The following is a 72089-nucleotide window of genomic DNA, read 5'->3' as shown; positions in this document are numbered from 1 at the left end:
CATAGCTTTCCTCCCAAGGAGCAGGTGTTTTAATTTCATGCTTTCAGTCACCGTCCACAGTGATTTGGGAGCCCAAGAAAATAAGATCTCTCACTACTTCCACTTTTCCCTGTTCTGTTTGCTTTGAAGTGATGGGACTGGGTGCTGTGATCTTCATGTTTTCAATGTTGAGTTTTAAGCCAGCTTTTTCACTCTCCTCTTATACCTTCATCAAGAGTCTCTTTAGTTCCTCTTCACTTTCTGCCATTACAGTGGTATCATCTGCTTATATCTCAGATATAACCTGTATATCTGAGGTTGTTGATACTCCTCCCAGCAAGCTTGATTCTACCTTGTGATTCATCCAGCCTGGCATTTTGCATGATATACTCTGTATATACGTTAAACAAGCAGGGTGAAAATATACAGCCTTGATGGACTCCTTTCCCAATTTGGAACCAGTCTGTTCCGTGTCTGGTTCTAACTGTTGCTTCCTGACCTGCATACAGGTTTCTCAGAAGATGGGTAAGGTGGTCTGGCATTCCCATCTCTTTAAGAATTTCCAAAGTTTGTTGTGATCCACACAGTCAAAAGCTTTAATGTAGTCAGTGAAGCAGAAATAGGCTTTTTTTTTTTTTTTAATTCCCTTGCTTTCTCTATGATCCAACTAATGTTGACAATTTGATCCCTGGTTCCTCTGCCATTTCTAAACCCACCTTGTACATTTGAAAGGTCTCGGTTCACGTATTGCTGAAGCCTACCTTGAAGGGTTTTAAGCATAACCTTACTAGCATGTGAAATGAGTGTAATTGTAAGGTAGGTTGAACATTCTTTGGCATTGCCCTTCTTTGGGATGGAATGAAAACTGACCTTTTCCAATCCTGTGGCCACTGCTGAGTTTTCAAATTTGCTGGCATATTGAGTGCAACACTTTGACAACGTCATCTTTTCAGATTTTAAATAAATGAGATTGTTAGTATAAATAATAATGTTGGATTATTATTGGAAGCTGATCTGAACTTCACTTGCCATTGATAGTGAACTGTTCTTAACCACTGGGTATGTTTTGAAGAGGCCTCACACTAAATGATGAAATTACCTCGAGCACTGTGTACATGGTAAGATTCTTTCTGGAGTGTACCAGCCAGGAAAATGGCAGATCATATTTCCATACTTGTATTAGTTTGGTCTTGCTTCATGACAAATTACTGAAGATTTAATAATTTAAAATAACACAAACTTATTATCTCATAGTTTTCATGGATCAGAGTCAGGCCTCACATGACTGGGGTCTCTCGGTCTCATAGGCCAAAATCAAGGGATTGCCAGATTGAGGTCTTGTCTAGAGACATTGAGGAAGAATCCACTTTCAAGTTCTTTCAGGTTGTTTGTTTAATTCAATTCCTTGTACTTGTAGATCTGAGGTCTTTTTTTCTTCACAGTGTCAGCTGGGGGCCACTTTCAGCTCTTAAAGTCTGTCTGCATTCTTAATATGTGTATTCATCCAGAAATGGAGAATCTCTTTCACATCAAATGCTTCTCATAGTTTGAAACTCAAAATCATCTGATTAACCATAATTACATCTGCAAAACCTCTTTTATTATATAATGTACCCTAATCATGGACACTACACTAGGAGGCAGAAGTCATGAGGGCAATCTTAGAATTCTATGACACTCCTCCAGAAGAGATTAGAATATAAGACCTTTTCCTGGCTTGTTGGTATTCCCATTAGAAACCATAATTATCCTTAGGCAGATCTTTCAATTTCTGTGAAGAACATCCAGGCTTTATCCCTGCCATTAAGGCTAACTTCAAGACTGGCATTGACCTGCATGCCTGAGGATAAGTCAGGACACTTCAGAAGATAAATGCCTGTCTGTGCACTTCCAAATGCTATGTTTCCTACTTGAGTTTGGAGTCCCTCCAGGGCTCTCCCAGAAACATTGGCCCCTACTTCCACTGAAGGCTTTTTCAGGTCTCCTTTATTTAAAAAAAATAATTTTCTCTTTTCTATAAATGTGTTAGTAACCAAATTTTATCCAAACTGAAACAAGAAGTTATGCACATTTTCCTTAAGGATAGATTGCTATATGTATAAATGCTTAAACTAAGAATAGGAGTTTCTAAGGGTGAAACCCTGCAATAACTTGTCCTTTTGTAAACTGAAGAAAAACAACCATTTCTGTTCCCCTGTATTGAACTGTTACAGTGAGATGTGGCAAAGTTGCAGCCTTAGTGTTCAGAAAAATAAGAGGACTAAGAGCAGGCTAGGAAGGTGGTCTTTCTAGTCAAACTCTGTGGTTTACATTCCTTTAAGTAGCCGTCAGTGACCTAAGTTTAGAGAACAGCCAGAGCACAGGGACCAGAAAGTAAATGATGAGAATCTGCCGGCGAGGACTAGATGAGATCTTTGACTCTTTTACTCAAGGAATGAGTAAATAGGAAGTAAATTTACTGGAAGTAAATAGGTGGATGCCAGCCTGGTTTTTGAGGAATCTCTCTATATCCAAAGAAACAGACCTGACATAAAGATAGCTTTTGTTTAAAACTAATATTATCTCCCCCTGCCTCACATACTTCTCATCCTGCACCTTGGGACTCACAGTGAAATACAGTAGGCTGTAAAAGTCATGCATCCTCTAGGAAGGACATCAACCTGAATTTAAACTTTAGAGACGATCCCCTCAGAAGGCAAATTTGTAAGCATGGAGTGTGATGGGCAAGGAGATTTTCCAAGAGAGCTACCATATTGAATAACCAAACCATTGGCCCTGCAGGCAGAGTGGGGCATCTTTGCTGCTCCCATCCAGCAAGAGTTAATGTTTGTTACTGGTTAGTGGCTATGGGGTCATTCCCACTCTCTTTTGCCCTAAGGAACAGGTTTTACTACAGTTATTCTATTCCTTGTCCTCATTGTGTAGAAGATGTGTTATGGGAAGATAACTTTAAAAAAATGCAGAAATCCCTGAGACCATGAGAAGCCACATTTGGTTGTAATACCAGAGAAGTGCACATCACCCACCACAGAAATGGGAAAGTCTAGTCTGTCATTCTATCATATGTTTCAGAGTTCCTGAGGAAACTCTTAAGATAGAATTTGAGCATCCTGTAGCTTCCCTCTAGCAATGTGTTCTTCTTTCTTAGGAAAGTAAAAAAAAAAAAAAAAAGTAATATATTTTGTGACATTTTGTTTTGGTAACCCAAGTATGACCATCAAAATCACTGTGACTTTTCCTTTAAGATATATTCACAGTAGTTCCAAGAAGAGTGAATTATACTTGCACAGCTGTGTGTGCCCTTTCATTTCCAAATAACGTCAAGGAAAATCATAGTACTTCTTAATACGGGCAAAAGTCTTACAGGGGTTTTACTAGCAGTTACATCTAGTCTACAATCTTGCCAGAGGGTTGGAATAAAATGGTCTATAACATCAGCAATCTGGGGGAACCTGGAGAAACTTGGAGCAGGAACAACCAATGTGTCATCATCAGGGTCCAAGTGCAAAAGACTCCTGTTGTTTCTGGAGCCCAGTATCCTTCTGGTAAAGTTGACCACAGCCAGGCAGATAAATGACCACAGTGTTGATAGCATATGAGTATTTCAGACATCACATAGTGAACAAAAAGCCTGTGAAGTCCCATGGCCAATCTCTGGTGTCCTTTGCCATTTGGTGTCCTAAAATTCACACATATTTGATTAAAATAATTAAAATGCAACCTAATCCAAGGAAAGGCTGCCCTGTAACTTCAAATATCCTACTACATCATTGTAATACAGTATGAAAGAGACTTAAGAATATAAATCTCTTTACTTATTTTGTGTATATAGTCTAGAACCAGCAACCCTTTGAAAGATGTAATCCTTCATTGCATCATTCATACATTTCACAAGTATTTATATAAATATTTATTGTATTTATATAAATATATATATTTATATTTATATAAATATATATATTTATATAATTAAATAAATATATATATTTATTTAATTATATAAATTATATATATATTTTATATATATAAAAATATATAATTAAATAAATATAAATAAATAAATATATAAATATTATTGTATTTATATAAATATAAATACTTGTGAAATGTATGAATGATGCAATGAAGGATTACATCTTTCAAAGGGTTGCTGGTTCTAGACTATATACACAAAATAACTATATATTCGGAGAAGGCATTGGCAACCCACTCCAGTACTCTTGCCTGGAAAATCCCATGGATGGAGGAGCCTGGTAGGCTGCAGTCCATTGGGTCACGAAGAGCGGACATGACTGAGCGACTTCACTTTCACTTTCCACTTTCATGCATTGGAGAAGGAAATGGCAACCCACTCCAGTGTTCTTGCCTGGAGAATCCCAGGGACAGGGGGGCCTGGTGGGCTTCCGTCTATGGGGTCGCACAGAGTCGGACACGACTGAAACGACTTAGCAGCAGCAGCAGCAACTATATATTATCAAGTCATCTTTGGATAACTGGGCTTCCCTGGTGGCTCGGATAGTAAAGAATCTGCCTGCAGTGCAGGAGACCCACGTTCCACCCCTAGGTTGGGAAGATCCCCTGGAGAAGGAAATGGTTACCCACTCCAGTATTCTTGCTTGGAGAATTCCATAGACAAAGGAGCCTGACAGGCTAGGAACTATGTGTTCAGCAATATGCTAGATGCTCTGAAGGGAGTACAAGTGAATTAAGCCCCCTTCACTGGGTGTCATCAAGGAATACAATATGCAGGGTAAAAATATTAGAATTTCATTTCTATTTTTTAATTTTATACATTTTAAACTTTAATATACTTTAGTGTACATTTTAAATTTAAAATATATCAATATAAAGATAGATGTGATATGTATATAAATTTCATGTGTGTGTTAAAGTTTACTTTTCTTAACTGCTGGTGGTATTATCAAAGAATTTTGGAAAGCACTTGTTTATAGATTGCTGAAGTGTGAGTTGAGATTGCTTTCTATATAATACTACTAATTATGATAATAAATGCATAAATTGTAATTATGTTAAAATAATTACATAAATGAGCACTTACTATATGCATTACTCTGTTCTTTAGAATTAGTATAATTACAGATGTTTCTTAAAACAACCCAATAAGTAGGTGTACATGTTGGCATGTTATGAATAGAGGAAAGGATGCCTATGGAGTTTAAATACTTTGCCCAAGGATGATTGTCTGAGTCAAATATATTGCTCCCAGTTGAAGGAATCTAGGCTCTTTTAGTCCTGTCTTCAGGGAGCAGAATTAAAGGGACCAGTATAAATAACCACAAGTGATGCTTTATGCTGATGAATCCCCTTGAGTGTCTCCTCTAAGCCAGTTTGATCGTTTCAGGCCACCCTGAACTCTTTCAGCTGTAAGAAATGGAACCTAAAAATAACAGACCTGAAGCTAATGGCCTGCTGCTGCTGCTAAGTCACTTCAGTCGTGACCACATAGATGGCAGCCCACCATGCTCCGCCGTCCCTGGGATTCTCCAGGCAAGAGCACTGGAGTGAGTTGCCATTTCCTTCTCCACTGTATGAAAGTGAAAAGTGAAAGTGAAGTCGCTCAGTCGTGTCCAACTCTTTGCGACCCCATGGACTGCAGCCCACCAGGCTCCTCCGTCCATGAGATTTTCCAGGCAAGAGTACTGGAGTGGGGTGCCATTGCCTTCTCCAACTAATGGCCTAGTAGCAAGCTTTAAATTTCTGGCATCTAAGCTGGCACTTGTTTTTCTTCTCTGACCCACTCTTCAATTTCAGAAATCCCTTGATATATGCTAAGCAGATCAGCTCTGCTTACCCATCTTCCAATATAAGTGAATGAATATGGTAATTAAATAAACATGAATAAGAGAGAGAGAAGCGAATATGAAATAATCACAAAGATTCTGGAGAGACGCTATGCTGTTTCCTCAATTCTCCTTAAAACATCCACTAAGCTTTTAGATCTTGGTTTAGAGAACCACCTCCTCTGGGGAGCCTTCAGACCTCCCAAGTTAAATTCCTTTATCTTCTTTAGTATTGCCATGCCTCCCAACACTATTGGCTCAATAAATACTGAGTTATAACAATTATTTGTTATAATAAAACAATTATATTACTTTGTCATCATTACTAAATTGTTAGTTTGCTGAATGTAGAGACAGGCTATCGTTCACAGCTATATCTTCGTGTTTCCATAGCTTCTAACATATATATGCAATAAATTCATATAATGTGATAAATAAATACATACAGATGAATGAAGAAGTAGTAAGTTGTTAAATTAACCAAAAGGTTACAAGAAGGGAGGTTAAGCATGGTACAAGGAATCAGCAAAGTAGGGCCATCACAACTGTGAGAGATGTTGTGCTTCAGCCAAGCCTTCCAGACTTTTACAAAAGCAGGAAAATCTAAAAAGAAACTACTCAGTTTCAGCAAACATGTAAGTTGTAGATTCGTTTGGCCTTAGTGATTCCTGGGTCACTTACAGAAAGTCCAAACAAAAAGCTTTACTAGTGAAAGGAAACAGAATACACCTCTTCAAAATATGCCACTTTGGTATAATGATTACTTGGAATTAAAGATACTTGAGAAACATGCAGTGCAAGAAGCATACTTTGACCCTGCTTTGCCCCCTGAAAACAGGAGATAAGTCTCCCATGTGAAAGTTTCCCTCCCTGTACCAGGAGGGTCGAAGGCATCCTTATCTTTCCAAAAACAGGAAACTTAGGGCCAAGAAGGCTCTATAAACCATGTTATTTCACCAGTTTACTACCCCATGAGTAGACCCTTTTGTCTTGTCAGTTCTTCACAAATTTAGCTGCCTTGTTTGGTCACTTTGTTGAGTCTCATATTTTTATGGGGCTCTCATACATAGGGCATTAAATTTTTTTTGTCCTCTTAATTTGTTTTATGTCAATTTATTAGACCAAAGAACCTAGAAGGGATGAAGGGAATTTTTTTTTTTTTTTTCTGTTCAACTCTAGTGACCTGAAAAGAGCTGAACACAGGACTGAGGTCTTTTGGCTTCAAATAAACCACCCTGTAACTTTGGTTTACATCATTTCCCATCTCTTGTGTGTGTTTAATTCAAACATGAAGACCCAAAGACAGGCTAAAGAAGGCCGATCAGTGCTTGACACCTTTCTCCTAGAAATCATAAATCATCCATGGTTCAGTGGTCACTCTAGACAGAAGACGTACCTTGTTTCTCCTTCTCTCAATCTCCAAAGGTTAAAGGCATGGCATTATTCCCAGTCAGAAAACTTTTCAAATCTCAGCCAACTTCTAATGACCGAATGAAGCTCAGGTCCTTGAGGAGAAGCTAGAGAGGCGGTATCTTTAGCTTTGGTCTGGCGTGGCAAGAGTTGACACAGCAGCAGAAGTAGACTAGTGGTGAGTGGATGATGAAATATTTTTGTTAAATCTAATCATTTAACACTGAGAGAGAATAACATCAAGAATGATTTTTACAAACCTACTTTCTATTTGTTTGTCTTAGAATTCTGTACCTCCCAGGTCATTTAAGTTGTTTTTGCTTTTTATTTTATTTTTTTAAGATTTAAGAAGCTGGGCAAATGGTTTTCAATAAAGAAGAATGTCAGGTCTCATTGTGCTTAAATTGCCCATTATTAGCATAACTCCTAATAGGGTTTAAACAGCTAGCTATTGACAATTATTTGTGTTTAGACTGCTTTTCTAAGGAGGGAGTCATTTGTGTGTAGCTAAAAGCCTGGATATCCTCTAGTGACTAAGACAGAAGTCATAATAGCATAAATCTACATGGTGATCTCTAATATAGAAAAATACTTTGTCCATACTGGATACAATGATGCGATTTCTTTAACTCTGGATGAAAACATAGTCTTTCACAAAATACCAAGTTCCTGGGGCCTCTTTAGAAATGCACAGAAGAGCTAATTAAATCAGTGGGTTAAAAGCAAAAGTTCTTAACCATTAAATTGGAAAAACTTAGCAAAGCAAAAATAAATCCATGTTTAAGACTGGATAGAAACAACAGAAATAAGGATTTCTTACCTCTTCAGAGAAAGAAATGGTAAGGACAGGAAAGGTACATGCATCTCTGTTCATGAGAGGATGGAATGGAGTGGAAGAGGTGAGAAACAAATGAATCCTCAGTTGGGTGATATTTTGTGCAGTAATCTAAGTCTTGTGGTGGGCTTATTACCCACTGGGCTAAGGTAAGAAGAGGCAGTCTATAAGGACTAGACTGGAAGCAGTGTGCAAACAGAGCAAAGTATTTCTCAAAAAAAGTACCAGGGAGAACAAGGAAGGACATTGGGTCTTAATGTTGCCGGCGACATTTCCTTGTTTGGGGTTCTTGTGTTTGTCCTCGTGAAGGTTATTCAAGGAATGGTATTTTACGCCTTTCTCACTCTCCAGACTCAATTGTCCAAGTGAAGTGTATTACTTGCCTCTGTTCTTAAGAGCAGCATGGCTTTTAGTAAAAGGGAAGATCAGGAATAACTACCACCAATAATAATGATAACCATAACATCTACTGAAGACAGTCTATGTGGCAGATACTGCATTCGGTGCACACGTGCACTCTCTCATACAATCACAGCATCCCAAGGATGTAGGTTCCACAGGGAAGGACCACCTTATACAGAACTAGGTCCTAAAATTAGCTCTTAACTATTCAGTAAATATCATTAATGTAACTAGAAAAGCCCTAGAGATAAATGTGGGGTGGATGGATAATTCCTAAGTCCCTGCTTTCCTAAAGAGTTTACATCTTTCTGTCTTAGTGTTCAGTTTCAATGACCTTAATATATGTGATTTAAACTAATTACATAGTGAAATCCCAAGAGAAGAATTAAAATATTTAGTGTAACCCCAGGGGAAGGATGAATTATAGAAGTAGCTCACTGAAATGAATCACAATTCTTTCCTGTATTTAATATTTGAGGGAATTAAAGCTAGCGAAGATAAGTCCATTTCTCAAGGTCAAGAAGGTAGTTAGTGAAGGAGTTGGGAATTTAAACCAGAGCCCTCTTGTATGACCAGTGTGCAACTTGCAAGGCCAGTGGGGGCAGCATTGCCTATGCATTTCCAAAAGATACAATGTCCTTTATTGGTAAAGAGTCTAGAAACAGAATATTTATAAAATAGATAATAGTTACATATGCTTAAACTAAAACAGAAACAGAAAATATATGCAGCAGGGAAGGATCACTGGCAAATTCATCAATACTCTAGAAAGATAATTCTGTGGAGTTATATATTAAAAAAATGCTTTGATGTGTAAGTGAAAATAGCAGCTAATTCCAATGTACCAGAGTTTTAAAATGCTAACATTTTAAGGTATTTGTGAAAAAGATCATGATTTAATGACAAATCTCAATAAAGCCTGAAGAATTTGGTACAAAAGACACTAAAGTGTAACTCCTCAATTATCTTTTCTACTCGACAGTCACACATTCCCTGCCTAACCAAAGCATTTGTCTGCTTCAAATGAAAATTGTTTTTCACTTTTACTGAAAAATCCAGCAGCCTCAGTCAGCCTCCATCAGCAAATCTTTGAGTATTTGACCGCATAGGATCACACACATTTAAAAAAATTATGTAATGCATTTTTGCTTTTCCTTTTCATTCCCCATTAATTACTAATCATTACGGCCAGGGACAGTTCTACTTTTAAGGGTTTGATATTTAGTAAATCCTACTGGAATCTGAATCTAAATTAATTGCTTTCTCTGTTTTGAAGAGCAAAAGTCTTTGCATCTTGGAAACACCACCCAATCTTGTCACATGGATGTCATCCCTTTGGTGCTGCTCAAGGATTTTGTTCCTTACTCTCTCTTTGTCCTTCTCAGTCACTTGTACTGTTCTCATCAAAATACAAATTCTATCAACCAACTTTTGAGAAATCCTTCCTTGAGGTCAAATACCTCAAATGGTTCAGCTCCATTTCTCAGCCCCTAGTTTGTAGCAAAATTTGGAAATGTCATGGTCAATATTTATTGTCTTCACCTTTTTTCCTATTCATTCTTTTTTAATAATTAAGTTTCAAACAACTTTAAACTAATACAAAATTTGCAAAAACAGACCAACTAACTCTGAAATCTCCTTCACCTCACTTTCCCAGTTGTCTACATTTTACTACATCTGTTCCATCTCCCTGTAGATATAAAGCTCAACATTCAGAAAGCTAAGATCATGGCATCTAGTCCCATCATTTCATGGCAAATAGATGGGGAAACAGTGCCTGACTTTATTTTTGGGGGCTGCAAAATCACTACAGATGGTGACTGCAGCCATGAAATAAAAAGACACTCCTTGGAAGGAAAGTTATGTCTAGTTACCCTAGACAGCATATTAAAAAGCAGAGACATTACTTTGTCAACAAAGGTCCGTCTAGTCAAGGCTATGGTTTTTCCAGTGGTCATGTATGGATGTGAGAGTTGGACTATGAAGAAAGCTGAGCACCAAAGAATTGATGCTTTTGAACTGTGCTGTTGGAGAAGGTTCTTGAGAGTCCCTTGGACTGCAAGGAGATCCAACCAGTCCATTTTGAAGGAGATCAGCCCTGGGATTTCTTTGAAAGGAATGATGCTAAAGCTGAAACTCCAGTACTTTGGCCACCTGATGCAAAGAACTGACTCATTTGAAAAGACCCTGATGCTGGGAAAGATTGAGGGCAAGAGGAGAAGGGGATGACAGAGGATGAGATGTTTGGATGGCATCACCGACTCAATGGACATGGGTTTGTTAGACTCCAGGAGTTGGTGATGGATAGGGAGGCCTAGTGTGCTGCAGCTCATGGGGTCACAAAGAGTCGGACATGACTGAGTGACTGAACTGCTCTGAACCCATTATCATTATTATTTTTATGGATGGTTATGGGCAACTTGCAGATATGATGTCCTTCCCTCTTCAAATCCTCTGGTGTGTTGTTTCTAAAACCAGGACACTCTCCAGCATAACTGCAGTGTAATAATCCCAAATAGGAGATCTACGTTTATCAGTTACTACAACCACACCTGAAGTCTGTTCACATTCTCCAACCACCTCAGTTAGATCTCCTTCCCCTTCTGATTCAAGATGCCATCAGGATTATGCTTTATGTTTGGCTCTGATGTCTCTTTAAATTTGGAACAGTTCTTCAGCTTTTGCCTTTCCCTGCCTCCTGTGTCTTCAGTGTCTTTTAAAGAGTACAAATCTTTCGTTCAGCAGGATGTTGCTCAGCCAGATTTCCTAAGGTCTGGACAGCACTCATGCATTCTTGGTGGGAATACCAGAGCAATGCTGCTGGATCCTTCCCAGGCTCATGGGGATCATCCTTCCCTCAAGAGGTCACGCCAACCTTTTTCAAGGTGGTGTCTGCCAGACTTTTCATCTTCTCCTTTGTAAATGATGTCTTTTGTGGGGTAATACACCAAGTCTAAGCCTATATCCCACTGGCTTTGGAGTGTGCCAACCTGGCTGGGCTGAACTGCTCTTCCCAGAATGTTTCTGCTTAGGTTGGCCACACAAGATGACTGTGGGCCATTTAGGTGTGGAAGTGAACCAGTTGCCATCGTGTACTCTCATGCCTGGCTGCTTACCTAATGGCTTACCTCACTGCTACGTGGGGCCAGGTCTGTAACTGCTCCCCTCTCCCTGATTTTCTTTTCATGTTCTCTGACTCCTGGGCCAGGTCAAAGGGCCGTGACTTCTACAGGACACATATCATCAACAACAGAAGCAATAGGAATAGGCCCAGGTTTCAGTCCCTCTTCGTGTCTGCAGCTTGCACTTGTGTTCAGCTTATTCTTTTTTTTTTTTAATACTATTTTTAAAAATATTGTTTGTTTATTTTTTGGTCGCACCATGTGGCATGTGGGATCTTAGTTCCCCAATCAGGGATCTAGCCTGCACCCCCTGTATTGGAAGCAGGAAGTCGTAACCACTGGACCACCAGGGAAGTCCTGTAGCTCATTTTTGCTCCCCTCAGCACTTGCCTACTTTACGTCTATTTTTCCCCTGCTTACTGCCTTTTTTTGGACTTAAGGCTTCAGCATCACCCACAGACAGCAGCCTGCTTAACCAGCTTAGCTGACTTCCACAACTGAAGAAGGCCAAATTCTTCTGCAAGGGCATGGTTTATATATAGTATATATCAGCATTGTTCATTATAATTGTACTCATTCTATGTTATGATATACAATAAAATATAAAATGTAAATTATGTAATATATGACATAATAATCACAAGCTATTATTTATGAAATAATATATAAATATAACTCATATCTATAAATCATGTATATATGTATATAATCTTTCCATGGTTGTTTCTGCTTCTCTGCCTGGACCCTGACTGAGCTACTTACTGTCCTCCAGCCAGTAGTCTTATCATCCTTTCATATCTTCCAATTGAATTGATCATGACTGTGATGTTTATCAAATGCTGAATTTTCCATGTCCATAATTCCTTCTAGATTTATTAGTTAGCATTCTGCTCTAAGGAAGAACATTTCCTTCTCCCTGATTTCTTTATTGCTTATTTATATACTATGGGCCTATGGATTGCGGTTTCTTTTAATGGGTTGTAAACCATTACTCTGTCATTAATTTTGATGCCCAAGGTGTCTTAGAGTTGGCCACTGGAAATCCCCTTTAATCTGGTCTCATGTCCCTTTTGACATATCCCTTTCATTGTTTGAGTACTTCCTTTCTGGCACAAAAAGATACTCATGGCTCCTTTTGTCTGCTCATTGACTGAGCCCCAGAATCAGGTATTTTTCTAAGGGAATCTGTATTTTTTTTAGAGGGGATGGTATTTAGACAACAAGCCAAAAATATTGAACTTCTCATTTTATATGTTTCTTTTGTCCTCTACACTATATTTGTTTTGCATGGCTGCATAACAAATTACTATTAACTTAGTAGTTTAAAACAACACAACATAATTTTCTATTTCCATGAATCAGGAGTCCAGGAGGCTATAATCAGAGTGTCACCTGGGTTGTAATATCATCCAAAGCTTGGGGTCCTCTTCTAAGCTCATCAGGCTGTTTTTTATTTTTTAAAGATTTTATTGGAGTATATTTGATTTACTGTGTTGTGTTAGTTTCTGGTATACAGCAAACTGATTGTTAAACATATATTCATTCTTTTTTAGATTCTTTTCTTGTATATGTTATCACAGAATATTGAGTTGAGTTCCCTGTATTATACAGTATGTCCTTGTTGGTTATCTATTTCATGTATAGTAGTGTGTGTATGTTTCATCCCAACTGCCTGATATATAACCCCTACCACATTTCCCCTTTGGTAACCATAAGTTTATTTTCAATATCTGTAAGTCTGTTTCTGCTTTGTAAATAAGTTCATTTGTATCATTCAGAATAGTTAGATTCCGCATATAAGTGATACCATATGAAATCGTCTTTCTCTGGCTTGCTTCACTTAGGATGATCATCTCTAGGTCCATCCATGTTGCTGTGAATGGCTTTATTTCATTCTTTTTATGGCTGAATAGTATTCCATCATATATATGTACCACATCTTTACCCATTCCTCTGACAATGGACATTTAGGTTGTTTCCATGCGTTGGGTATCGTAAATAGTGTTGTAATGGACATTGGAGTGTATGTATCATCAGGTTGTTGATAGATTTCATATTCTTGTGATTGTGAGGCTAAGGTCCACTGTTGGTTGGGGGGTGTCCCCCTCAGTACCCAGAGGCTGCTCTTAGATACTAGCCACATGACCTTCTTATACCATGGCAGCTTACTCCTTCAAAGCCAGCAGAAAAATTCCACTTCTTTTTTGTTTGTTTGTTTCTTTAATTTTATTTTTAAAATTTTACAATATTGTATTGGTTTTGCCATATATCAACATGAATCTGCCACAGGTATACACGTGTTCCCCATCCTGAACCCTCCTCCCTCTTCCCTCCCCCTTCCCCATACCATCCCTCTGGGTCTTAATCAACATAATGTAATCATGGGAGTGACTATCCCATTATAGTCACAGGTCCTATTTACACTGAAGGAAAGAGAATTATACAGAGCGTATATACCAGGGGGCAGGGTCTTACTTGCCATTTTAAAATTCTGTCAACCTCAAGCCATCAGCATTTCTAAGAGTTCTACTTCCAGTATACCCCCAAAACTGGCCTCTTCTTTCCATTTCCACTGCCAGCTGCATTCTCTTTTCTTTGTTCAATTACTTTTATGATCTCCTTTCTTACACTTTTGCCTTTCTGTATCATTATCCAAGACTAGCCAAAGTGACCTTTCAAAAATGTACATAAGGCAGTGCTATTAACATCCTTTAAAATTCGTTAATGTCCTGTTGCTTTCAGAGCAGCATCTGCACTTCTTCACATAGCCTACAAGCCTGTACATTGTCTGCCCCGGCTACCTGTTGCATCATCCTCCTTTCGTCCTGTGGAACTCAGCTCCCATGGCCTCTTTCCCCTATTTTTCAAATTAGCCTCAATTGTTCCTGCCCTCTACCTTTGCACTTACTCTGAACAAATTTCTTTGGTTATTTGCATCTCAGTTTACATAATACTTCTTTCTAAAGAGGTCTCTCTGACGCTGTAAAGCAAAATCCAAGTTCAGTCACTTTGAATTATTAATTAATAAGCCCGTTCAGTTTCTTCATACTGCTTATTACCATTAGAAAGTGTATCACCTCTTTACTTATGTATTATCTATCTACCCCAAGTAGAAGGTTAGCTCCATGAGGCCAGGGACCATGTCTATCCCATGCACTGGTATATCGCCAGTACCTAATATAGTAATATGCTTCATATTGTGTAGGCACTTGATGTATATTATGGTATACATGAAATAATCAGCAGTTGGAGAAGATGTTACTTCAAAGCACTCAGGATCTGTGGTAATTTTGTAATGTGAAAAACTATATATACATACATACATATGTACTGGAGAAGGGAATGACAAACTACTTCAGTAGTCTTGCCTTGAGAACCCCATGGACAGTATAAAAAGGCAAAAAGATATGACACTGAAAGATGAACTCCCCAGGTCGGTAGGTGCCCAATATGCTACTGGAGAAGAGTGGAGAAATAAATCCAGAAAGAATGAAAAGGCGGAGCCAAAGCAAAAACAATGCCCAGTTGTGGATGTGACTGGTGATGGAAGTAAAGTCTGATGCTATAAAGAACAATATTGCATGGAACATGGAATGTTAAGTCCATGAATCAAGGTAAATTGGAAGTGGTCAAACAGGAGATAGCAAGAGTGAACACTGACATTTTAGAAATCAGTGAACTAAAATGGACTGGAATGGGTGAATTTAACTCAGATGACCACTATATCTACTACTGTGGGCAGGAATCCCTTGGAAGAAATAGAGTAGCCATCATGGTCAACAAAAGAGTCCAAAATGCAGTATTTTAATGCAATCTCAAAAATGACAGAATGATCTCTGTTCGTTTCCAAGGCAAACCATTCAATATCACAGTAATCCAAGTCTATGCCCCAACCAGTGATGCTGAAGAGGCTGAAGTTGAACAGTTCTATGAAGACCTACAAGAACTTCTAGAACACCCCCAAAAGATGTCCTTTTCATTATTGGAGACTGGAATGTAAAAGGAGAAAGTCAAGAAACACCTGGAGTAACAGGCAAATTTGGCCTTGGAGTACAAAATGAAGCATAGCAAAAGCTAACAGAGTTTTGCCAAGAGAACACACTGGTCATGGCAAACACCCTCTTCCAACAACACAAGAGAAGACTACACATGAATCACCAGGTGGTCAATGCCACAATCAGATTGATTATATTCTTTGCAGCCAAAGATGGAAAAGCTCTATACAGTCAGCAGAAACAAGACCAGGAGCTGACTGTGGCTCAGATCATGAACTCCTTATTGCCAAATTCAGACATAAATTGAAGAAAGTAGGGAAAACCACTAGACGATCCAGGGGTTTAGTGACCTAAATCAAATGAACTAAATCAAGTCCCTTACAATTATACAGTCAAAGTGACAAACAGATTCAAGGAATTAGATCTGATAGACAGAGTACCTAAAGGACTATGTACAGAGGTTCATGACATTGTACAGGAGGCAGTGATCAAGACCATCCCTAAGAAAAAGAAATGCAAAAAGGCAAAATGGTTGTCTGAGGAGGCCTGGGAGAATGAAATGGCAACCCACTTCAGTATCCTTGCCTAGATAATCCTGTGGACAGGGGAGCCTGGTAGGCTGCTGTCTGTAGGGTTGCACAGTTTCAGACATGACTGGAGCGACTTAGCATGCATGCATGCATTGGAGAAGGATATAGCAACCCACTCCAGTATTCTTGCCTGGAGAATCCCAGAGACAGAGTAGCCTGATGGGCTGCCATCTATGGGGTCACACAGAGTCAGACATGACTGAAGCGACTTAGCAGCAGTGATGGCGGAGGAGGCTTTACAAATAGATGAGAAAAAAAAGAGAAGCTAAAGGCAAAGGAGAAAAGGAAAGATGTACCTATCTGAATGCAGAGTTCCAAAGAATAGCAAGGAGAGAGAGATAAGAGAGATAAGAAAGAGAGAGAAGAAAGCCTTCCTCAGTGATCAATGCAAAGTAATAGAGGAAAACAGTAGAATGGGAAAGACTAGAGATCTTTTCAAGAAAATCAGAGATACCAAGGGAATATTTCATGCAAAGATGGGCTCGATGAAGGACAGAAATGGTATGGACCTAATAGAAGCAGAAGATATTAAGAAGAGGTGGGAAGAATACAAGAAGAACTATCTGGAAAAGATCTTCATGGCCCAGATAACCATGATGGTGTATTACTCACCTAGAGCCAGACATCCTGGAATAGAAAGTAAAGTGAGCCTTAGGAAGCATCACTATAAACAAAGCTAGTGGAGGTGATGGAATTCCAGTTGAGCTATTTAAAATCCTAAAAGAGGATTCTGTGAAAGTGCTGCACTCAATATGCCAGCATATTTGGAAAACTCAGCAGTGGCCACAGGACTGGAAAAGGTCAGTTTTCATTCCAATCTCAAAGAAGGGCAATGCCAAAGAATGTTCAAACTACCGCACAATTGTGCTCATCTCACATGCTAGCAAAGTAATGCTCAAAATTCTCCAAGCGAGGCTTCAACAGTACATGAACCATGAACTTCCACATGTTCAAGCTGGATTTTGAAAAGGCAGAGGAACCAGAGTTCAAATTGCCAACATCTGATGGATCATTGAAAAAGCAAGAGAGTTCCAGAAAAACATCTACTTTATTGACTACACTAAAGCCTTTCTGTGGATCACAGCAAACTGGAAAATTCTTCAAAAGTTGGGAATACCAGACCACCTTACTTGCCTCCTGAGAAATCTGTATGCAAATCAAGAAGCAACAGTTAGAATTGGACATGGAACAACAGACTGGTTCCAAATCGGGAAAGGAGTATGTCAAAGCTGTTCATTGCCACCCTGCTTATTTAACTTATATACAGAGTCTATAATGTGAAATGCTGGGCTGGAATAAGCACAAGCTGGAATCAAGATTGCTGGGAGAAATATCAATAACCTCAGATATGCAGATGACACCAACCTTGTGGCAGAAAGTGAAGAACTAAAGAACCTCTTGTTGAAGTGAAAGGAGAGAGTGAAAAAGTTGGCTTAAAACTCAATAATCAGAAAACAAGGATCATGGCATCCAGTCCCATCACTTCATGGCAAATAGATGGGAAAGAATGGAAACAGTGACAGACTTTATTTTGGGGGGGGGCTCCAAAATCACTGCAGATGGTGAGTGAAGCCATGAAATTAAAAGGCACTTGCTCCTTGGAGGAAAAGCTATGACCAACCTAGACAGCATATTAAAAAGCAGAGACATTACTTTGCCAACAAAGGTCCATCTAGTTAAAGCTATGGTTTTTCCCAGTAGTCATGTATGGATATGAGAGTTGGACTCTAAAGAAAGCTGAGGGCCAAAGAATTGATGCTTTTGAACTGTGGTGTTGGAGAAGACTCTTGAGAGTCCCTTGGACTGCAAGGAGATCCAACTAGTCCACGCTAAAGGAAATCAGTCCTGAATATTCACTGGAAGGACTGATGCTGAAGTTGAAACTCCAATACTTTGGCCAGCTAATGCGAAGAACTGACTCATTGGAAAAGACCCTGATGCTGGGAAAGGTTGAAGGCATGAGGAGAAGGGACAACAGAGGACGAGATGGTTGGATGGCATCACCGACTCAAAGGATATGAGCAAGCTCCGGGAGTTGGTGATGGACAGGGAAGCCTGGCGTGCAGTAGTCTATGGAGTCGCAAAAAGATATGACTGAGCAATAAACTGAACATACCTACATACATAAATGCATACATACATATATACGTATTTTTTCTCTAAATTGAGAGTATGGCATTTAAGAATTAATATTAAACTAGTCTGTTTGATAATAATAAAGTCCCCCTTGGACCCTGGAAGGAAAGTATCATTACAACAACAGCTTTTTCACTGCTTTTCCTGCTGGTGGCCTGATATTTTTGCAATGAGCATATGACAGTATTCTCCTATGGCAAATTAATATCCTTCTCCAGAATTTCAGTTTATCCCTATTAGCAATAATAATAAAGATCCTTCTTCCAGAGATTCTGCTGGTAGAAGACTCCTTGACAGCACTGAGTTAGTTTTTTAGCCACCAATCATAAAATATCAATATCTTCCCAAACCGATCCCTCTCTATCTAACTAGGTAAGCTGCGGTGGGGCTTTTGCTGGCTGGCTTCAGGGTGAGACCATGTCTCAAGAGGCCTGCCTCCAAGCATGCAAGAGGAAGGAATGTGGTTAATTAATCTTGGACGGGCTCAGTGAGAGCTCTATCTGGGTGACTTCTCATGTTCCAAATGATTCCAGTATCCTCCAACTCCATTCCTTAAGAACCAAACTGGAAACAATATGCACTGATGTCATTTTATGTGGTCAGTTGGCTAGCTTAAACTACTATATACAGCTCAAGAAATTTAAGAGCCTCTGGCTAAAGGGCTGAGTGTAACAGGAATGCTTAGGAACTATTTATATGCTTGATTTGTTTTACAGTGTTTTTGGTCTTTAGTTTTGATTGGATTGTTTTACTGAAACATGAAGGGCATTTAGAAGGCAAGAAAGTGAATAGGATATATTTGCAACAATATGCCCTAAAGCAACATCTTAATGTCAGAAGTAAATTATAACAACTTACATTACTGATGACATACATTATAATTCAAAGCCAGGAGAACTACATCAAGGTTGTTCTCAGTATGCTATAAAAAAGGTTTTCTTTGTATTTTTTGCAACTAGATGAAGACCTTTATTGATGAAAATGGTATCAACAAAAGGTAATAGAAGAAAAATCATATCTTCTGTGATGCACAAAAACATTTTTTTTCGGAAGCTTCCCAAAACCTTTGCATCTATTTCACCAAAAATGTTCTTTATTTCATAGACTGCATGGAATGAGTTGCTTTTGGTGTTATATATGTAACTCCCAAGATGTCAAGAGAAAGTGTATGTAAAGTTTGACTGGATCCATTTCTGATCTGAATATTCAACTGATAACAACATAAGCTGTAAGTGATGATAATTATTAGATGATGCTTATGGCAAACTGTTAAACCCGTTAGGAGCCTAAGTAATTTCGATATTATTTGTATATACCATCTTTTTTTTTTTTTTTAGCTTTTTATTTTGTATTGGAATATAGCCAGTTAACAATGTTGTGGTAGTTTCAAGTCAACAGTGAGGGATTTAGCCATACATGCATGTGTGGGTGTGTGCCTGAGTGCTCAGTCCTGTCAGAAGCTCTGTGACCTCATGGACTGTAGCCCATCAGGCTCCGCAGTCCGTGGAATTTCCCAGGCAAGATTTCTGGAGTAGTTGCTATTTCCTTCTTCGGGGGATTTTCCCCGACCAAAGAATTGAAACTCCATCTCTTGCCTCTCCTGCATTGGCAGGCAGGTTCTATACTAGTTGAGCCACCAGGGAGTCCTATTCAGCCATGCATATGCATGTATGAATTCTCCCCCAAACGCTCTTCTCATCCAGGCTACCACATAGCACTGAGCAGACTTCCATGTCCTATACAATAGGTCCTTGTTGGTTATCCATTTTAAATATAGCAGTGTGTCTACCCGGTCTATTTAGTTCTTTAAAAGAAACAAACTCTTGCATGGTCTTCCTGGTTATTTTTGTTGTTTATTGGAAGAATGTTTGTTTATGTTTGTATTCATGTCTTTTGAAAGATCTAAATTTAGGCCCAAATGAGCTCTCAAATTATTAACAGAGTAGACACTTCATGAAAGCTTACTTCATTATTACTAAAAAAGTGCTAGTGTGAGATGAGGACACATGTATAAAGGATAAACATAGAGACATCATAGGAATATTGTCCAATGAAAATAGTAGATCTTGTATCTTTGATTATAGAGAATATAGAGTCTAAAGGTCATACCTTTAATCAGTATAAGGATTCAATGTGGTAGTCCACATCAGTTAAAATATGTTTAGTAATTGTCAGATCTCAGTGACTGCCTGTACCTTATTCCTTGTGTGTGTATGTGTGTGTGTGTTTGTGAATGTAACTGAATCAGACCTGGGTCTCTGGCACACCTGCCCTGCTGACAGGTACCCAGTGAAGCATTCAGTCAGGAGAGATTCAGCCTTTTTTGTGTGTGTGTGTGTGGTCTTGGCCCCAGTAACTGAATGCAATAACCTGTTAGCCTAAGGGAAACTTATCTTTTTCTTTTAATTTGTTTGTACTATTCCAGCCATTCTGTGAGCTGCCACTTCCTCTGCTGGTATTCCCAGACTCCTGAAGAACAGAGCTGAAAGGAATTTAGAAATTCAGTGGCAGCCACAGCAAGGTAGCTTCCGGCCTCCTTTCAGATGCAAACCAACTATAATAATATTGATAAACTCATCTATTATGACTATAACTAATAATTATTCTTGAATTATGTCTGTGGGTATGTTGGCAACATGGTTCCCTGAAAAACCGAGAAGAGAGAATAAACCCTTTCCCTTATTTTCTTGCTAATTGGAAGATAGCCCTACCTACTGTACTAGTGCACAGTGAGGGGCTAAGAGAGGTGAAATCCTTCTCTGTTTGGGCTATGTCTTTGAATATAAACTGATTCACAGCTCTGTTTTGGAAATCAGGTACAACTGCATGAGTTGGAAAGGAATGTGTTGTCCAGGGCCTGTAGCCTGTCTCATGAAATATCAGGATGCTTGGTATCCTTTGCAATAATGCTATGTTAGACAACATTACCTGAAGGATAAAGCCAGCTGAGAGTCAAGAGGCTGGAGTTCTAACAGTGAATTTACTAAGACCACCTATTATTCATAGAATACTGTTGCCTTCATGTGTAATATTTTTATGAGGCAGGAAGGGCTCAATAGAAATTTTTCCAATGAAGAACCCGAAGCCCAGACTTACTGACTTAAGATAATATTGTTCATGAAAATCAATCTCGTATCCTATGGGTAACCTTGTATGTTCTTAGAAAATATGTCATCTCTAAACTGGAGCCGTTTACAATGTAAGGAAAGGCATAACGCTAGAGGTTTGAAAGGAACTATGAAACCACCTGGGCAACGTATGTAAGTGGGTTATCAGTCTAGGCTTAGACGTGGGAGCTCAAGTTGCTGGAATATTATTTTTAACACTGAGCCCCATTGGGCGCATGAGGGCCTGTTCCACTGCTAGGCAGCCTGGTGCGTTGACTGTGCACCCAGACCTTCCTATCAGAGGTTCTTTTCTTGAAATCTGTGCCACAGGTAAATACCATCATCATTGTCATAAAACTTGCCACACTGGGTTGTGTAAACATTAAGTGAAGTCATGGAATTGAAATTGCTTGATCAATTCTAAAATTCTAGATGATGTTTGTGATTATAATTATTTATTTTAAAGCATAGGCCATCAAGAAGAAGACAATACTAAAAATTCCAAACTAGGATTTTTGGGTATTTTAACATTTCTCAGATCTGTATTTTCTGTAGATAATTAGAGTAAAGGTGGCCTCTGATCTGTATTTACAGTGTGATTCCTTTATTTTTTTTTTAACAAAAAAAACATTTTGCATTGGGGTATAGCTGATTAACGATGTTCTGACAGTTTCAGGTGAACAGTGAAGGGACTCAGCCGTACATATATGTACATGGATCCGTTCTCCCCACAACCCCGCTCCCATCCAGGCTGGCACTTAACACTGAGCAGAGTTCCATGTGCTATACCATAGGTTTTTGTTAGTTATCCATTTTAAATATAGCAGTGTGTATGTGACCTTCCAAAGTCCTTCTTAAAAGTCATGTAGACATACTGATTATATCCTAAGAAGAAATATCTATTATGTGTGTAACATAATCACTTCTATTTGGCCTCAGTCTTTCTCTGCTCATTAAAAATTGGCCTCACCATTATCTAAATTGTTGTTGTTCAGTCGCTAAGTCATGTCCAGCTTTTTGTAACCCTATGGACTGTAGCATGCCAGGCTTCTCTGTCCTTCAGTATCTCCCAGAGTTTGCTCAAACTCATGTCCATTGAGTCAGTGATGCCATCCAACCATCTCATCCTCTGTCTCTCCCTTCTCCTCCTTCCCTCAATCTTTCACAGCATCAGGGTCTTTTCCAGTGAGTCAGCTCTTCACATCAGGTGGTCAAAATATTGGAGCTTCAACTTCAGCATCTGTCCATTGGCCACTACCAAACCAAGAGGGTGAAGATAAAATCTTAAAGTCAGTTCTCCTAAAAATTGGATCTGCCCATAAGCCATTGACAAAATCTAATCAGTTTGGGTTTTATTCAGAACATCATTATAAAAAAATGTTCCATGACAGTGAATAAAATTTCCTTTTCCATAGTAACTGATATAGTAGGATCATATTACACCTGCTTAGAGTTTAAAAATTCCCAGATGATCCTATAATTGAGCTTTTTTCCAGTTTTACTCATGAAAGGAAACTATTATGTTTGTATACTTTATGAAGCATGACAATTTTACATGTTATCTTATTTGATCTCTGGGAAGGCATCATAGGCATATTGATGCCCTGGCTTTAACTAATGAACATATCAAGAAGCCGGCCACGGGTTTCTTGGTTCCTGAGGCAATGGCAGGGTTCTACTTAAACCAAGCAGTTCTGACCTTAAGTTCTATGCTCACCATCTCACAATATGATCAGAGCCTCTTACATACTGTGTTCCTGCCATTGTTTTTCTTGTTTAGAAGATTTTGTCCGGGAATTAGGTTCATATTACATGGTTTTGGACATACTGTAGGTCACTCACGCTCTCTATAACTTCACTGACTTTAATCTGGATGCCATGCCAGCTTTATTATCATTAGCTCTAGCCTTCTAAACCAGTGAAATCAATGCATATTTCTGTTTGAAACATACATAATATGCAGAACACCATCAAGGACTCAGTACTGTTGGAGCTTGTTGGCTACAAGCAAATCTAATAGAAAATGACTGTAACTTGAAATTGATGACTAATAATATTTCTTTAATTGTTCTGGTTTTTGTTTATAAACATTAAAATACAGTGCATGCCTATTTATTTTCTGCTTAGCTAGTAAGGACTTGGAATTTCTGCTTTCTCTCAGTGCTAATATAGACTGACATATTATAATTTATGTTCTTAGCCAGTCACCTGAAAAGATTATGATATTTTTATTCATATTGATGTTTTCAAGCCCTTGACTTCCTTTTCTAGAACCTGTGTTCCCTCCTACCACCTTCCACCCAAAAGAAAAAAAGCCAGAGAAGATTCAAGTATTTTATAAGATTTTGTGTTCCTCCTCCTATCTTTTGTCATTGATTTTTATGTCAGTAATAATCGAACATACTTGTATTCTGGAAATACTTATCTCTCTCTGCAACAAATGTCTGTTGGAAATGAACAAGCATTAAGTTTAATAATGAATCTTCTAAGCTTTCGTTTCCATCTGTCTGTGTTTCTCTATGTGTGGTGGAAGGTGACAAGGAAGGGTGAAGTTTTTAAGGGGATGCTGATAGAGAAAGGTGAAGATAATTCATTTAGCCAGATTTGATTCTACATGTTGTTTCAATCAACTTTCTGATAGACATCTCTGTGTGCATAGTTCTAATTCTTATCTGTCCTAGTTTTTTTTTTTTTTTAAGCAGTGCTATGGTTTGAATGTTTGTATTCACTCCAAATTCATACACTGAAACACTCACCCCCGACATAAAGGTATTAGGAAGTAAGGCCTTTAGGAGGTGATTAGAGGTGGAGGGTGGAGTCCTCATAGAAGGGAATAGTGCTTTTATATAAAAGGGACCCTAAGGAGCTCTCTGATTTCCTTCCACTATGTAAAGGTCACAACCCCCCACCCCACAAAGGCCTCATCTATGAACCGGAAAGTGGGTTTTCACCAGAGACTGCATCTATTAACGACTTGATATTGAATTTCTTTCTTTTTTTTTTTAAATTTTATTTTATTTTTAAACTTTACATAATTGTATTAGTTTTGCCAAATATCAAAATGAATCCATCACAGGGATCTTGAATTTCTCAGTCTCTAGAACAGTAAGAAATAAATTTTCATTTATAAGCCACCCAGTTTATGGTATTTTGTTACAGCAGTTCAGACTAAGACGAGCAGTATGGGTCCCTTCAATACTAAGCAAAACCCCGAAATGTTTGGAAAAATGGTTGAAATAAAATATTGAGTTGTACAGCTTTGTATAGGGCTTCCCAGGTGGTGCTGGTGATTTAAAAAAAAAAAACAAAAACCCACCTGCCAATGCAGGAGACATTAGAGACAAGTTCTTTTCCTGGGTAAGGAAGATTCCCCTGGAGAAGGGCATGGCAACCCTCTCCAGTATTCTTTCCTAGAGAGTCACATGTACAGAGGAATCTGGGGGCCTGTAGTGCATAGGGTCACAGAGAGTTGGACATGACTGAAGCAATTTACCACGCACACACGGCTTTGTACTGATTGGGAGGGAACAAAAACAAACAAACTTGTGAACTCCTTAGGAAGTATTTGTAAGACAGACAGGGTTTCCCATTTCTGTTCTGATGACTTTGAGAGGAGCACAGTCTATTTCTCTAAAGCAGTAAAGTTATCAAGTCCAGATGGCTGATTTTCTTTGTTGTTCTAATCAGCCTTTAAGAGTCTTCCCACACAGGGGAGGCTCATATAAGAGAGTTACTTAACAAGATGTTTAAATTTTTAATATGTTGCTGATAGGTTTTATTATCAAAATCAGACTCAGAGGTAATGCTGCAATGGTCAAGATTATGACCAAGGTTTTGAAGTTCTTTAAAGTGTACTATTCAGAATATTCACCATTAGACCCCATTGCATAAACACTTATAGAGCCCAAATATAATTAACCATAAATTACCACTATGTCAGTTTTATTGTTTCTAAAGAGATTTATACATGTTTCAGTTTGCAGTCATAACAATCCAAGAAAACTTGTGGCCGAGTTGAATGGGCAATGACAGGAACACCACCTACACCACCACACCAGCATTCGCTGTGTTGTGTTTTTCTTACTTACATGTTATGGTTTGACTACTGTTTTATTATGGATAAGGTACTGGTGGTTGTTCATTTATACAGTCTTATTCATTGAAATAAAATTCATTAGGTAAGCAAGATTTATTTTTCCTGAAATCTCTGGTTTTAATTTCGCTTATGCTGTGTGGCAACGTGGATATACTCAAGACATAGCAGCCAAATCAGGCATATTGGAGGGAATCTCTTTTGCCACAGAAATGTTCCAGACCTATAGTGACTGACCATTGGAAAACTCAGACACAAATCTTCCAAACTTTGGAGAATAGGTTCAGGCCTAGTTAAAGGTTGTATTAGATTTATTTTGGAGAGGGAAATAGCAACCCACTCCAGTATTCTTTTCTGGAGAGTCCCAGGGATGGAGGAGCCTGGTGGGCTGCCGTCTATGGGGTTGTGCAGAGTTGGACACGACCAAAGTGACTTAGCAGCAGCAGCAGATTTATTTGCTCAATTCTTCCAAACCACTCTTTCTTTGAGTCTATAGCAGCAATCCCCAAACTTTTTGGTACCAAGGACCAGTTTTTGTAGAAGACAGTATTTCCACGGACCAGAAGTGTGGAATGTGGGTGGGGGGAAGCTGGTTTTGGATGATTCAAGGGCATTACATTTGTTGTGCACTTCATTTCTACTATCATTACATCAGCTCCACCTCAGATCACCTGGCATTAGATCCTGGAGGTTGGAGACCCCTGGTCTCTAGCATTCTCATGGTAGTCTAGGAAAGATTATAAACAAAGATACATAATCTTAGAAAGCTAGTAAGGATTTTTCTCCTACACCTCTACTTTCATTTGGCTAAAAATGAGCACTTGTCATCAATTTCATAAATATTTATCCAGTGGCAAGAACTGGACACAAACACCTTTTATAAAATAGCAGCTTTATATGGTTGTCTATCTATAAATACATTTTTGAGTGGACACATGAAGAAATACACACACACTTCTCTGCACTGTCTCTGTTTACTCTGAGTTTTTAGTGTTTACTGAATTTGATCCCTACCTTCGGTGTTAGAAGTTCTCCTGCATGTCTTGTGATCCTTGACTGAACATCCACATTAAAGGATGAAACTCCTAGAAACAAATTGCTTGGAAATGACTTATGGGTGGGTGGAGTCCATTGCAAGGGGAGTAATTTGTGAATACAGCAGTTTCATTGGTAAGATCCTAAATGTTAGTTAACATCTGACACTGTTCAGAAAAAGGATATTTTGGTCTCTGCTTTGGTATATAGGCCTGGCCATTGGACCTCTGAGAAAGAGCTTGAGATCTTACTATTCTGTATTTTCTGCACATTTTTACGTAACTCTCTTGTTTCTAATCCAGATATATCCTCTTGTTCTCTACTGTGTCGAGTGTCCCATATCCAGAACCTGGTTTATTTGATTCGTGCAAAAAATCAACCTCTCTTCTCCTGTTAGAGGAGAAGATGTAGTCCCTGGGCTCTCATGAGTGGGACCTGGATCCTGGAGTTCCAGCTTCCCCCTCTGCAGGCTTTCACCCTGAACTGGGTCATGACTTAGTCTGCCATAGGTTGTTACAGAACTCAAAAGGATAGAATTATTGCCTGGCCAGGGGCCTCCCTGGTGGCTCAGTGGTAAAGAATCTGCCTGCTCTACAGGAGACATGGGTTCGATCCCTAGGTTGGGAAGATCCCCTGGAGAAGAAAATGGCAACCCACTGCAGTATTCTTGCCTGGAGAATCCCAGGGACAGAGGAGTCTAGCAGGCTAGACTCCATGGATGGGGTCACGAGAATCAGACACAACTTAGTGACTAAACCATCACTACCACCACCGTGGCATAGCCAGAATATCTTCATAAGTATATGTTAGAGTTCTCCAGAGAAGCAGAACCAATAGGAGATGTAGTGATGAATAGAAAGAGATTTATTAAAGAGCTGGTTTATGTGATTAGGGAGGTTGAGAATTCTCACAGCCTGCCATCCTCAAGTTAGAAAACCAGGAAAACTGATTGTCTAATTCAGATGGAGTCCAAAGACCCAAGAACCAGGATTGCCTAATGTCTAAGAGGAGGAGAAGATGGACTTCCCAGCTTAGGGCAAAAAAACAATGCATCCTTCCTCTGCCTTTTTGTCTATTGAGGTTCTCAGTGGATTGCATGATGCCCACCACACTGGTAAGGGTGATTTTTTTCCCTCTAATTCAAAGGCTGATCTCTTCTGCAGACATCCACACAGACACATCCAGAAATGTTTTCCCAAATATCTAGACATCTCTTAACCCAGTCAACCATAAAGTTAACCACTTTAGGGTATTAGCCAGACCTTCAAGGAATAATAGGCTCTATTATCTTGTTTAACAATATAAAAAGTCTAAACCTGTAGTTCAAGGACCTTCTGATTTGAGAATTTCTTGCACATGAAACAAGAATGTGCTCAGTCAGTCGTGTCTGACTCTTTGCAGCCCTATGGACTATAGCCCGCCAGGCTCCTCTGTCTGAGATTTTTCAAGCAAGAATACTGGACTGGGTTGCCATTTCCTTCACCAGGAGATCTTCCTGACCCAGGGATCAAACCCAGGTCTTTTGCATTGCAGGCAGATTTTTTACCACTAGCGCCACCTGGGAAGTCCAAGAACAAGAATTTACTACAATTTGAGTGTGCCCTTGTGAGGGAAATACAGAGACACTGGCAGCTGGGGTCCTCTCTTGTGTCTCTGTTTTGGGATTATCTCCATAATGCTTAGAATTTCTTAATACCAGTGGGAGAGCAGTCTTGAACCAAGTCTGAGTTGTCATTCTTCCAGTCTTCAAAGCCAGTCTGACCCTTTTCAGCCTGACTTTATTACCCCATTTTTACTCTGTACTCTAGTCACCCCAATTTCTAAGACCGTCTGTCATTTTTCTGAGGGCCTGTGGTTGACAACTGGTTTGTAGTCACCTCTGCAGGCATTTAGGATTTAGGCTCTTCTCTTCGATTTCTGTCATTCTAAATTTTATTGACTTTTATTTTTAATTAACTTGTTTTTCCACTCACTTTGCTCTCATGGATTTATAACTTTTTTGTTTCTCCTCTTTTACTTTGGAAGGATTTAAAGTGGAAGGAGATGCAAATGCACGGACACTCTGTCACGTTTATTCAGTTTTCTTATACCTTATATTTTTAAATATATTTTTTATTAAAGTATTATTGAATACAGTAAAATCTACCCATTTTAACTATAAAATTTGATAACAATTTTAGACCTTAGATATCTGAAATGCCCTCCTTAATAGTGAAATGCAGAATTATCATACTTAGTGTCATCTTCAGCCTTGAACCTGTATAGATAAATACATGTGTTCCTCCCAGATCAGGCTGAATATTTGTAGCAGATGCTCTTTTAATGGCTGCTGATAAAGCATGACAGGCACTTTGAGAGCATCTGACACATTTCTCCCACATAGCCCACTGTTCTCTTTGGAAATGTTGTAGGGGAATGTAGAATGTCTCTCCCCAAATTTCTGAACATGTGTGTTTTAATATTATTTTTAACTTTAAGGCATGCTTAAATGCAAATACCTGTACTTTTTTTCAGCATTAAAGTCTTTGGAACCACAAACTCCCAACACCTACAGAAGTCAGGCAGATATATAAATACAGATATAGGAAAATAGGGAGTGGTGAATCACATCATGGCAGTTCTTCCTAAAGACACGTTTAAACTATGTTAAGATTTATTAAATAACAAGTAAATTTAAAAATAATCAAACAAGTAAGACAGATAATTAAACATAAAACAAAATTAACCCAAGTTTTTAGGTGTCTATAGATAGCAGGCCAGGAATTTAAGCCCTAGTTTAGGAAATGATGAGTTCTCAGAAGCTGACACTTCAAGAAAGAGGACATGATACCTTGCACCTAATTCTCAGCTCAGAATTTACTTAAATTTCCACTTAATCTTGTTCTTGCTTTTTTTACTCCCTGCTTTTCTCGATCCCTTCCTACTCTCCCTATCCTCTATCCCTCCATATTCTCCATCTCTTATGCCTTTGTGCCTTTATTATTTCTTCTTTCTCTTACCAAGATGTAAATGAAATGACGTGTATTGTATATAACTAACCTTATACAGGTTGAATCAAGTTGAATCTCCCTAATTGGCTCATTTCCCTCATAAGAAGGCCTCTGATGATTTCTCCTTACTTGCAGCACAAAGATAATAAATGCCTCGCTTCCCATTCAAGCTTTTCTTTTTTTTATCTTTAATTAATTTTTATTGGAGTATAGTTGTTTTGCAATGTTGTTTTAGTTTCTGCTGTATAGCAAAGTGAATCAGTTATATGTATATGTCCTTCTTTTTTAAAGATGCTTTTCCCATATAGGTCATTACAGAGTATTGAAAGAATTGTGCTTGTGCCATTCAGTAGGTCCTTATTAGTTATCTATGGCATATATAGTAGCGTGTATATTTAACTTAGGGCTTCCCCAGGTGGCTCAGTTGGTAAAGAATTCACCTGCAGTGCGGGAACAGCCTTATCTAACAACCTTATATATTTAACAGCTCTATCTCTTAGGACAGCAGCTTTTCCAGTATTGCAAACCCTGAGGCCCAGTAGCCAGTGAGCATGCGACAGATACTACCTACTCTCTACTGGTCATGGGCATGCCTTCATTTTGCCTGTAATGTGCCATGAATATTCAAATGAGTCAAATATTGGAATTTTGCATTGTCATTTTGAAAGCAGGTGTGTTGAAATATTACTATTTTTCAATTGAAAAATTTAAAAGCCAGTTAAATTAAGTCACACTTGGCCTCAAAATCATTTTTTGTTCCTTGACATCAAAATAAAGCTGTGAAAAGTACAAAGGGCAGCCTTGTCTGCATTTGCATGCCCTGTTGCCTTCTTTGTTTGATGAGACAGATGGCACTAAGTGCTTGACTCTGGCATGTGCTTGGTGAGTGTGGACAGAACACAAGCAAGAATGATTTCCAAGTTCAAAAACTGTTGACTGCTAGACCATAGTTCACTTTCATTGTGGGGAGCTTTTGCTGCCAATGTTTTAGTCATTCTGGGCTCTTCTCCATTTCATGAATTTGCTGTGTGAATTCTTATGTTTTCTCTCACATAGTTCACCCTTTCTTTCCTCAGTTCTCTGGATACAATCTTACAGAGAGAGTAAGCAGACATTTCTTTGCCATTTAGAACAGGCTTTGTTTGCTCAGAAAGTCCACAATTTAGACACTAATGAAATACAAAATATGCCATATTATACTTTGAAAATGACCTTGTGTCAATGTCAAATATAGAGAATTAGTGTTCAGAGAATTTCATGGTTCCTATCCAAATTTTATGCCTACTTTATAGAACCTCTTCCACACTTATATGCCCTGATGTTTTTATAGCCATTAATACAGAAAGAACAATTTGAGTTGTTTTAAGAAATCTAAAATCTGATTTATCTATGAGACACACTTCAGAACACAAACCAATTTTGCTGTAGTAATACTGTGTCAATATTTCCTGACAGAAGACAAATGTTGTTATTATTTCACCATTTCTTACCTTTGTAAAAGTCTAGAATTTTACAAAATGACTCTTCTTTACATGTCAAAGTAGTAAGTTGATAAAAAGAAGAAAAGAACTGCAGTGGTTTTTCTATCTGGTGGCAATGATGGATAATCTAAGTGTGTTGGGTTATAAATGGGGAACATACCATATTAACTGAAAAGAAGTGAATATGATTTTAATGGAGAAATGTATCTTTTCATCAAAGTCACAGATAAATTTTTTTTAAAAAGATTATCTTGACTTGTTTCATTTCTAATTTGATTGGATATTCTTCATGATAGAAGATTGAAATTAGTACAATCTAAAAACCATCAGTCTCCATCTAGTAGTTCATTGACTGGAACATAGAATAAATAAATGGCTGGGGAGTTAGTTAGCACTCAGCAAAATTTGGAAAGAGAAAAAAAATATGCTTCAGGTTGTCCACTTTTTATTTTCTAAGCCCTTTTCTAGATCTCCTTTCCTATTAGCCACTCCTCAACACACCCAAAGAATCCTCCATATACTCATACTGTCTGAACCCTTTTCATAGAGGAATCTGATTAATTCTTTCAGGGTAGATGCTTAGTAATTTAATGTTCTATCATGATCAGGAGAATTAGAAATTAACAAAACAGCTCAAGAGGAAAGATAATGAAGAGTGTGCAGAAGTCAGTAATTGTGGGGTTTTAAGAAACAACATAGGGAGAACCTTTATAGTACTTTAACATTAAGATGTAAATGACAGGTCTTTCTCTGAGATGGTGTCCATAACCTTACGAGAAAACAATAGTGTTGGATTTATGTTTTATGTGTGAACTGGAGCTTGTGGTCAACTGGCACATCTTTGGTTTTCTGGGTGTTTTAGCTGATCTGTTCCCAGTAATTAGTCACTATTTCTAAGAGGATGCTCTACCTAGAAATTCTGCTCCACTTCCTTCTGTGCACCATTCCCAGTGCTAGCCACCTTATTACCTTCCAAAGGCAAGAGCACATTCCATGAAATATTTCTTCACTCATCTCCATATAAGCAATTTTCTTTTTTTTTTGACTGAACTGAATTTATTTATTTTTTTTCCTCTCTCTCTCTTTTTTTTTAATTTTATTTTATTTTTAAACTTTACATAATTGTATTAATTTTGCCAAATATCAAAATGAGTCCACCACAGGTATACATGTGCAATTTTCTAAAATAATTGACCCTCTCAACTCCTTCTATAAAGTAAACTGATTCCCATTGGATGACTATTGACTTCCCTGGCTAATCTCTAAAATGACCGAAGTATTATTTTCCATCAGTTTAGTTGTTGGCAAATCCAAATGCTAGTTGGATTTGTTACTGTAATTTAATTATTTATTTAAATAATATGCAACATGAAAAATAGCTGAAATAGTATACAAATATGAAAGTAAAAAGGTGTTCTGTTTAGCCTATAAAAATAAATTGAATGCCTTGTACAAACCCAGTAACTATTAGCACAAAAATTGAATTAGAATAGATAAGGGCAAAAGTAATTCACCAAAATTAAAAGAATTCTCAAATCAGATTACTTTATAAATTTCTCTAGGGATTTTTCATTTTAAAAATATGAAATTGTAAATTATGGACAATTAATTATGGATGTGAAATGCTAATCATGAACCCATAGTCAAAAGCCATTGGTCCTACACCAAAGAATTACCATGTGAATATGCATTAATATGTTAAATGTTTAAATTAGTTAAAGTATATTTGTAACATTTTTATGAGCTCAATTTAATCCTTTATTATTATTACCTAAATGGCCACCTTTTGAGTCACCTCCGACAAACCGGCTTCTATGAAATGTCAGTAGAGGGGGTCCTTTGGCTGGCAAACCAATGGCACATGAAGTCAGAGCATATGCTCTGAAGTAAGTGAAGAAAAGGCTGCCAATTTAAGAAAAATCTTCCCCCTTACTGGCTAAAGAATTCCTGAAATCTCTTCTATACAGCATGAACATTTTTAGAGAAAACTTAATATGTAAATATCCCTAGCAAAGAGGATCTATCTAGGGACTGTATCTAGGAAAGAGTATATATAAAACAGTAAGTGAGATTGGATTTTAAAAGTGAGGAAAGGAGAAAGCATTCTGGTATCTGCTGGTTCTATAGATGTGGTATGTCAGTGCGGGTATAAGTAACATTTTAGAATGGGGATTGGTTTTGTGTTGTGGTTGAGCTTGAATTCAAACTTTGATAGTTAAAGTAAGGATGCATGTGCTAAGTTGCTTCAGTCATGTCTGACTCTTTGCGGTCTTATGGCCTGTACTTAGCCTGCCGTGAGTCTCCTTTGTCCATGAGAGTCTCCAGGCAAGAACACTGGAGTGGGTTGCCATGCCCTCCTCCAAGGGATCTTCCTGACCCAGAGATTGAATCTGCATCTCTTAGGTCTCCTGCATTGGCAGGTGAGCTCTTTACCATTAGCACCACTGGGAAGCCCAAATCATGGGCCTGACTATCCAAGTATGAAGTGAATTCACTCAGTCGTGTCCGACTCTTAGTGATCTCCTGGACTGTGGCCTACCAGGCTCCTCTGTCCGTGGGATTTTCCAGGCAAGAGTATGAGTGGGTTGCCATTGCCTTCTCCAAGTATGGATAGTCAGTATTTATATTGCATTTCATCAAGAGTCAGTCCATGAAATATGTGCTTGGAAGACCAAACAACAAGCAGCAGTGGAAGAAACAGGCTCTGACCAGGAACAAATATCTCCTGTTCTCCTCACTAGTGGTTTGGTAGTTCTCACTTTTCTCTTCCAAGTGAAATATAAACTCCATGGGCAGGAAGCATGTTCCTCATGGCTAGAAGAAAGCCTGAAATATTGATGATGCTCTACAATTGTTTACTGAATCATGGCTTGAACTTTTTCTTTACTTTATTAATCCATGCCCCCTTGTCTTCTCTTCTCCCTACTTCTTGGTTCTAACAAGGTCCTCAGACCCTCCCATGATCAGTGAAGACAGAACTAAAGAGTCTTGCCCCTTCTCAAGGACATGTTTTATTTTGGTTATTTAACCATTAGTGCCCTGCATGGGGCTTAAAATTATTTTTTGGATCCTGAGTGGGATGCATTGTAAGAATAGATATGAACATGCCACCATTATTTTAGGTCAGATTTACCAGAAGCAGATGCTTAGACAAAGACTTTTATAAATGATTTGAGAAAATGCTCCTAGGAGAAACAGGTAAGGGAGTGGGAGAAGGAAGAAATGAAGCAAGAGAGCAATCTCAGGTGTCATCCTAGTCTCAGCCTTATCCCAGGAGCTCTGTAGGTTAAAGACAGCAGAGTGTTTTATTCCTCTGTGCGAGGGATCAGGCTTTTATCCTTTGTCTTCTGCAGTCATTGGCTACCAACCCCCGGGGGTCTATGTAAACTCCAAAGTGGTTTCAGAAAAGTGGTTCCAGGAAATCCAAGGGCAATCCTCTGAAGAATGTTGCTGGGATGAGCTGTTAACAGGTGACATAAAGAGGCTGCAGTGAAGATACCCAAACCAGTGAGAGGAATCGGGAGGCTGGGTGGAGCTTAAGGCATCCCCAGATGCCATAAGCTATGGTGAGCAAAAGACTCCTTCGTCACCTTCTGGTCTGGTTGGTAACGTGGGTAAACGAGCACACAGTGATCTCTGGGGTCTCTGATACTGTCACCTCCTACGTGAAGATCTGCTACTGACTCACACGTAGCAAATGCTTTCCGGTTTGGGTTCTGCCTCTATAGTTCTGTCTTACTATAGGTCATCACCATTCTAGGGGGGAATATCCACTTAATTACACTTAATTAATCTATACTTTTCTTAGATTGGGCTAGGAACATTTTTAATGTTTCCCAAAATAAGTGCCATGTGGTAAGTTGTGAAAATTAGGATTACCCACTGTCAACCTTAGGGCTTACCTCATAGCTCAGTCGGTAAAGTATTTGCCTGCAGTGCACGAGATCCGGGTTCAATTCCTGGGTCAGGAAGATCTCCTGGAGAAGGAAATGGCAACCCATTCCAGTATTCTTGCCTGGAAAATGCCGTGGACAGAGGAGCCTGGCAGGCTACAGTTCATGGGGTCGCAAGAGTTGGACATAACTGACTAAACCACCACCACCCACTGTCAACGTTAATGTGCACTGAAGTTTGGTTTCCTAATAATGACTGTAATCCATCTCCCATCTCTGCATTGGGAACATAAATGAGAAAAATTATTATTTTTACATTATTTAAAAAGTATTCTCTGCTGCTAAGTCACTTCAGTCGTGTCCGACTCTGTGCGATCCCATAGACGGCAGCCCACCAGGCTCCCCCGTCCCTGGGATTCTCCAGGCAAGAACGCTGGAGTGGATTGCCATTTCCTTCTCCAATGCATCAAAGTGAAAAGTGAAAGTGAAGTCGCTCAGTCCTGTCCGACCCTCAGTGACCCCATGGACTGCAGCCTTCCAGGCTCCTCCGTCCATGGGATTTTCCAGGCAAGAGTACTGGAGTGGGGTGCCATTGCCTTCTCTGAAGTATTCTCTAGAGCCTAATATATAGTTCAAGATAGATTTTTTTTTTTAATGAATGGTGAGGATGCCAGTCTTATGAGTACATTGATTTCTACTTCTTTAATTGCTTTGCCATTCTTATTAATATTTATAAAAAGTCATGTTTTTTGAGGAACATAACTCTAGTTTTATTTTTCACTTAGATGTAAACAAAATGGTCATGTATTATAACCTCATTATACACAATATGTATGGAGACGTATATATGGGTATATGTGTCTGGAGGCCAGCAAATAATCAAAAAACATGCTTTATCAAAAGATAGCTGTTTTACAAACACATAGATACAGAAAACAAAGTTGTGGTTACCAGAGCTGAAGGGGTTGGGATGATAGTGAAGTGGGCAAGGGGGATCAACCATATGGGGACAAATGGAAACTAAATTTTGGTGGTGAGCACACTATAGTGTATACAAAAGTCAAAATATAATGTTTACTAATGAAACTTATGTTATCAACCAACATTACCTCAATAAAAAAGAAATGATTATTTAAAATATTCTACTTGTATAATACTGCATGTATGCATATGTATGCATGTGTATCTATCAGTGGGGAAAAAAGGAGGTGTTAGAAAGGTAGCAGTAGCATCAACAACTGAGCATACCTGACGAACAGCTAGTCATGTTGTAATATCTAATGTAAAACAGTGTAACAACCAGTGAGTCAATAACGTATGATGTATCATGGCACTGTTCATGAAAATATAGTTTTGATAGATAATCTTCAATAGTAGTTAAATATTTTCCATTATTATTTTGATAAATAGGTCTTATTTGGCAATTTCACTCATGGGAAAGAATTTCATTTCTGAAAATATAAAAAAGTTAACTCTGTTATCTGTCTGACATGAAATACCAGAGGATTACTTTGGTATCAATGTGCACATAGGCCACAACTCAGGAGGATGTTTTAGGTCTATTTTTGACCAGCAGTGAAGTGAAAGTGAAAGTCGCTCAGTCTTGTCCAACTCTTTGGGACCTCATGGACTACAGTCCATGGAATTCTCCAGGCCAGAATACTGGAGTGGGTAGCCATTCCCTTCTCCAGGGGATCTTCCCAACCCAGGGATCGAACCCAGGTCTCCCGCATAGCAGGCAGATTCTTTACCAGCTGAGCCACAAGGGAAGCCCAAGAATACTGGAGTGTTTTTCTAAGTGTATCAGCAGAAATGAGGAAAACTAATTTATGGTAATAAAACAGCTAATTAATAAAATATATAATGGTTTAAATATATATCTACAGAGTTTCAAAATGTATTAAGCAAAAACTGACAGAACTAATGGGCAAAATATATCCATAATTAGAACTAGATATTACAATCGCTTCTGTCAGTAGTTAAGATGTAAAAATATAGAAGATTTGAAAAATGTATCAACTAACATGACCTAATTGACATTTGTAGAACAGTGGATCCAGACCTCATTTTCAAGTAGATGTGGAATAATCATCAAGAAAGGTGATTCTCGGTGCCTTTTTAAAAGTTTCAATGCCTTCTAAAAAATGGAAATTATAGAGTATATTCTCTGAGCACAACTGACTTGTTGGAAGTAAATAACAAAAATATGTATGAAAAATCCCCAAATATTTGGAAACTGAACAACATGCTTCTATATAAATCATAGATCAAAGGAGAATCATAGGGAAATAAAGAATTTCAAACTGAATGTTAGGGAAGATAAGATATGTGAATATTGGCTGAATGCTGTTAAAGCAATGTTTAAAGGAAAATGTATAGATTTACATGCTATGCTATACATTAAAAAGGAAAAAATGGTTTAAAATGGTTTAATTCTCCAACTTAATAAGCTTTTGAGAGAAGACTAAATTAAAACCAAAATAAGTGAATGAGAAGAAAAAAGTGAAGATAAAAGCAGAAAACAATGAAATTAAAAAACAATAAATATAAATAGCAAAGTAGCAAGTTATTTTTTTAAAGTATAAACTCTAGCAAGAATAATCAAGAATAAAAACATTAAAAAATCTTACCAATTACCAGAATCAGTAGTGAAAGATAGGCTATCACTACAAAGTCTATAGATATTGCAAGGATAGTAAAGGACTATTGTAAGCAAATTTATCCAAATAAATTCAACAAATTTAAATGACATACCCAAATATCTTTAAAATTATAACTTAATAAGACTTAAACATGATGAAATAAGAAATCTAAATTATTATATATTTGTTGAAATAATTACATCTTAAATTTTGAAATCAAAATATAGGAAGACAGTTCAACCCAGAGAGTTTCACTGATTAATTCTATCGTATATTTAAGGAAGATATCAACTAATCTCGTGAGATGGAGATATATACTATATTTATGCATTATAAAATTGCTATTAAATTACCTCATTTTATTGGAGGTCATCTATAGATATAATGTAGGTTTCCCAGGTGGCACTAGTGGTAAAGACCTTCCTGCCAATGCAGGAGATGTTAAGAGAAGTGGGTTCTATTCCTGGGTTGGCAAGATTTCCTGGAGGAGGGCATGACAATCCACTTCAGTGTTCTTGCCTAGAGAGGAGCCTGGTGGGTCACAGTCCATAAGGTTGCACAGAGTCGGACACAACTGAAGCAATTTAGCATGAACACATGCATAAATATAGTGAGTGATAGTTGCTCAGTCATGCCTGACTATTTGCAAGCCCATGGACTGTAGCCTGCCAGGCTCCTCTGCCCATGGAATTCTCCAGGCAAGATTACTGGAGTGGGTTGTCATGTGCAGTCTCAATTAAAAATTCATAAAATATTTTGAATAAATTGATCACATGATTTTAAAATTTATTGGCAAATAAAACTCACAACATTGAATCTAAAAAAAATACAAATTTGGAGGTTTAGAACATGAAACTTTTAAGAATTTAGCAGAAAATATGGGAGCATATATATTAAAGCATATTAGAGGGGAAAAAGATTACTTTTGACCCAAAAAGTAACCATAAATCAACCCCAACAACAAAATCAACTTGAAGAGATCATCTCCAGATCACAGTATAATATATATAATGTTATATGATGTATGTTACATATAATTGTCAGAAATCAAAGACAAAGAGAGAATCTTAAAAGCTGCAAAAGGAAAAAAGCTTGTGACTTACAGGCCTAGAACTAATGGGATGATATGGTTACAGTGTTGAAAGTAAAAAATTGTCAACCGAGAACACTAAATTTGATGAAACTGTCCTTCAGAAATGGAGAGAGAAAGACTTTCCCAGACAAACAAAAGTTGAAGGAATTCATCAGTACAAGACCTACTTTACAAGAACCACTGAAAGGAGTTCTTCCAGTTAAAATTAAAGTTAGTCAGTTCAGTGGATGAGTCGTGTCCAACTCTTTGCAACCCTATGAATTGCAGCATGCCAGGACTCCCTGTCCATCACCAACTCCCGGAGTTCACTCAAATTCATGTCCATCAAGTCGGTGATGCCATCCAGCCATCTCACCCTCTGTCATCCCCTTCTCCTACTGCCCTCAATCCCTCCCAGCATCAGAGTCTTTTCCAATGAGTCAACTCTTCTCATGAGGTGGCCAAAGTACTGGAGTTTCAGCTTTAGCATCAGTCCTTCCTAAGAACACCAGGACTGATCTCCTTTAGAATGGACTGGTTAGATCTCCTTGCAGTCCAAGGGACTCTCAAGAGTCTTCTCCAACACCACAGTTCAAAGGATCGATTCTTCAGTGCTCAGCTTTCTTCACAGTCCAACTCTTACATCCATACATGACTACTGGAAAAACTATAGCCTTGACTAGACAGACCTTTGTTAGCAAAGTAATGTCTCTGCTTTTGAATATGCTATCTAGGTTGGTCATAACTTTCCTTCCAAAGAGTAAGCGTCTTTTAATTTCATGGCTGCAGTCACCATCTGCACTGATTTTGGAGCCCCAAAAAATAAAGTCTGACACTGTTTCCACTGTTTCCCCATCTATTTCCCACGAAGGGATGGGACCAGATGCCATGATCTTTGTTTTCCGAATGTTGAACTCTAAGCCAACTTTTCACTCTCCTCTTTAACTTTCATCAAGAGGCTTTTGAGTTCCTCTTCACTTTCTGCCATAAGGGTGGTGTCATCTGCATATCTGAGGTTATTGATATTTCTCCCGGCAATCTTGATTCCAGCCTGTGCTTCTTCCAGCCCAGCGTTTCTCATAATGTACTATGCATATAAGTTAAATAAGCAGGGTGACAATATACAGCCTTGAAGTATTCCTTTTCCTATTTGGAACCAGTCTTTTGTTCCAAGTCCAGTTCTAACTGTTGCTTCCTGACCTGCATATAGGTTTCTCAAGAGGCAGATCAGGTGGTCTGGTATTCCCATCTCTTTCAGAATTTTCCACTGTTTATTGTGATCCACAGAGTCAAAGGCTTTGGCATAGTCAATAAAGCAGAAATAGATGTTTTTCTGGAACTGTCTTGCTTTTTCGATGATCCAGCAGATGTTGGCAATTTGATCTCTAGTTCCTCTGCCTTTTCTAAAAGCAGCTTGAACATCTGGAAGTTCACAGTTCACGTACTCCTAAAGTCGGGCTTGGAGAATTTTGAGCATTACTTTACTAGCATGTGAGATGAGTGCAATTAAGTGGTAGTTTGAGCATTCTTTGGCATTGCCTTTCTTTGGGATTGGAATGCAAACCGACCTTTTCCGGTTTTCCAAATTTGCTGGCATATTGAGTGCAGCACTTTCACAGCATCATCTTTCAGGATTTGAAATAGCTCAACTGGAATTCCATCACCTCCACTAGCTTTGTTCGGAGTGATGCTTCCTAAGGCCCACTTGACTTCACATTCCAGGATGTCTAGCTCTAGGTGAGTGATCACACCATCGTGATTATCCTGGTCATGAAGATCTTTTTTGTGCAGTTCTGTGTATTCTTGCCACCTCTTCTTAACATCTTATGCTTCTGTTAGGTCCATACCATTTCTGTCCTTTATCAAGCCCATCTTTGCATGAAATGTTCCCTTGGTATCTCTAATTTTCTTGAAGAGACCTCTAGTCTTTCCCATTCTGTTGGTTTCCTCTATTTCTTTGCATTGATCGCTGAGGAAGGCTTTCTTATCTCTTCTTGCTAGTCTTTGGAACTCTGCATTCAGATGTTTATATCTTACCTTTTCTCCTTTGCTTTTCACTTCTCTTCTTTTCACAGCTATTTGTAAGGCCTCCCCAGACAGCCATTTTGCTTTTTTGCATTTCTTTTCCATGGGGATGGTCTTGATCCCTGTCTCCTGTACAATGTCACAACCTCATTCCATAGTTCATCAGGCACTCTATCTATCAGATCTAATCCCTTAAATCTATTTCTCACTTCCACTGTATAATCATAAGGGATTTGATTTAGGTCATACTTGAATGGTCTAGTGGTTTTCCCTACTTTCTTCAATTTAAGTCTGAATTTGGCAATAAGGAGTTCATGGTCTGAGCCACAGTCAGCTCCTGGTCTTGTTTTTGCTGACAGTATAGAGCTTCTCCATCTTTGGCTGCAAAGAATATAATCAATCTGATTTCAGTGTTGACCATCTGGTGATGTCCATGTGTAGAGTCTTCTCTTATATTGTTGGAAGAGGGTGTTTGCTATGACCAGTGCATTCTCTTGGCAAAACTCTATTAGCCTTTGCCCTGCTTCATTCCGTATTCCAAGGCCAAATTTGCCTGTTACTCCAGGTGTTTCTTGACTTCCTACTTTTGCATTCCAGTCCCCTGTAATGAAAAGGACATCTTTTTTGGGTGTTCTAAAAGGTCTTGTAGGTCTTCATAGAACTGTTCAACTTCAGCTTCTTCAGCATTACTGGTTGGGGCATAGACTTGGATTACTGTGATATTGAATTGTTTGCCTTGGAAAGGAACAGAGATCATTCTGTCGTTTTTGAGATTGCATTCAAATACTGCATTTTGGACTCTTTTGTTGACCTTGATGGCTACTCCATTTCTTCCAAGGGATTCCTGCCCACAGTAGTAGATATAGTGGTCATCTGAGTTAAATTCACCCATTCCAGTCCATTTTAGTTTGCTGATTCCTTATTTAACTTATATGCAGAGTACATCATGAGAAATGCTGGACTGGAAGAAGCACAAGCTGGAATCAAGATTGCCGGGAGAAATATCAATAACTTCAGATATGCAGATGACACCACCCTTATGGCAGAAAGTGAAGAGGAACTAAAAAGCCTCTTGATGAAAGTGAAAGTAGAGAGTGAAAAAATTGGCTTAAAGCTCAACATTCAGAAAACGAAGATCATGGCATCCAGTCCCATCACTTCATGGGAAATAGGTGGGGAAACAGTGGAAACAGTGTCAGACTTTATTTTGGGGGGCTCCAAAATCACTGCAGATGATGATTTCAGCCATGAAATTAAAAGACACTCCTTGGAAGGAAAGTTATGACTAACCTAGATAGCATATTGAAAAGCAAAGACGTTACTTTGCCAACAAAGGTCCGTCTAGTCAAGGCTATGGTTTTTCCTGTGGTCATGTATGGATGTGAGAGTTGGACTGTGGAGAAGGCTGAGCGCCGAAGAATTGATGCTTTTGTTTTTTTTTTTTTTTTGAATTGATGCTTTTGAACTGTGGTGTTGGAGAAGACTCTTGAGAGTCCCTTGGACTGCAAGGAGATCCAACCAGTCCATTCTGAAGGAGATCAGCCCTGGGATTTCTTTGGAAGGACTGATGCTAAAGCTGAAACTCCAGTACTTTGGCCACCTCATGTGAAGAGTTGACTCATTGGAAAAGACTCTGATGCTGGGAGGGATTGGGGGCAGGAGGAGAAGGGGACGACAGAGGATAAGATGGCTGAATGGCATCACTGACTTGATGGATGTGAGTCTGAGTGAACTCCAGGAGTTGGTGATGGACAGGGAGTCCTGGCATGCTGCAGTTCATGGGGTCACAAAGAGTCGGACATGACTGAGCGACTGAACTGAACTGATTCCTAGAGTGTCGACATTCACTCTTGCCATCTCCTGTTTGATCACTTCCAATATGCTTTGATTCATGGACCTGACATTCCAGGTTCCTACACAATATTGCTTTTCACAGCATCAGACCTTGCTTCTGTCACCAGTCACATCCACAACTGGGTATTGTTTTTGCTTTGGCTCCATCCCTTCATTCTTTATGAAGTTATTTCTCCACTGATCTCCTGTAGCATATTGGGCACCTACCGACCTGGGGAGTTCCTCTTTCAGTATCCTATCGTTTTGCCTTTTCATACTGTTCATGGGGTTCTCAAGGCAAGAATACTGAAGTGGTTTGCCATTCCCTTCTCCAGTGGTCCACATTCTGTCAGACCTCTCCACCATAACCCACCTTTCTTGGGTGGCCCCACATGGCATGGCTTAGTTTCACTGAGTTAGACAAGGCTGTGATCCTCATGATCAGATTGGCTAGTTTTCTGTGATTATAGTTTCTGTGTGTCTGCCCTGTGATGCCCCCTTGCGACACCTACCATCTCCGTTGGGTTTCTTTTACCTGGACGTGGGGTATCTCTTCATGGCTGCTCCAGCAAAGCACAGCCGCTACTCCTTACCTTGGACGAGGGGTATCTCCTCACTGCTACCCCTCCTGACCTTGAACGTAGAGTAGCTCCTCTCGGCCCTCCTGCACCGGCGCAGCCACTGGTCCTTGGACGTGGGGTTGCTCCTCTCTAGTCTTTCCCATTCTGTTGTTTTCCTCTATTTCTCTGCATTGATTGCTGAGGAAGGCATTCTTATCTCTCCTTGGTATTCTTTGGAACTCTGCATTCAGATGCTTATATCTTTCCTTTTCTCCTTTGCTTTTTGCTTCTCTCCTTTTCACAAAGGACAGTAATTATTAACAAGAAATCATGAAAATATACAACATGGTGGTAAATATAAGTACATAATCAAATTCAGAATACCCTAAAATTGTAATATGGTGATGTGTTAGCCACTTAGGTCTAGTATAAAAGCTAAAAAACAAGGATATGAAAAATAATGATAGCTATCATAATTTTTAAATGAATACACCATATTAAAAGAGGTTAACTGTGAAATCAGACACATAAGGGGAAATGGAGTAAAAGGATACAGTTACTGTCTGTGGGCAAAGTTAAGTAGTTAAAATTGTAAAATAGATATTTTATCTGGAGATATTTTATGTAAATATCATGGTAACCACAAAGCAACAACCTACAGTAGGTACATAAAAGGTAAACCAAAGGGAATCAATATATAGCATTAAGGGATATCATTAATTCACAAAGAAAGGTAGCAAGAGAGGAAGAAAGGAACACTCACAAAAATTAACTTGAAAAAGATTGATGACTAACAAAAGTCCTAAAAATATAAAACTTCTAGAGAAAAAAATAGAGAAAAGTTCTTTAACATTGGTCTTGGCCAGTTTTTTGGAACGATACCAAAAGCATAAGCAAAAAAAAAGTAAAAATTAATACATGGCACTATATAAAACTAAAAGTCTTCTGCACAGCAAAAGAAACAGCAAATTGCAAAGACAACATATGGAATGGGAGAGAATATTTGCAAATTATATATCTAATAATGGGTTAATATCCAAAATATATAAAGAACTCATATAATCCAATAGCAAGAAAAAGATTAAAAAATAGGTGGAAGATCTTAATAGATATTTTTTTTCAAAGGCAAACAAAGGTATATGAAAAAGTGTTCAATATTACTGTTTATCAGAATAATGAAAATCACACCACAGTGAGATATTACTTTGCACCTGCTAGAATGGCTTTCATTAAAAATACAAGATAGCTAGTGAGAAGTTGCTGGATAACACAGGGAGCTCACCCTGGTGCTCTGTGACAACCTGGAAGGGTGGGATGGAGTGAGGGGTGGGAGGGAGGTTCAAGAGGGAGTGGACAAAGGTATACTTATGGCTGATTCATGTTGTTCTATGGCAGAAATCAACATAACATTGTAAAACAATTATCCTCCAGTTTAAAAAAAAAAAAGATTATGAGAAAGACATGCAAATATCCAATTAGCATTTTCTTGCTATGATCAGCTGTATTTGCCAAAGCTTTGTCATTTATGAACAATTCAGACCAAAAAAAAAAAAAGAAAAAAACAAAAACCCCTTTGCCAATTAACTTTTGAAGTTGTACAAATGTAAAAAAAAAAATAAAGAGGCAACAAATGTTGGCAAGAATGTGAATAAAAGAAAAAGAAGTTCTTGTAAAAAGAAGTTCCTGGAACTGTGAAGGGTATAGCCACTATGGAAAAAATTTTGAAAGTTCCTCAAAAACTTAAAAATCGAATGACCATTTGTTGTTGTTGGTTACTCTGCTGCTGCTGCTAAGTCGCTTCAGTCATGTCCTACTCTGTGCGACCCCATAGACGGCAGCCCACCAGGTTCCCCCGTCCCTAGGATTCTTCAGGCAAGAACACTGGAGTGGGTTGCCATTTCCTTCTTCAATGCATGAAAGTGAAAAGTGAAAGTGAAGTCGCTCAGTCATGCCTGACTCTTAAGGACCCCATGGACTGCAGCCCACCAGGCTCCTCCATCCATGGGATTCCAGGCAAGAGTTGGTTACTCAGTTGTATCTGATTCTTTGTGACCCCATGGACTTAGCACACCAGCCTTCCATGTCCTTCACCATATCCTGGAGCTTGCTAAGACTCACATCAATTGAGTCAGTGATGCCATCCAATTATCTCATCCTCTGTCATCCCCTTTTCCTCCTGGCCTCAATCTTTGCCAGAATTAGGGTCTTTTCTTATGAGTTGCCTCTTTGCATCAAGTGGCCAAAGTATTGGAGCTTCAGTATCAGTCCTTCCAATAAATATTCAGAGTTGATTTCCTTTAAGATTGACTGGTTTGATCTCCATGTGGTCCAAGGGACTCTCAAGAGTCTTCTCCAACACAACAGTTCAAAAGAATCAATTTTTGATGCTCCACCTTCTTTATGGTCCAACTCTCACATCCATACATGACTACTGGAAAAACCATAGCTTTGACTAGGCGGACCTTTGCTGGTAAAGTTATGTCTCTGCTTTTAATATGCTGTCTAGGTTGGTCATAGCTTTTCTTCCAAGGAGCAAGTGTCTTTTAATTTCATGGCTGCAGTCATCATCTGCAGTGATTTTGGAGCCCAAGAAAATAAAGTCTCTCACTGTTTCCATTGTTTCTCCATCTGTTTGCCGTGAAGTGATGGGATTTCATGTCATGATCTTAGTTTTTTGAATGTTGAATTTTAAGCCAGCTTTTTCACTCTCCTCTTTCACCATCACCAAAGGGCTCTTAATTTCTCTTCACTTTCTGCCATAAGGGTGGTGTCAGCTATGTATCTGAGGTTATTGATATTTCTCCCAGCAAATTTGATTGCAGCTTGTGCTTCATCCAGCCCAACATTTCGCATGATGCACTCTACATATAAGTTAAATAAGCAGGGTGACAATATACAGCCTTGACGTACTCCTTTTCCTATTTGGAACCAGTCTGTTGTTCCATGCCTTGCTTCAACTCTTCCTTCTTGACCTGCATACAGGTTTCACAGGAGGCAGGTCAGGTGGTCTGGTATTCCCATCTCGAAGAATTTTTCAGTTTGTCGTGATCCACACAGTCAAAGGGTTTAGCATAGTCAATGAAGCAGAAGTAGCTGTTTTTCTGGAATTCTCTTGCTTTTTCTATGATCCAGCGGATGCTGGCAATTTGATCTCTGGTTCCTCTGCCTTTTCTACATCTATCTTGAACATCTGGAAGTTCACGGTTTATGTATTGTTGAAGCCTTGCTTGGAGAATTTTGAGCATTACTTTGCTAGCAGGTGAAATGAGTACAATTGTGTGGTAGTTTGAGCATTCTTTGGCATTGCCTTTCTTTGGGATTGGAATGAAAACTAACCTTTTCCAGTTCTGTGGCCACTGCTGGGTTTTCCAAATTTGCTGGCATATTGAGTGCAGGACTTTCACAGCATCATCTTTTAGGATTTGAAATAGCTCAGCTAGAATCCCATCACCTCCACAAGCTTTGTTTGTAGTGATGCTTCCTAAGGCCCACTTGACTTCACATTCCAAGATGTCTGGCTCTAGGTGAGTGATCACACATCATGATTATCTTTTTTGTACAGTTCTGTGTATTCTTGCCACCACTTCTTAATATCTTCTGCTTCTGTTAGGTCCATACTATTTCTGTTCTTTATTGTGCCTATCTTTGCATGAAATGTTCCCTTGGTATCTCTAATTTTCTTGAAAAGATCTCTAATCTTTCCCATTCTATTGTTTTCCTCTATTTCTTTTCACTGATCACTGAGGTAGACTTTCTTATCTCTCCTTGCTATTCTTTGGAACCCTGCATTCAAATGGTATATCTTTCCTTTTCTCCTTTGCCTTTCATTTCTCTTTTCACAGCTATTTGTAAGGTATCCTCAGACAGCCATGTTGCTTTTTTGCATATCTTTTCTTGGGGATGGTCTTGATCCTTGTCTCTTGTATAATGTCATGAACCTCCATCCATGTTTATTTATTTATTTCTTGCAAGCCTACAATGTAATTTGCTCTGACTAGTGTGTTCTCTTGGAAAAACTCTGTAAGCCTTTGCCTTGCTTCATTTTGTACTCCAAATTTGCCTGTTGCTCCAGGTATTTCTTGACTTCCTACTTTTACATTCCAGTCCCTTATGATGAAAAGGACATCTTTTTTGATGTTAGATCTCAAAGGTCTTGTAAGTCTTCATAGAAAGAATGTTCAAACTACTGTATGATTGCACTCATCTCATATGCTAGCAAAGTAATGCTCAAAATTCTCTAAGCCAGGCTTCAATGGTATATGAACCATGAACTTCCAGATGTTCAAACTGGATTTAGAAATGGCAGAGGAGCCAGAGAGCAAACTGCCAACATCCGTTGGATCATCAAAAAAGCAAGAGAGTTCCAGAAAAAACATCTACTTCTGCTTTATTGGCTATGCTACAGCCTCTGACTGTGTAGATCACAGCAAACTGTAGAAAATTCTGAAAGAGATGGGAATACCAGACCATCTTACCTGCCTTCTGAGAAATCTGTATGTAGGTCAAGAAGCAGCAGTTAAAACTGGACATGGAACAAAAGACTGGTTCCAAATCAGAAAAGGAGTACGTCAAGGCTGTACATTGTCACCCTGCTTATTTAACTTGTATGCAGAGTACATCGTTAGAAATGCTGGGCTGGATGAAGCACAAGCTGGAATCAGGATTGCCGGGAGAAATATCAATAACCTCAGATACGTAGATGATACCACCCTATGTCAGAAAGAGGAGAGTGAAAAAGCTGGCCTAAAACTCAGCATTCAGAAAACTAAGATCATGGCATCTGGTCCCATCACTCCATGGAAAATAGATGGATAAATAATGGAAACAGTGAGAGACTTTATTTTCTTGGGCTCCAAAATCACTGCAAATGGTGACTGCAGCCATGAAATTAAGACTCTTGCTCCTTGGAAGAAATGCTATGACCAACCTAGACAGCGAATTAAAAAGCAGAGGCATTACTTTTCAGACAAATATCCATCTAATCAGCACTATGGTTTTTTCAGTAGTCATGTATGGATGTGAGATTTGGACTATAAAGAAAGCTGAGCCCCAAGGAATTGATGCTTTGAACTGTAGTGTTGGAGAATACTCTCGAGAGTCCCTTGGATTGCAAGGAGGTTAAACCAGTCAGTCCTAAAGGAAATCAGTCCTGAATATTCATTGAAAGGACTGATAGTGAAGCTGAAACTCTAATACTTTGGCAACCTGATGCGAGGAACTGACTCATTTGAAAAGACCCTGATACTGGGAAAGATTGAAGGCAGGAGGAGAAGGGGATGACAGAGGATGAGATGGTTAGATGGCATCACTGACTCAATTGTCATAAGTATAAGCAAGCTCTGGGAATTGGTGATGGGCAGGTAAGCCTGGAGTGCTGCAATCCATGCGGTTGCATAGCGTCGGACATGACAGAGTGACTGAACTGAACTGACAAAGTAATTACAGTAGTTGTCATTTCTGTTGAATAGCTGAAGATCGTGAGGCAATGAAAACAATAATTTGTGAAGGTCAAAAAGCCAATGAGTGGTGAAGTCAGTTTTCATCTAGGTTTTTGTGTTCTGTCTCTAAATTATGTTTTCAACAAGTCATATAGTGTATATCCACTTCCTCTGGGTGTTGGTGAAGATGTCCCTGAAAAACCATTTAAACTGAGTTCTGAGAGGTGGTTAGGAATTACATATCTGTGAGCAGGCAGAACAGAATATGAGCAAATTCCTTGATATGGTTGGGAACACAGCATAGTTGATGAATGAGAAGTTGTGCATATCTATTAATTCTCCAAAAATTAGGTAAGACTATAGTAATGAACAAATCAGTAAAGAGAGAGACATTGACTTTCAAGCTTCATTGGTTTGTGTGTGTGTGTATGCATGCTCAGTTGTGTCTGACTCTTTGTGATCCGACGGACTGTAGCCTGCCTAGTTCTTCCATCCATGGAATTTTCCAGGCAAGAATACTGGAGTGGGTTGTCATTTCCTACTTCAAGGGATATTCCTGACCCAGGGATCAAACTGCGTCTCCTGCATTGGCAGGCAGATTCTGTACCACTGTGCCACCTGGGAAGTATTCATTTGTTTATTCCCTTACTAAATTAAAAAACAAAAGTGTTAATTAAGAGTGAAACTACATTCCCCATCATCAGCTAAATCTCTTTCTTGTTCTGCCCTCAGTAGGGCTGAAAGAATGGGCCACCCTTCACAATTCTGAGACCCTTTCAAACTTAGATGCCAGTACTGTACACTAATGTTTCGGCGTTTTGGTCACAGCAGCAGTGAAACCTTTAGTTTAGCTGCAATCCCTTTTCTACACCAACTGAGGAAAGTTCTTTTCCCAACAGCTGTGGCCCATTGTTCCGCAAAGACTCTTCTCTCGGAAACATGAAGCAGTTAATTCACCCAGCCAAACACAGCAAGAAGGTGATACTTTTCTCAAATATCAAATCAGTCCAATTTCATTTAGACTTAAATGATTTTTCTCGCCCTTCTTCATGTAGATACCCCTGCAGTCAATTAGCATTGTCACTTTTAATCTTCTGTAGTCAGATCCTGGTCATTTCCCATTAGAGTTCCATTAGATTCTTATGGCCTGGCTGAACTCAGTGCAGTATCTGTAGAAAGCTTGCTAGCCATCATTATGCAGCTGGCATTTACTAAAGGTTAGATATTACCAATAACCTTAATCATGAATTATGCTACATTGCCTGAAAATTCACTCCTGGATTTCTTTGCCACCAAACCCAAATGCTGCTGGAATACTCAGCTATGCCTGTAACTATACACCTTGAACTATACATCTCAGCTCAGATGCCCTTTGCCTCAAGAGCCAAAGCTCCAAAAACAGTCAAAGGTAGAAGAAACAGCATCTAACTGTGATGCCAGCTATATTCCAACTAAAGAGGAAGAAAGGATCCATTTTCCTCAAGGAAAATGATCTCTCTCCTACTGAGGCTTTACTGAAGTTCATCAGGTCTTGCAAATAAAACAATGGGGCTATAGAAGATCGAAAGACAGCTATAACTTATAGAAAATGTGTAACTTCTAAGTGAAAAAACAAAGCCACGTTTGAGTAACTCAAAACATATAGCATATATGAAATAGCATCCTCTGGTACAAAGTGCAACAAACCAGGTGTCAGAAAGCATGGTGTCCACATACCCAGTACTAACTGTCCCTGTGACCTTGAGAGAGCCAAATGATTCCACTGGGTCTTTTGATCTAGAAGTCACTGCATTATATAAATTTGGTGACTGATGAGTGAAATTAGCTTATTAGCGTATGCTGTCTCACTGAGAGAGTGGAGACAGAGGAGATAAGCTGGCCCAACCCAGCTGGGCTGGTTCTCTTTATAGAGTAGCTTCAGGCAGACAGGTCTCTGTCCCAGGGGCAGAAAGACAAGAAAGGCAGCACTGAAGGACAGCTGTGTTGAATTGGCTACCATAGTTATGTTCACAGCCAGTCCTTGGGGATAGAGATCCCTTAGATATAGTAGTATGCACCATCTCGTCAAGTGCCAGTGCCTTTAATCCATCCATCCATAGGATTATTCAGTACATTTCTTAAGCACTTATTAGATAGGGTCCCTGCTCTTCAGGGACTTATACTTCAGTCAGGCTAGCTTTGGAAGATGGTCCCTGAGAGAATCATGAAATTTACGTGTTTATTTTAGACAAAAGTTCTTGGGTCCTAATCTAGATTTTATTTCCCTATAGTCACTGCAGATGGTGATTGCAGCCATGAAATTAAAAGATGCTTACTCATTGGAAGGAAAGTTATGACCAACTTAGCATATTCAAAAGCAGAGACATTACTTTGCCAACAAAGGTTCGTCTAGTCAAGGCTATGGTTTTTCCAGTGGTCATGTATGGATGTGAGAGTTGGACTGTGAAGAAAGCTGAGCACTGAAGAATTGATGCTTTTGAACTGTGGTGTTGGAGAAGACTCTTGAGAGTCCCTTGGACTGCAAGCAGATCCAATCAGTCCATTCTGAAGGAGATCAGCCCTGGGTGTTCTTTGGAAGAAATGATGCTAAAGCTGAAACTGCAGTACTTTGGCCACCTCATGCGAAGAGTTGACTCATTGGAAAAGACTCTGATGCTGGGAGGGATTGGGGGCAGGAGGAGAAGGGGACGACAGAGGATGAGATGGCTGGATGGCATCACTGACTCGATGGACGTGAGTTTGAGTGAACTCCAGGAGATGGTGATGGACAGGGAGGCCTGGCATGCTGCGATTCATAGGGTCGCAAAGAGTCAGACACGACTGAGTGACTGAACTGAACTGAACTGAACTGAATTGTTCTCTTACCAAGTTTCATCACTGTCATCCTCATCTGCCTCAAAGAAATTCTTCATCCATAAACATCTGGAGTGGGTTACCATTTGGAGGTGAATTCTTTACCATTTGAGCCACCAGGGAAGCTTAAACATCTAGAATCAAATAGCAAATAGGGCTAATTGGTGGGTATTTGGGTGCCCACCAATATGTGGTACACTACTGTTTCTGCAGAAATGCAGTTCCTGTGGTTTACCATGCCCAGAAATTTGCTCAGGATCATAAAAATGTTCCCCAGTAGGATTCCTGCTAAATTTACTTCAGTAAGTGGCTACAGGTCATTTGTAATTAACCTATTAGTACATTCTTGTTAAAGAGCTTGAAAACTATTTTCTTAAGTATCTTCTTAAGCACAATTTCTGAAAATGCCTCTGTCCTATAACCTTTCTCATCGAGTTAATTTTTTTTCCTACACAGTCAAGATATGTCAGTTTAACAAAGCAAAATTGTGATCACTTTAATGTTCTGAAGCAGATGGTTGAAGTGAAAAACCAGTGTAGTTTGGAATTGTCTGAGCAAGTTTTCTGGAGGATGTCTAAGTCGGTGTGGGCAGGGAAGAGTCAAATTAAATAAAAGGAAGAAAGTGATTTCCAGGAATGAAACGACATGAGAGGAGTTGGAGGGAGGACTCTTCTGGTGACATTTGCCAGAGGGATGCTGATCTTCCCGCTTATTATGCAGTCCTATGCAGGAACAATGAAAGGTCTTCGGGGCAATTTCCCTTTATTTAGAATGCAAACTAGTACAGCCACTATGGAGAACAGTGTGGAGATCCCTTAAAAAACTGGAAATAGAACTGCCCTATGACCCAGCAATCCCACTGCTGGGTATACACACTGAGGAAACCAGAATTGAAAGAGACACATGTACCCCAATGTTCATCACAGCACTGTTTATAATAGCCAGGACATGGAAGCAACCTAGATGTCCATCAACAGATGAATGGATAAGAAAGCTGTGGTACATATACACAATGGAATATTACTCAGCCATTAAAAAGAATACGTTTGAATGAGTTCTAATGAGATGGATGGAACTGGAGCCTATTATACAGAATGAAGTAGGTCAGAATGAAAAACACCAGTACAGTATATTAATTGTTGGGGGCCAGCGTGAGGCACTCCGCCCATGGCAAAGGTCATGAGGAAGGAGGCTCAACATATGCAAAGGTGGGATCAAGCCTCAGGAGTCCCCCTGGAAATCCTCGAGCATCTATCCCCATAACCAGAGCCTGCCTACTTTACTACTTTGTGCTCTCACCTACACCTCTGACTTTACGGGGGGCTGTCCCCCACCACCTCTTTCAGAGAAGCAGTTAACTTAGAGCTCCAGTTAATAATAATTCCTGGGCATGACAGGAGTGTTTCAACTTACAAACTCCTCTGAAGGTTCTCTAGCCTGCCTGACAGGCTTGTCCGGCCATATGTGATTGCTCACAGCCTCCCAACCGTGAGAGGCACGAGATGCTTTAAACCTTCTAAAAACAGGTTCCTTAGAAAAGTTAGAAAACCATTAGTATAAGTATAGTGGGCTGATTAGAAATTGTATTGGTGAAAGATTTTTCATTTGTTGAGCCAATGTTTACTGCTAAGTCTCCACATCCCCTGCCCTTATACACATTAATGAATATATAGAAGAAATAAGTATTAACCTTTGATATAAATCATGTTAGACCTTAGGCCAAGTAAATTCTTTCCTTAACCAAAACCCACTACACCCTCACCCTATAGGAATGTAACTTTATTTGAGTGACGTCTGTTTTAAGAATAATCACCCCTGGAGAAATAAGTGTTGACTGACCGCTGTCACAAGGAGAGGGTCATAAATTGTCAGCAGGCCCCCCTGGCCAGAAGATGATGTAACACCCCTAAGACCTCTGTATACATTTGTGTGAAACACTTGACTTTAATAAGCAGTCAGGACTGCTATCCCCGCGTGACTTTTGTATAACATCTCAGTGTATAAAAACAGACTCTGGAAAATAAAGAATGGGGATCAGTTTCTCGAAATACTGGTCTCCCCATGTCGCTCTCTCTCTCACTCTGGCTGAGTCTCCATCTGGAGCGTGGAACCCGCCATGCTTACTAATTATGCCTGGGCTTCTAAGATCCGACCCGGGAGGCCTCAGTGTCTCCTCTCCTTCGGGAGAACGGAAGGACGCCTGCGGCCTATGTAAGTGGTGCAAACTTCTTGTCTTGAAGTTTTATTGGTCTCCCGTGTAAAACAAGCTACGCAGCCTCTTTTATCCACTGAATTTTCCTACTGAGCTATCCTCATTCTATTACTCTTTATATCTTTGATGAATATTTAAATAGTCGCCGACGCTGTCTCCCCTTCGAATACCCTGGATCAGCCGGGGCTGGACCCTGGCAACTAATGCATATATATGGAATTTAGAAATATAGTAATGATGACCCTATATGCGAGACAGCAAAGAAGACACAGATGTGTAGAAGTCTTTTGGACTCTGTGGGAGAAGGCGAGGGTGGGATGATTTGAGAGAATAGTGATGAAACATGTATATTATCATATGTGAAACAGATTGCCAGTCCAGGTTTGATGCATCAGACAAGGTGCTCAGGGCTGGTGCACTGGGATGACCCTGAGGGATGGGATGGGGAGGGAGGTGGGAAGGGGGTTCAGAATAGAGAACACATGTACACCCATGGCTGATTCATGTCAATGTATGGCAAAACCACTACAGTATTGTGAAGTAATTATCCTCCAATTAAATAATTTTTTTAAAATGTAAATAGAAAAATATAAATAAAAACAAGTGGAATTGGTTTTTAGCCACAGTATCAATACCTACACATATCCCAGAAGTAGTGATCTGCTTACAACCCTCTAATATTTTATCCTTGTGTTCATTTGAGTCCTTTGAGAAGTGGATGCTAAAATGTGATCAGACATGCAAGAAATATATTAGGGAAAATACCTGGGAGGGAGCTGAGAGAGGGTGGGAGAGCTGTCAGACTGTGATTAAGCCTGACCCTGAGTGAAGGAGAGCGAGGAATTGAAGGAGGCTGGGGAAAGTGTGGCAGGCCACAGTGTGGGTCTAAGGAAAGTTTCCTGAGACTCTCAAAGATCCTCAAGCTAAGGTCAGCCTTCAGAGAACTACATTTCCCAGGCATGGGGCTGCCTTAATGTCCCATTTGCTCCAGGGCTGTTAGGGAGCAGTCCACAGGAGCACAGCTCCCCATGCAAACACTGCAATAGGTTTCAGAGAGCAGCAACCAAGGCCCTTAAGCAGTTGCATTCCCTGCCATCAGAAATCTGAAAGACACACTCTCTTGGTCACCATAACCCTGAAATTAAACCTCAGGTCAAAATGTGGGTCACATGTGTCTCACACTGAATTCTAAAAAAAATTTTTTTAAACATTTATATTCATTTATTTATTTGGCTGCACCAAGTCTTAGCTGTAGCATGTGAGATCTTTAGTTGAGACATATGGATCTAGTTCCTAACCATGGATCAAACCTGGGGCCCCTGCCTTGGGAGTAGGGAGTCAGCCACTGGACCACCAGCAAAGTCCTGAATTCTAGCAATTTTAATTTAGTGGGGTTAATAATAGGTGGCACTATTGGTAAAGAACCTGCCTGCCAATGCAGGAACATAAGAGACACAGGTTCAAACCCTGGGTCGGGAAGATTCCCTGGAGGAGGGCATGGCAGCCCACTCCAGTATTCTTGTCTGGAGAATCCCATAGGCAGAGGAGCCTGGCAGGCTACAATCTGCAGGGTTGCACAGAGTCAGACATGACTGAAACGACTTAGCAGGCAGGCAATTATAATACCTAACATGATAAGTTGCCTTGTATACTCACAATAGCACCACCAAGAATATATTGCCAGGCAAATTTGATAAATGAGGAAACCTAGTTGATACAACAGTATCTGAACAGTGAACTCAGACCCAGATCTTTTAACTCCATGTCTTTTAACTCCATACTCATGCTGATTATAATAAGGAGCAGACTACCCATTTTTTGAGAGAATGAGCAGTATTGTGAATAGAACATGACTAAGGCAATTAAAAGACGCTGAAACTCCAGTACTTTGGCCACCTCATGCGAAGAGTTGACTCTTGGAAAAGACTCTGATGCTGGGAGGGATTGGGGGCAGGAGGAGAAGGGGACGACAGAGGATGAGATGGCTGGATGGCATCCCTGACTCAATGGACGTGAGTCTGAGTGAACTCTGGGAGTTGGTGATGGATAGGGAGGCCTGGCGTGCTGTGATTCATGGGGTCGAAAAGAGTTGGACACAACTGAGCGACTGAACTGAACTGAACTGAAGGCAGCAATAGAAACTGACACTGGGAAAAGGGGCACTATGAATAATTCCATCAGAGGAGCAATACTTTCTTCATTGGCATCTTTTTCACTTCAGTTAATAATCCCACAGCATCTGCCAGGAGCAAGTGTATAATATCAGTCTTGTCCAAAGCACGGACAGATTTCAGATAATCTCAGACTGTAAAGCATCTGCCTGCAATGTGGGATACCCGGGTTCGATCCCTGGGTCAGGAAGATCCCCTGGAGAAGGAAATGGCAACCTACTCCAGTACTCTTGCCTGGAAAATTCCACGGATGGAGGAGCCTGGTAGGCTACAGTCCATGGGGTCACAAAGAGTTGAACACCACTGAGCAACTTCACTTTCACCAGGAGAACCACCTCTAGGATCAGGAAAGAATTAACCCTAGCTCCTTCTCACCTCTGATTCTTTTTCCAGGGAAAAATCCCTCTTCAGGATCCTCTGTGCCAATCCTCCAGCCCCATCAAAGTACCTGGAATCTCTCATCCTCTATTTAGAGGGTTTGTTTTAGATTGTAATTACAGATTAAATTTCACATTTATTCAGCACCTTTTACCACCAACCCTACATTTTATTTGCAGATGGCTATTTGCCTACAGTATCTTATTTGTTTAATTGATTGACTGTCTCCATTTCCAGAATAATTGTTTATCTCAAGTGGCATAACTGCACGCTCTGCTCCTATGCCATTCTCGGGAAGAGATTTCTGATTGCTTGGAATAATTCACTGTCTCATTAAAGAAAAGAGACCAAAACTTAGTTCCAAAACTTCTCAACCAAGGTACATGTTCCTCATACCTTTGCAGATTTCATCTTTTCCTGATGAATTTGCACGCAGGAAAAGTGCTTGCTCAAGTTGAAGTCAATCAAATATTTTAGAGAAAACATGGACTTCATAATTCTGTCTTCCAATCTGTTAAGCATCTTTCCCTTTCCACACAGATTATGATTTTTTTTTTTTCTGCTTGCTGTTAATGGTTTCACAAAGCTTAGAAGTTTCTCCCCTATGGCTGCAGGAGATATGGGTCTCTTAAAACACAGTCATAGATACATTCTGGCTTTCATATCATGGTCCTGAATTGATAGTTTGTTGACTTGAGCCAGTCATTTTCAGCCATCATGGCAATAAAGGCACCAGTGAAATACGTGGTCCTTTCACTTATGACTACAGTCATGTTTCTCAATAGCCGAGATGTTGCTTAAGCCAGTGCAACCACTTCTAGCTCTATTCCATCCCAGTTCACTACAGCTGAGAGTCTTGGTTCCTGAGATGCTATGGTATGCTAGGTTACCACCCTGGCACATCCACCAGCAGGGGTCTGCTGTGGGGCATCTGGCCAGCAAGTAATTCCATGTGAGAATTCCTTCTTGAGGAATTTCTTAAGAAAACTGGTATAAAAACTACTGATAGGAGTTCTAGTTTGGGTGGTCCCAGAGAGATTTAAACGTAAGAGAAAGTACAAGGAGCACCGCTAGGAAAATGGGAAAAGTGATACAGGGAAGGAACTGCTGCTGGTGCTAAGTCACTTCAGTCATGTCCAACTCTTTGTGACCCCATAGACGACAGCCCATCAGGCTCCACTGTCCCTGGGATGCTCCAGGCAAGAACAGTGGAGTGGGTTGCCATTTCCTTCTCCAATGCATGAAAGTGAAAATTGAAAGTGAAGTCACTCAGTCGTGTCCGACTCTTCGAGACCCCATGGACTGCAGCCTACCAGACTCCTCCGTCCATGGGATTTTCCAGGCAAGAGTACTGGAGTAGGGTGCCATTGCCTTCTCCAACAGAGAATGAAGGACAGCCCCAAAAGCTGTACATTTTGAAGCCTGCCACTGGAAGTGTAACACTTGGTCTTGATCCTATGGGAAAACTTTGGAGAAAAATATAAAACACCCCTGAGTATTATCTCATGTGAGTGGTAGGGAAACTGTGACATTTTTATACCAATTCCTAAGTCATTGATTGAAGGTTTTTTTCCCAGGGGTGTTTATTTTATTGTATTGAAGGCTTGCCACACACAAGGGCAGCATGGGCTTCTGCACTTCTGATGTGGACATTGGGAATTGAAAATCAGCCAGAGCACTTGACGTGGTAGCATGTAAGGGTTGTGGGTGGGAGCCCTGACAGCATCAGGGACATTCATATTTTGAAGAATGAACATGTTAAATTCTTTAGATTTAAGCTAAATGGCATAACCCAGTCCTGGCTCAAATTCTCTTGCCTTCTTTGAGTGTTAAGATTATGTACAAGGTCTGGATTTCACACAAGCAGTTTCTTAGATTATTGCTTCTTTAGCCTGTGATAAGCTCTCTCTATCTAGAGTCTAGCTTTGGGGTCAGTCAGGCTGGACTTGTGGGCTTCCCTGATGTCTCAGAGAGCAAAGAATCTGCCTGCAATGCAGGAGACCTGGATTTGATCTCTGAGTTGGGAAGATCCTCTGGAGAAAGGAATGGCAACCCACTCCAGTATTTCTGTCTGGAGAATCCCAATGGACAGAGGAGCCTGTCAGGCTACAGTCCATGGGGTTGCAAAGAGTCAGACATAGCTGAGTGACTAACACACAGGCTGAACTTCGAACATAAGCTCTCCTGCTTGTTATTTGTGGCCTTTGACAAGTTTTTGAGAGCTAGACAACTCAGTTTTCTTGCCTGTAAAATAGGAATGACACTACTTACCTCCTAACAGTTATGATTAAAGAAGACATGGTGCATTTAAAGAGTTTGACACAGTGCTTCATGATCAGCCTTCATTAAATTGTAATCCAAGAGGATTCAGAAATAAATTAAAATTTGTATTGACATGAAACTTACTATTTCCCCAAGCTTTGATAAGGCCCTTCTGACAATTCTCAGATGTGCCAATTTATTTACCTAGCTAGATGTCTTCTATTTGGCCTGCTAGACTCATCCTTGACATTTTTTCACTCCTCTTTGTGTCCTTAAATACTGACCCACTTCTCTTGCCTCAGTGGATTCTTCTGTCCCATTGGATTAGCCAATGGGAAGGAAATTAGCAGGGGAAGGAAATCAGAAGACAGGAGAAATTGAAGTCATGATGTATATTCCCCACCTATAACCTCTCATCACTGGTTGGCCACATGCCTCTATTATAGGTTACAACCAGTGGCAGGTGAATCCCTCTTTTTTTTTTTTAATTAATTTTACTTTTTTATTGAAGTATAGTTGATTTACAGTATCGTGACAATTTCTGCCATACAGCAACATGACTCAGTTATACACATACAGGCGTTCTTTTTTGTATTCTTTTCCATTATGGTTTATCACAGGATATTGGATATATTTCCCTGTGCTACACAGTAGGACCTTGTTGTTTATCCATTCTATATATAAAAGCTTACATCTGCTGATCCCAGCCTCCCAGTCATTCCCTCCCCTTCTACTCCCCCTGTTTTCAACCACAAGTCTGTTCTCTGTGTCTTTGAGTTTGCTTTGCAGATATGTTTATTTGTGCTCTATTTTAGATTTCACATATATGTGATATCATATTGTATTTGTCTTTTTCTTTTTGATTTACTTCACTCTGTGTGATAATCTCTCCATACAGCTTCCTTCTAGATTCCAAGAAGTTCTCCATACCTTTGTCCCTTCATACTTGGGAATGATGTACTATGCTTTGTGGTACTACACTGTACTCTGTTGGACAAAACCACAGCTTTGTAAATAATCTCTCCTCAGGTTTTCCCAGTTTGAGTGTGCCAACTGTTTCCTACCAGGATCCTTACTGAGATTTCCTCACTTGAGCTTTATAGGTGTGGTGGGGATGTGTGTTGTCAGGGGAGGGGAATAGGGGTGTGTGCCTGCATCTGTGGGTAAATATGCATCATATACTTAATTGCATTAATTATAATTAATATATTAATTAAATAATTCCAGTGTTTTTCAAGGCACTGCATTAGGTACATTCATGTGTGTGTGTGTGCATACACACATACACACACAGAGGCACGCAGAGTCATGCTCTGTGCATGGAAAAGATACTGTATAAGGAGACGCCAAGATCAGGGGTTCTCGGTCTTTTTGCTGCTGAGAATAGTTGATCCTTCCATGAGGAATGCACTTTCACTCTGCCAGTGATTACTGAGTGTGCAAGGAAAGTATTTTGGAGTTAATAGACCTTAAAGATTTTTAAAATTTTCCAGGTGATTCTGACACGGCCCCGAATTGTATCACTCCTCAAGAAGCTCTTTTTTTCTACTAACTAGAGTTTCAGAAGTTGAAGTTTCCACCTGATGTCCTTTTTCTTAACTGAACAAAAGAAAGAAAATAAAGTACAGTAAAAATATGTGGGGCTTTTGAGTCTTCAGTTCAGTTCAGTCGCTCAGTTGTGTCTGACTCTTTGCAACCCCATGGACTGCAGCACACCAGGCCTCCCTGTCCGTCACCAACTCCCAGAGTTTACCCAAACTCATGTCCATTGAGTCGATGATGCCATCCAGCCATCTCATCCTCCATAGTCCCTTTCTCCTCCTGCCTTCAATCTTTCCCAGCATCAGGGTCTTTTCAAATGAGTCAGCTCTTTGCATCAGGTGGCCAAAGTATTGGAGTTGCAGCTTCAAATCAGTCTTACATATACCTGAATTTGAATCTCAAAGTAGCCACCATTTGGAGTGTTTTTCATCTGTCACATTATGATAATGGATCATTTTTGTAATAAGAAGAAAGGTGTGTGTTATTAATGTATTACATTTGAAATGAGATTTTCAAATGTTCAGTATATCAGTGGAAGGTAGCTATCAGTACTGCTGGGGTGTGGATATAGTGGAAAAGGAGGGGGTAGAAATTGAGAAGAGTAGCATGGAAATATATACATTACCATATGTAAAATAGATAGCCAATGGGAAATGGCTGTATCATGCAGGGAGCTCAACCCATTGCTCTGTGACAACCTAGAGGGTTGGGATGGGGTGGGAGGTGGGAGGAAGGTTTAAGAGGGAGGGGACATATGTATTCCTATGGCTGATTCATGTTGATGTATGGCAGAAACCAACACAGTATTGTATAACAATTATTCTCCAATGAAAAATTGATAAATTTAAAAAAAGAAGCAGTATACGTGCAGAAGCCGGAGATGAGTGGGTGACTTGTAGATCCTGTTCTATGGAGCCTGGGATATAGGCAAGTTTGAAGGGAAAGTAATCTCTTTAGACAAGTGCTTTCAGTCCTGGTATTCCTTGACACATGAGGGCTCTGCCCCTTTTCCTATATAACCTCTGGGGCTTGTCATTGAGAGCCACACAGAGGAAGCAAGGAAAAACCTTGTTGCCCAAAGTGTCAATTACATGTGAGGTTATATAACCCAGAACTAAGTCCAAGAAGAGAAAATAGGATGTGATCAGATGGCTACAATTAGGAAATTAAACTCACACTTCCCACATCCTTGTCTTAAACACAAGCTGTACCTCCAGTCCTCAAAAAAGGATGACTCTATGGGCTTGGCAAGTACATAATCACATTAAATAGCGGAAAACCATATTGTACAATTTCAAATATAGGATGAAGTGGCTGCCTCAGAACAAGGTTAATCTGACTGAAAGGAAGTTTCTTGGATTATTTCCCAGCCCCAGTAGTCTGTGAAGGGGGCCAGTGTGTGGGAGCCTCTGCCACGTGTTGCCCTGCTCTGCAATTGCCTTGGCCCCTTTTGCTTCACTTCATTCTTCCTCTCACTCAGTACTCTGTTTCATCTTTCTCTCCATTGAGGTACCACATGTGACAGTGCTAGAGAAGACAGGATTGACCTTGGTGATCCTCAGGACAAAGTGACCTGGGCCCATGCAGACATAATCAGCCTCACAACAAAGAAATTCTAGTGAATGCAAATGTGGGATCAAAGTGCAATGTATAGGAAAGCGGGCACTATTTCACAGCATTTTCTTTTATCTATAGGCTTCCCGAGTGGCTCAGACAGTAAAGAAGCTGGCTGCAATGCAGCAGACCTAAGTCCAATCCCTGGGTTGCAAAGATCCCCTGAAGAAGGGAATGGCACTCCAACCCACTCCAATTGCCTGGAGAATTCCACGGACAGAGGAGCCTCATGGGCTACAGTCCATAGCATTACAAAGAATTAGACACAGCTGAGTAACTAACACTTTCTTGTGTCTACACACACTTGGTAACAAATATCAGCCACCAAGGCCAAGAGAACTATGTTAGAGTTCTCAGGCACCTCTGATTTTAATCATCTCTTTCTATTGTTTTTTATCAACCAAATTCTCTGGCTTGCCTAGAATTTGTCTTCTTTTTGTAATTCCTCTGCTACTCCCTGAAAATCCTCTTAGTCTAATATTTTTATCAAATTGTATTTGCAGAAGTACTAGAGTTTAATGAATAAAGGATCAGGCTTTAGGACCTGGTGGCTTTGGTTTGAATCCATAGATATAGGTCATTGGGATTTATGTTTAGATGAATGAGTGGAAGGTATGATATAACTAGTTGAAAAGAAGAAGAAAAGTTTATTCCCTGTTTAGGGCTATTTGGGCTTAATTAGATGGCTCACCCAAAGTACTTAGCATATACCAAACACATGGCATATTCTAAACTTCAAATACATATTGTTTCGTGTTTCTTCATTTCTTACTTTTCCTTGGGAAATTTCTTCATGCTATCTGCCTAACTATCACTGCCATTTCCCCATACTTTAACTGTATATCCATTTTATTCTTTTCCTAAGATTTCAGAAAATATGGTAGGATGCTCTTAGTATTAATGGGTTACATTACCATCTCAGCAGAAAAGAGTACCTAATACCCTGTAGGTAAATAGAGTACGCAGAATAGAGTTGCAGATGTCAGGGTCTTAGCATCAACACCAGTGGGCTGGAGGCCTGTGACATGGTGGGAACACCCCAGAAATGGGAAATACGAGACCGGAAACCTTGGCCAACTCAGACATTAACTAGTTTTGCCCTCATTGGTCTTATTTGTCTGTGTAATTAAATAACCAATTGAACTGGATGCTATCAGTTTCCTTCCAGTTTCAACATTTTATAACTGTTTAATTAGATCTTACCCTTCATAGAGCATAAAACACCTTAAAAATTTTAGGCTTAAATTTGACCTAATTAGCAATCCATCTTCTAATAGGCTTAGTTTCCCTGAATATTTTTGAATCTGTTAGCCCATCAACTAAAACAAACAAACAAAATTAAGGGAATTGTACTAGATACCTTACTGCAGAAAACATATCTCAGACTTTGTCCCCACTAATCAGAGTCTAATTGAGGCACAACCTGCTATGTCTCAGGACATAGCAATGCACACGTGACTATATATATATATATATATATATTATATGTAATGTACATATAGATGAGGGAATTTGCAGTGGAGGTGGAGGTACAGGTAGGTATTTCCCAGGGACTACCTCTCACTGAAAACTTACTCTCTGTTCGTCACTCTTCATGTTACTTTGTTGACTCACAACTCTACTGGGGAGGCATTATTATTATTCCTTCTTTATGGAAGTAAAACAGGTTACATAAAGATACTAAGGTGCGTGTGTGTTCAGTCATGTTCAACTCATTGTGACACCCACAATGAGGAGCCCACCAGGCTCCTCTGCCCATGGAATTTTCCAGGCAAGAATACTGCAGTAGGTTGCCATTTCCTCCTCCATGGGACCTTCCCGACCCAGGGATTGAACCCGTGTCTCCTGCATTGGCAGGTGGATTCTTGACCACTGAGTCACCTGGGAAGATAGGCTAGAGCAAATTGGGTTTCAATCCCAGACATCCTTGATTGTAAAGTGCATGTGCTTCTCATCTGGCCACAGAAAACTGAGGCCTGAAGGATAGAGGGTGTTTGCAAAGAAATAAAGGATGTCTCTATCAAAATGTAAGGTAGAGTTGAAGGGGATGAAAACTGTAGAAAATAGAAGCTTCCCTAGCATCAATGTCCAGCACAACTCAAGAAAAGAATTCTGAATCCTCCTTTTTTTTTTTTTTTCCCCAAATTTAGAATTAAGCAAGCCCCAAGGAAAATGTGGGAATTTGAGTTGGCCTAGCAGCATAGGCTAGCTGATTTAGACTCTTCTATGAGGGAGCATGATAACAACAGCAGAGTCTTTCCAAAGAATGTCATCAGCAAATGAAAGCCCTGCAGGTAGTTGGATGAACATGGAGGTAGGATTCTATTAGTGACCAAGCATCAAGGATTCCTGCAGAGAGCCTGCAACAAGAGTTTACCAATTTTACCCCACATCTCAGATTTCTTTTTGTTCTCCGAGAGCTTTAGAAAAAAAAAATGTTTAAATTAAGTTTGTTGCAGCTGCGCTGTCAGGAACTTACCAAGCGCTACAGCCATTGGAGCAATTAAAAAAAATTGCACAGAAGGTAATTAAAAGCCTTACTGGTTCTTGTGATTAGACTGACATTTTAAATGCCTCTGGATGTTTTATTGTGCCAATAACCTATTTCCCTCATCTCCAAGAGAAATACAACTGACATCAGTAATTTACCCAAATACTCTACAGGTAACATGTGCCAAATACAAACCTGCACTAAATTAGGGCCAGAATTCTCCTCTGTGCAGTCAGTAGGATACATCTTAATGGGTAAACTGCTGTTTGCAAATTCCTTCTATATGTTTATGTGTTTTGTGTTCACCATCCTGTTTGCTTGGCACTGAGAACATACCCTAATGATGACTGCTGGCTAGAATAACCAGGATCTATGGTCAGGGCAATCATTTCCAATTTACATGTACTGATACAAGGACAGAGCTCACGGCTTTGGAGGACAGGGCCTTATTTTGTCATCATTACTGAATGATGATGATTTATTGGAGAATGTGGGTTCCTTAATAGACTACTTATACCAAGGGAATCCTGCCCCCCTCCATCCATAGCCCTGGATTCGGGATTAAAATTGTTCAGTTGCTAAGTCGTGTCTGACTCTGTGACCCCACGGACTGTAGCAGACCAGGCTCCTCTGTCCTCCACTATCTCCTGGAGTTTGTTCAAATTCATGTCCACTGAGTCAGTAATGCCATCCAACCATCTCGTCCTCTGTTGTCCCCTTCTCCTCCTGCCCTCAGTCTTTCCCAGCATCAGGGTACTTTCCTATGAGTTGACAGTTTGCATCAGGTGGCCAAAGTATTGGTGCTTCAGCTTCAGTCCTTCCAATGAGAACACTGGTTTATAGTTTTGATAGTAACCTGATACAAACTTTCCCATATGATTAAATTTAAAAAAACTATCCTGACTCGGGGACTGGGGACTTAAGGACACATCCTAATCGGCAGCATAGTTCCTCTGGGATTTTTGTTCACTGAGGGATGGGCCCCAGGATAAGTTGTGGGTTCCCTACTGTAGCAGGACAAACATGCAGGCCAGTCTTTCCTCAGGAATGCAAGAAATGAAAACAAACAACACAGAGAAGAGAAATGGAATAGAAACTGGGCTCAGTTGTTTCATCATGATGAAATATTATGATAAAAGTTGAAATCACTCTTAAAATCAGGCCAAAAAAAAAAAAAAAACCCAACCCTGTAAATTGCCCTAGCTTCCTGTTAAGAAGGGCTTCCCTGGTGGCTCAGAGGGTAAAGCATCTGCCTGCAATGTAGGAGACCTGGGTTCGGTCCCTGGGTCAGGAAGATACCCTGGAGAAAGAAATGGCAATCCACTCCAGTACTCTTGCCTGGGAAATGGCATGGATGGAGGAGCCTGCTAGGCTACAGTCCATGGGATCACAAAGAGTCGCACACCACTGCGCAACTTCACTTCTCTTGGGAGGTATTAAAGACTAAAGATGAACCAATCTGTAAACACCTCTCTTTAGACTTTCTAGGAGAAACAACATGTTAATTTGCTCTCTTAATTTCTGTGTGATTTACCTTTTCTGGTGTGTGGAGTCATCTATAACCACTGTAAATGGCTCTCAGCTCTGTCGCTCTCCTCTCTGAGCAGCTTCTCAACTGGGAAGTGGCAACATCACCAACTCTTCCCAGGCCTTTCCAGGACTCTTGATTTATCTGCATGTAAAGAACACACAGCAGCTTACATCTTCAATCCTTTGGGCTCACAGGCCAGGTCACAGAAAAACTGAAGATGGTGATACATCAAATAAGAGTTCAAATAAAGAAATAAAGAATTTCTTAGGGTTAGCTAGATAAGTACCAGATTCAATCAAATTAGATGCTCAGATTTTAGGAGCCTATTAGGGAACTCCATATGAAGAAGGCATCACAGAGGACAGAATAAAAGATGCTTTAAATCTATCAAAAAAGAAATTGGGTTATACAACATGAGACTGTCACAATGGATAGAAAGATGCAATAGGCAACAAATACAAATTCCTTTAGTGTTGTTAAATGGAGTTGTTGTACAGAGTACAACACAGAGCCAAAGACTCAGCGGCCTTAGGGGACAGCCACTGTGACCTTTGAGTCTTCACTGAGAGTGACAGCAGTAATCAGAGTAAGGAGTCCATGGGCCCTTACTCAAAGAGCTCCTTTGCCACATATTTGAGAATTTTTATTTATATATTTTCAATACTTTCTCACGACTTTCCTGGAGAGACTGGCCACTCACTTTCATACCCATCAGATACAAATAACTAGTAACACCTAAGGACATTCTTTTTTTAAGATTTATTTTTACTTTTTGGTTGTGCAGGGCCTTTGTTGCTGGGAGGGCTTTCTGTAGTTGGATTAGGCAGGGGCTGCTCTTAGTTGCGGTAGGCATGCTTCTCTTTCGGGTGGCTTCTGTTACAGAGCATAGGCCCTAGGGTGTGGGCTCAGCAGTTGTGGCACACAGGCTTCATTGCTTCAAGGTGGGGATGATCCAGTCCATGTACCCTGCATCAACAGGCAGATTCTTAATCACTGGACCACCACGGAAGCCCTAGGGAGATTCTTAAAACTCTGGTGAATCGAAGATGAATTTCCCTGGCCCATGTCTCATATATTCTTGCATATGCAGACCCAAGCACCAACCTATTTCTATAAATATAATAGAGGAGCTTTGAAAGTATGAATTCTTTATACTGAGGTGAGTAGTAAGGAAGTCAAATGAATCTAGTCCTCTAAACATTTCAAAAGAGGATAAATTCCAGTGGACCCAAGATGATTAAGGGAAAGATAAATACAAAATCTTTCACTTTCAGTGGGAAAAAATTAAAGTGGATTTCATTCAGTGAAATAATTCTTGAGATAAACATTTGGCCATTATCTTATCATTAAAAAAAAGGTTAAGTGAATTTTGATATCTGTTGCTTGATTTAATATTATAATTTATATAAAATTTATAAAAAAATAAGCTAAATACTAGAAAAAAAATGTTCTGTCAAGATACTGAATAGTCCAACAATGACATAGCAGTTCAAATATACTAACTGAGTTTATTTGCTTATACAGGTCAATGTCAAGAACTGGTGACACTTTCACCATGTCATTTAAAATTTAAATTAGTTCATTAAATCCTTTTTTTGTCAGGTGTGAAAACATGTAGAATATGCTTTAAGTGAAAAAAATGAACTTCACAAATGATAATATATGTCAAAATTTCCAAAAGATTTTGAGTTATATTACTGAATTATGTGTATGGGAAATTGAAGTCATTTAATTTCTTTAAATTCACTAAGAAAAAAATCCATCCGTATTATACTTTCAAGTGTTTAATTTCAGGCATGTAAATTCACCATGCATGCAAATCTTTTAGAAAATAAGCAACTAAATTCTGAAAAAATTGCCATTTTTTAAGATAAATAATATATATTAATGGCTGATAAGCATTACCAGGCATGAAATGTGGAAAGTGCTAGAACCTGGGAGGGATAGAATTCAGCCACCCTGAGAAGGCATATAAATTCATGCCCTTTGGACACCAAACCACTATACCTAAAGCAGATTTGAAACTTGTAAATATCTTAACACATCTTAAACAATTAGAAATTAAAAAAAAAATTAGTATACATAGACACTTGGAACATGTCCCTGTACTTGTACTTCCAATCTAGGCAAGAATACTGGAGTGGGTAGCCATTACCTTCTCCAGGAGATCTTCCTGACCCAGGGATCAAACCAGTATCTCCTGCATTGCAGGCATATTCTTTACTATCTGAGCCACCAGGGAAGTCCTCACGATGAACTACTTACATCCAAATATGGAAATAGTGAAATACCCAATAATTCATTATAAGATCAAATGTGATACATTCATTAGACATCAGTTTTTAAAGAATTTTAATATCATGAGGAATATTTCCTTAACATAAGTGAGAGAAGTGAGACACAACTTTTTTTTAATTGATATGATTTCAAGTTTAGAAACACCTGTTGTTGCTGTTCAGTCACTCAGTCAGGTCGGCCTCTCTGTGACCTCACTGACTGCAGCATGCTAGGCTTCCCTGTCCTTCATCATCTCCTAGAGCTTAGAAAAATCTACATGTATACTAAAATGTTATCAATAGTTTATCTCTAGAAAGTAGATTATGAATGACTTTTAAATGTACTTTTTCACTTATTCCAACTTCTTTACCAAAATTATTCCTGCTCATTTAATTAAAAGTGCTATTGAAATGTTTTCAGCTGCCTGTACTTTGATAACTATGTTCCCATTTGTAAACTTCAGGTTGGCTGCTTCTAAAATTCCTTTCCTTTATGCCTTTGATTCATTGTGTACCTGCTCCCAAGATCTTCTTGGAATGTGTCCCCTAAGCCACACAGCTAAGTTAGGTTGATGCTCAATGTCTCAGGAATTTACCCTCCCACTCGCTTTGCCTCCATCTTAGTTCATATCTTAATCAGTTTTTAATGCTCATGGATCTTTCTGGATTTTTCTCATCATGCTTGAATGCTTCTTCCACCCAACCAACATACACAGTGATCTGTCCAAAACACACAGCCCCCTAAAACTCTAACACTTTCATCACTAAATAGGACTCCTTAGCATGACACACAGCCATCTATAACCTGGTCTCTGTCTGGTCAGCCTCAGCTTCTGCCTCTTCTCTCTCATGGCCTTGCACTTCACAGTAGAACCATTCATTCTGTACCACTGGTAATTTTCCTTTTGCTGTAGCTTTTTTCTGCTCCATTCATTTGCAACTTCTATTTCCTTTGCCTAGTGGTTTCTTCATCCCCATTTCTCATTCTTCCCCAGCTTTTCTGCCTCATCAAATCCTGTGCTTATCTTCAGTCCCTCTGTGAAGGCTTTCTACCCCAAGAGAGAGTTATGTTTTGCCCATTATACTTCACAATCTCTCTATATAAATGTATCATTACACAGAGGAAAATATATTTAATCTATTTATTTACTATCTTTTGCCTCTAATAAGATGTAAGATCCCAAGGGGCAGTGATCATGTGATCTATCATTACATTCCTCAAAAGTAAACTCTAGTAATCAGCACACAGTATTATATAGATCAATATCTGTGATTTTCTGAACCTTAAAAAAAAATTCCAGAAAATTTGACTGGACATATTCTGTGCCATTTGGTTAAAATGTGAACAATTATGTATAATGTTATTTTACTTCCAAAATATTGTTTTGTTTTTATAGAATTTTCTTCCTGAATCAAGTATTTGTTTGATTAAAGATGCTAATTTCAACTGATTTACTTAGTTAACTCAATGAAAAAAATAATCAATGAACTAGTTGTTTCTAATGAATGGTTCATCAGTCCATGTCAGATATTTGTACTTGCAGATTTCTACAAGCCAACTAAATCTACCTTGCAAGCCTAGTTCTGAATATCTCTGCTCTCTTACTTCTACCTTATTTATTTTCCTATGACTACAGTAAAAATTTCCAGTCCTGATGTTGCCCACACTCAAATACCATGAATCAAGTCAAATAGCTTCATCCTTGAAATCTCAGCTCACCATTTTCACCACTCAGTAGTACCATTCTTTGACTCCCTAATTCGCCAGGATTGAGAAGACTCTCAGTCCTTCCAGGTTTTATTTGAGTTTCCTGCAATCGATTTTTTTTAAACCATTTTTTCCCCTTTTTTTTTCTTAGGCATCTTCCCAGTCATCTGAACTCTGGTCTTGGTCCCATTTTGCAAGCCTACTCTGTCTACATGTGGTTGCCTGCAGAAGAGAGGAATGCAGAATGGTGTGGAAAAGGGATATAACACTAGTTTTACCACCTAAATATCCACTGATTGATTGGTAGTGGACTCTTATAATATGCTGAGAAAGATTCTGAAACCATGTACAGTGGGAAGGAGATCAGCGACTGATTAGTCATGTCTGAAATGGACCAAGAGAAAGAGGACAGGGAGTGTCTCTTTTTGATATAATGACACTAGAGCCAGACAAATGTGAGTCTGTGTTCACAACTAAGACAAGTATGATCTAGGGCAGGTTGCTTAACTCTGAGACATAGTTTTCTCATCAAAAAGATGAGAATAAAGAGGGCGCTCTATAGGCTTGTTATTAAGATTGAATCAGATATGCTACATAAAATGCTTTTCATAGAACATGTAATAGGTGCTCAATAGAAGGAGGGAAGATGAAGATAATGATGCTGGCAGGCTCTGTTAAAAATTAAATTGCGACCTTTGCTTCTTTCCCAGAATTGTCGACTCAGTCAAATTAAATGAAAATTTTTGTGGAGTTTCAAAGTATTGACAATGTAACAGGTAACAGTTTTCCCTGCTAGGCAATAGCCTTCTCTGGCTATCCTTCTCTGCCTGTCAGAGCCACCACAGCCTCTGGAAAATATGGCATGGCTGTATTCGGGTCTCATGGACATTTCCCAGAATGTAAGCACCATCTTCCATTCTGAACCCTCCCATGCTCTCCTGTTTTGTCTCTAGTTATCTTGCACTTGGGCTTTTGCTCCATTCCTAGTGCTCTTTGGAGATGCCTCATTCTTTTGATCCTTAGGTTGCTGGTTTGCTTATGTCTCGAAGGACTTTGTGTGATCTTTGGGCTTCACTGGTGGCTCAGGTGGTAAAGAATCCACCTGCAATGTGGGAAACCTGAGTTCAATCTCTGGGTTTGGAAGATCCCCTGGAGAAGGGAACAGTTACCCACTCCAGTATTCTGGCCTGGAGTATTCCATGGACTGTATAGTCCATGGGGTCGTAAGGAGTCAGACACGACTATATGACTTTCACTTTCACTTTAACACTCTGGCTTGCTTTGGTATGCATTTCTCTCCAGGAAGTTGCTTCTCAAATTACTGACTTGACTTTCACATACTGCTGCTGCTGCTGCTGCTAAGTCACTTCAGTCATGTCCGACTCTGTGCGACCCCATAGACGGCAGCCCATCAGGCTCCCCCGTCCCTGGGATTCTCCAGGCAAGAACACTGGAGTGGGTTGCCATTTCCTTCTCCAGTGCATGAAAGTGACAAGTGAAAGGGAAGTCGCTCAGTTGTGTCCAACTCTTAGCGACCCCATGGACTGCAGCCTACCAGGCTCCTCCGTCCATGGGATTTTCCAGGCAAGAGTACTGAAGTGGGGGTGCCATCGCTTTCACACACTGGTGCTCAGTAATTCTCCTCTCTCTTCTGTGCTTGCCCCCTAATTCTGTTTTCCTATACTCCAGCCTACGTTTCAGTAGGTAACTAGACAATGATGATCCAGATCTTAAAAAGTAAATCCACAAACAAAACTTAATTTTCCAGCTCAAAATATTGTCTTCCACTTGGCACAGAGATATATCCTCAGAAATTAAGATTGCAGTTGGTTCAGGGGATGGCAATGGCACCCCACTCCAGTACTCTTGCCTGGAGAATCCCATGGATGGAGGAGCCTGGTAGGCTGTAGTCCATGGGGTCACTAAGAGTCGGACATGACTGAGCGACTTCCCTTTCGCTTTTCACTTTCATGCATTGGAGAAGGAAATGGCAACCCACTCCAGTGTTCTTGCCTGGAGAATCCCAGGGACGGGGGAGCCTGATGGGCTGCCGTCTATGGGGTCGCACAGAGTCAGACATGACTGAAGTGACTTAGCAGCAGCAGCAGCAGGGGATGTAGCAGTGCAGAGTCTAGGGGAGACATAGATGGGCCAGAGGTTACTTTGTAACACAGAAGGACCAGATACTTCTGTGAGCTTGACTCCTATCAGAGATGTTTTTTCTCAGTATCTGGGGATTGTGTTAAATGAGTATCACCTGGGTCTTTTTATCTTCCCTCACTTCTAAATCTATTTCTCACCCTTCTCATTCAAAAATGAAAGTCCTGAGGGCCTGTCATGATAACAGATGTTTCATTCCTTTACATTTTAAAATTAACGTAGCACTTGAGTCATAGCCTCTGAGGGCTGTGGGAAAGAAACATGAGCTTGGTACACGAGAAAACAATAAAACTGGATGGAAGCTAAAAAAAAAAAGAAAAAGCAAATTTGTTTAATGTATTAAAACCACAGCAACTGCCACCCCCCCCAGCCAGACTGTATATGAGAAAATTTAAAAATAGTGTTTTGTGGGACAACATGGCCACTCTCCATAGAATTATATGCATAAAATA

The sequence above is a fragment of the Bos grunniens genome, chromosome 2 (genome assembly GCF_055505025.1).
Source record: "Bos grunniens cultivar Pamir isolate PY7600 chromosome 2, Bosgru_T2T1.0, whole genome shotgun sequence".
Taxonomy (NCBI): domain Eukaryota; kingdom Metazoa; phylum Chordata; class Mammalia; order Artiodactyla; family Bovidae; genus Bos; species Bos grunniens.
This window is presented reverse-complemented; position numbering follows the sequence as displayed.